The sequence below is a fragment of the Oncorhynchus mykiss genome, chromosome 16 (assembly GCF_057628025.1).
Source record: "Oncorhynchus mykiss isolate SJ-2025 chromosome 16, ASM5762802v1, whole genome shotgun sequence".
Taxonomy (NCBI): domain Eukaryota; kingdom Metazoa; phylum Chordata; class Actinopteri; order Salmoniformes; family Salmonidae; genus Oncorhynchus; species Oncorhynchus mykiss.
The window spans coordinates 13,584,342-13,656,430 of NC_143037.1; the positions used below are offsets into that span (position 1 = coordinate 13,584,342).

Below are 72,089 nucleotides of genomic sequence, written 5' to 3' on the forward strand. Positions count from 1 at the left end.
ATGAACTGTGTTGACTACTGCCAGATCAATCACACATTCATAGCCTGCAGACAGATTTAAGTCTCGCTGAAAGAATAACACACTTATAAAGAAGAGAACCTGATTAGCTTTGAAAAGCTCCTCTCTGCTTCATCTACAGTCACTGGAAGAGTAAGACACATTTCTGAGAGCAGTCCACAAATTTGGGATACATTTCTCGGAGCTCCCTTTTGTGTATAAATATCAGCAGCTCAAGCAGGGTCTTCGACGACAAGTCAGGCAAGTTCTTCTGTTCCTGTGCAAGCTCTCTGCCATCCAGATCTGAGTGTTCTTTATAGTGCAATGTCATACTAAGTGCCTCACAGTGTTCTTGAACTCCAAACTTCTCTCCCACATTTTCCAAAGTGGAAAATCTGTCCTGACGGGCTCAACAACAACATTGAAAAATGTCACCTCCAGCTTCTTCAGGGCATCACTTAAAGGCTCATCAAATGATCTGTATGAAAGTGCCGCTTTGTGGACCTCAGACTTTTTTGTTGTAGAACGGCCTCTACATTCATACCCTCGTAAATATCCTTGGCTGATGTTTGTGCCCTGTTGCCCTGTAGTTGCTGAGACCTCTCTGTCTTTCTGAGAAGACTGACTGCAACTTCCACATGCATACTGGGAGACTGCATCAGCTTGCTCACATGTTGGATCTGGCTCAAGATGTCATACTACACCACTGTACAGATGCTGAAGCGGTATGATCCCACCTCCTCTGACAAGGACTGGGCCTCAATCTTTATCACAGGGTCTTTTGGTTTGATCCCTCACCTCAATCAGTGCCTCTCTCACCGCTGCTGCCTGATACCTCAGTGTCTCTCTCACCGCTGCTGCCTGATACCTCAGTGTCTCTCTGACTGCTGCTGCCTGATACCTCAGTGTCTCTCTCACCGCTGCTGCCTGATACCTCAGTGCCTCTCTCACTGCTGCTGCCTGATACCTCAGTGTCTCTCTCACTGCTGCTGCCTGATACCTCAGTGTCTCTCTCACTGCTGCTGCCTGATACCTCAGTGTCTCTCTCACCGCTGCTGCCTGATACCTCAGTGCCTCTCTCACTGCTGCTGCCTGATACCTCAGTGTCTCTCTCACTGCTGCTGCCTGATACCTCAGTGTCTCTCTCACTGCTGCTGCCTGATACCTCAGTGTCTCTCTCACCGCTGCTGCCTGATACCTCAGTGCCTCTCTCACCGCTGCTGCCTGATACCTCAGTGTCTCTCTCACTGCTGCTGCCTGATACCTCAGTGTCTCTCTCACTGCTGCTGCCTGATACCTCAGTGTCTCTTGCCTCTCATGTTGGCCCCATTATCATAAGACTGTCCTCTGCAGTCCTCAAAATAATTTTTGAGAATCAGTGATGCCAAATGTTGGCCCGTAGACTCTTCTGCCTCAAATAACCCCATAAAATCTAGAATGATAGAGAAGAATTTTGCCAGTTTGATGTCACTCACCATTATTAAAATGACCTTGCTGCTCAACAAATCAATGAGTTCATTCTGTATTTGGTGGCCCAGGTAGCTGGAGGTGTGATGTCAGTCCTGGGTTTGCTAAATACATTTTCTTCTTAGAAAAGAGTTTGCATGTTTCCAGTCTGTCAGTCCTGGGTTTGCTAAATACATTTTCTTCTTAGAAAAGAGTTTGCATGTTTCCAGTCTGTCAGTCCTGGGTTTGCTAAATACATTTTCTTCTTAGAAAAGAGTTTGCATGTTTCCAGTCTGTCAGTCCTGGGTTTGCTAAATACATTTTCTTCTTAGAAAAGAGTTTGCATGTTTCCAGTCTGTCAGTCCTGGGTTTGCTAAATACATTTTCTTCTTAGAAAAGAACGTGCATGTTTCCAGTCTGTCAGTCCTGGGTTTGCTAAATACATGTTCTTCTTAGAAAAGAACGTGCATGTTTCCAGTCTGTCAGTCCTGGGTTTGCTAAATACATGTTCTTCTTAGAAAAGAACGTGCATGTTTCCAGTCTGTCAGTCCTGGGTTTGCTAAATACATGTTCTTCTTAGAAAAGAACGTGCATGTTTCCAGTCTGTCAGTCCTGGGTTTGCTAAATACATTTTCTTCTTAGAAAAGAGTTTGCAGCAGAAGCAGAAGAGGCTGTTGTTTCTTTCAGAATCCACCAAATCAAATCAAAGTTTATTTGTCATGCACCGAATACAACAGGTTACCTTACAATGAAATGCTAACTTACAGGGTCTAACCAATAGTGCAAAAAAAGGTATTAAGTGAACAATAGGTAAGTAAAGAAATAAAACAACAACAAAAAGAAAAGACAGGCTATATACAGTAGTGAGTCTATAAAAGTAGCGAGGCTACATACAGACACCGGTTAGTTAGGCTGATTGAGGTAGTATGTACATGTAGATATGGTTAAAGTGACTATGCAGATATGATGAACAGAGAGTAGCAGTAGAGTAAAAGAGGGATTGGCGGGTGGTGGATGGGACACAATGCATATAGCCCGGTTAGCCACTGTGCGGGAGCGCTGGTTGGTCGGCCCAATTGAGGTAGTATGTACATGAATGCCATGCATATATGATAAACAGAAAGTAGCATCAGCATAAATAGATGGGTTGGGGGGAGGCGCACAATGCAAATAGTTCGGATAGCCATTTGATTACCTGTTCAGGAGTCTTATGGGGTAAAAACTGTTGTGAAGCCTTTTTGTCCCAGACTTGGCACTCCGGTACCGCTTGCAAAGCGGTAGTAGAGAGAACAGTCTATGACTGGGGTGGCTGGGGTCTTTGACAATTTGTAGGGCCTTCTTCTGACACCGCCTGGTGTAGATGTCCTGGATGGCAGGCAGCTTAGCCCCAGTGATGTACTGGTTCGTATGCACTACCCTCTGGAGTGCCTTGCGGTCAGAGACCGGGCAGTTGCTGTACTAGGCAGTGATGCAACCAGTCAGGATGCTCTTGATGTTGCAGCTGTAGAACCATTTGAGGATCTCACGACACATGCCTAATCTTTTTAGTTTCCTGAGGGGGAATAGGCTTTGTCGTGCCCTCTTCACGACTGTCTTGGTGTGTTTGGACCATTCTAGTTTGTTGTTGATGTGGACACCAAGGAACTTGAAGCTCTCAACCTGCTCCACTACAGCCCCGTCGATGAGGATGGGGGCGTGCTCGGTCCTCCTTTTCCTGTAATCCACAATAATCTCCTTAGATTTATGTTGAGGGATAGGTTGTTATTCTGGCACCACCCGACCAGGTCTCTGACTTCCTCCCTATAGGCTGTCTCGTCATTGTTGTGTCGTCTGCAAACTTAATGATGGTGTTGGAGTCGTGCCTGGCCATGCAGTCGTGGGTGAACAGGGAGTACAGGAGGGGACTGAGCACGCACCCCTGGGGAGCTCAAGTGTTGAGGATCAGCATGGCAGATGTGTTGCTACCTAGCCTCACCACCTGGGGGCGGCCCGTCAGGAAGTCCAAGATCCAGTTGCAGAGGGAGGTGTTTAGTCCCAGGATCCTTAGCTTAGTGATGAGCTTTGAGGGTACTATGGTGTTGAACGCTGAGCTGTAGTCAATGAATAGCATTCTCACGTACAGTGGGGCAAAAAAGTATTTAGTCAGCCACCAATTGTGCAAGTTCTCCCACTTAAAAAGATTAGAGAGGCCTGTAATTTTCATCATAGGTACACTTCAACTATGACAGACAAAATGAGAAAAAAAATCCAGAAAATCACTTTGTAGGTTTTTTAATTCATTTATTTGCAAATTATGGTGGAAAATAAGTATTTGGTCAATAACAAAAGTTTATCTCAATACTTTGTTATATACCCTTTGTTGGCAATGACAGAGGTCAAACATTTTCTGTAAGTCTTCACAAGGTTTTCACACTGTTGCTGGTATTTTGGCCCATTCCTCCATACAGATCTCCTCTAGAGAAGTGATGTTTTGGGGCTGTTGCTGGGCAACACGGACTTTCAACTCCCTCCAAAGATTTTCTATGGGGTTGAGATCTGGAGACTGGCTAGGCCACTCCAGGCCTTTGAAATGCTTCTTACGAAGCCACTCCTTCGTTGCCCGCCTGTGTTTGGGATCATTGTCATGCTGAAAGACCCAGCCACGTTTCATCTTCAATGCCCTTGCTGATGGAAGGAGGTTTTCACTCAAAATCTCACGATACATGACCCCATTCATTCTTTCCTTTACACGGATCACTCGTCCTGGTCCCTTTGCAGAAAACCAGCCCCAAAGCATGATGTTTCCACCTCCATGCTTCACAGTAGGTATGGTGTTCTTTGGATGCAACTCAGCATTCTTTGTCCTCCAAACACGATGAGTTGAGTTTTTACCAAAAAGTTATATTTTGGTTTCATCTGACCATATGACATTCTCCCAATCTTCTTCTGGATCATCCAAATGCTCTCTAGCAAACTTCAGATGGGCCTGGACATGTACTGGCTTAAGCAGGGGGACACGTCTGGCACTGCAGGATTTGAGTCCCTGGCGGCGTAGTGTGTTACTGATGGTAGGCTTTGTTACTTTGGTCCCAGCTCTCTGCAGGTCATTCACTAGGTCCCCCCGTGTGGTTCTGGGATTTTTGCTCACCGTTCTTGTGATCATTTTGAACCCATGTGGTGAGATCTTGCGTGGAGCCCCAGATCGAGGGAGTTCATCAGTGGTCTTGTATGTCTTCCATTTCCTAATAATTGCTCCCACAGTTGATTTCTTCAAACCAAGCTGCTTACCTATTGCAGATTCAGTCTTCCCAGCCTGGTGCAGGTCTACACTTTTGTTTCTGGTGTCCTTTGACAGCTCTTTGGTCTTGGCCATAGTGGAGTTTGGAGTGTGACTTTTTGAGGTTGTGGACAGGTGTATTTTATACTGATAACAAGTTCAAACAGGTGCCATTAATACAGGTAATGAGTGGAGGACAGAGGAGCCCCTTAAAGAAGAAGTTACAGGTCTGTGAGAGGCAGAAATCTTGCTTGTTTGTAGGTGACCAAATACTTATTTTCCACCATAATTTGCAAATAAATTCATTAAAATCCTACAATGTGATTTTCTGGATTTTTCTTTCTCATTTTCTCTGTCATAGTTGAAGTGTACCTATGATGAAAATTACAGGCCTCTCTCATATTTTAAGTGGGAGAACTTGCACAATTGGTGGCTGACTAAATACTTTTTTGCCCCACTGTAAGTGTTCCTTTTGTCCAGTTGGGAAAGGGCAGTGTGAAGCGCAATAGAGATTCCCTCATCTGTGGACCTGTTTGGGCGGTATGCAAATTGGAGTGGGTCTAGGGTTTCTGGGATAATGGTGTTGATGTGTGCCATTACCAACCTTTCAAAGCACGTCATAGCTACAGACGTGAGTGCTACGGGTCTGTAGTCATTTACGCAGGTTGCCTTTGTGTTCTTGGGCACAGGGACTATGGTGGTCTGCTTGAAACATGTTGGTATTACATACTTAATCAGAGACATGTTGAAAATGTCAGTGAAGACAGCTGCCAGTTGGTGCACACATGCCCGGAGCACACGTCCTGGTAATCCGTCTGGCCCCACAGCCTTGTGTACGTTGACCTGTTTAAAGGTCTTACTCATGTTGGCTACGGAGAACATGATCCCACACTCGCCTGGAACAGCTGATGGTCTCATGCATGCCTCAGTGTTGCTTGCCTCGAAGCGAGCATAGAAGTGATTTAGCTCATCTGGTAGGCTCGTGTCACTGGGCAGCTCGCGGCTGTGCTTCCCTTTGTAGTCTGTAATAGTTTGCAAGCCCTGCCACATAAGACGAGCGTCAGAGCCGGTGTAGTATGATTTAATCTTAGCCCTGTAATTACGCTTTTCCTGTTTGATGGTTCGTCGCAGGCCATAGCAGGATTTCTTGTAAGCGTCCGGGTTAGAGTCCGGCACCTTGAAAGCGGCAGCTCTAGCCTTTAGCTCAGTGCGAATGTTGCCTGTAATCCATGGCTTCTGGTTGGGGTATGTACGTACAGTCACTGTGGGGACGACGTCCTCGATGCACTTATTGATAAAGCCAGTGACTGTTGCGGTGTACTCCTCAATGCCATCGGAAGAATCCCGGAACATGTTCCAGTCTGTGATAGCAAAACAGTCCTGTAGTTTAGCATCTGCTTCATCTTACCACTTTTTTATAGACCGAGTCACTGGTGCTTCCTGCTTTAATTTTTGCTTGTAGGCAGGAATCAGGAAGATAGAGATGTGGTCGGATTTACCAAGTGGAGGGCGAGGGAAAGCTTTGTACGCGTCTCTGTGTGTGGAGTACAGGTGATCTATAATTTTTTTCCCTCTGGTTGCACAGTTAACATGTTGATGGAAATTTGGTAGAACTGATTTAAGTTTCCCTGCATTAAAGTCTCCAGCCACTAGGAGCGCCGCCTCTGGGTGAGTGGTTTCCTGTTTGCTTATTTCCTAATACAGGTGACTGAGTGCGGGCTTAGTGCCAGCATCTGTCTGTGGTGGTAAATAAACATCCACGAAAAGTATAGCTGAAAACGCTCTAGGCAAGTGGCGTGGCCTGCAATTTATCACAATATACTCTACTTCAGGCGAACAAAATCTAGAGACTTCCTTAGATTTCGTGCACCAGCTGTTTTTTACAAATATGCACAGACTCCCCTCCCCCCCATCTTGCCGGTGCAGCGTGTATATCCATGTCATCATTCAGCCACGATTTTGTGAAACATAGGATATTAGTTTTTGATGTCCCGTTGGTAGGATATTCATGATCGTACCTCGTCTAGTTTATTGACTAATGATTGCACGTTGGCGAGTAGTATTGATGGTAACGGCAGCTTTCCCACTCGCCTTTTTCGGGTCCTGACCAGGCATCCGGCTCTTTGTCCTCTGTACCTGCGTCACTTCCTCTTACAAATAACGTGGATGTCGACCCTGCTGGGTGTTTGGAGAATGTCTTGTACGTCTTGTTTATTGAAGAAAAAAATCTTTGTCTAATCCAAGGTGAGTGATCGCTGCCCTGATATTCAGAAGCTCTTTTTTGCTGTAAGATACGGCTGCAGAAACATTGTGTACAAAATAAGTTACAAATAACGCGGGAAAAAAAATTAAACTTCAAGGGATTGATTCACCACTCACCAAGGTCATCCTGAAATACTGGTGGGGGCAACTGCTTCCATCACTCTCATTCCTTGGGAAAACAAAGTTAGGTGGTACCTCACTAGGTCCTCTGCAAACTATTTGTGTCCGAATTCTGTCAGTCAGAACTAAAAGCCAGTCAGCAGGGTCTGTAGACAGTGGTTCATCCTCAGCAGCAGGATTTGGTGGGGATGCTGCTACAGGCATTTCTAATGGAGAGCATTCGTTTACACACGTTATTCATAGCATTTATAGTGGTGGAACATCCCACATACATACCCAGTAATAATACAATCATCATTGTTACCTACAATATGGAAACTTAAAACTTTACTAAAGGGAAATTATTTATTTTGTTTATGTTATGCAGGGATGAACACATAAACACGTGTGTGTACCCACACAAATGTGCACATGTACACAAACACCTGAAGAATCCTGCTGGTGAGAAGTGGAAGCAAGTGGAAGCAAATGGGTCTTCATCCTCATCCTCAGGCTCAGACAACATTTCTGAAGAGGCCTGTGTGGCTGAGGAGGTAGATGGCTCCTCATCCTGGCCAGTGCCAGAGGGTGCTCCAAAATATTTCAGAAGTGCCCCTGAATTTGCATTGAAATACAGTATATGAGTCTGACACCCTAAATACATTTGTTGCACAATTAAATATACATGTCATTATGCACAATGTATAAAACTTTCAGAATAGTAACCAAATTAACCCCACAACCTCCTTGGTTAATTCTAGGCATAAGACACCCCAAAAGACTCAATATATCACAAAATGTACAAAATATCAGCATAAGTCTTTTAAGTTAGCCTACAGCATTGGAAATTCCCTTTACTGAGTTCAGGACCTAGTCAATACAATCACAGAAAACCTTTATGTCACCTCAATGAAAGTTAACCAAATCAATAATGTGCTAGTTAGGTTGTAATCGTTTTGCTGCAGGCTACACACATTATTATCATGATGAAACTGTGTGAAATTATATTCAACGTTATGTAAGCTAGTTGGACAGAAAACGGAATATTGTCGCCCTATGTGTAATAGCATAGCAAGCAACATAGGCTAACAAACATAAGTCTTGTACTAGCCTACATCATTACATGCAGATAAATGATACTCATAAAGAGATGACATAGCTGCATTCCTTTATCTTTGCCCATTTCTCCCCCTCTTCTTTTCTTTTTTCACTAAATTTGACATCTGATGGCTTAGACCTTTTCTTATCCATTTGTGTTGATTTGGCACTGGAGCATCAGTACATTACCCATCCCCCAACACTGTCAACCAAGAGTCAAGACTAAACCAATTCACCTTGGTGGTGTGCAGACTGGTTTTAAACTCAGCAAAACAAGAAACGTCCTCTCACTGTCAACTGCGTTTATTTAAAGCAAACTTAACATGTGTAAATATTTGTATGACCATAACAAGATTCAACAACTGAGACATAAACTGACATGTTCCACAGACATGTGACAAACAGAAATTGAATAATGTGTCCCTGAACAAAGGGGGAGTTAAAATCAAAAGTAACAGTCAGTATCTGGTGTGGCCACCAGCTGCATTAAGTACTGCAGTGCATCTCCTCCTCGTGGACTGCATCAGATTTGCCAGTTCTTGCTGTGAGATGTTACCCCACTCGTCCACCAATGCACCTGCAAGTTCCCAGACATTTCTGGGGGGAATGGCTCTAGCCCTCACCCTCCGGTCCAACAGGTCCCAGACGTGCTCAATGGGATTGAGATCCGGGCTCTTTGCTAGCCATGGCAGAACACTGACATTCCTGTCTTGCAGGAAATCATGCACAGAATGAGCAGTATGGCTGGTGGCATTGTCATGCTGGAGGGTCATGTCAAGATGAGCCTGCAGGAAGGGTACCACATGAGGGAGGAGGATGTCTTCCCTGTAACGCACAGCATTGAGATTGCCAACAATGACAACAAGCTCAGTCCGATGATGCTGTGACACACCACCCCAAACCATGACGGACCCTACACCTCCAAATCGATCCCGCTCCAGAGTACAGGCATCAGTGTAACGGTCATTCCTTCGACGATAAACGCGAATCCAACCATCACCCCTGGTGAGACAAAACCGTGACTTGTCAGTGAAGAGCACTTTTTGCCAGCCCTGTCTGGTCCAGCGACGGTGGGGTTGTTCCCATTTGTGCATTGTTTCCTGGTGATATCTGGTGAGGACCTGCCTACAAGCCCTCAGTCCAGCCTCTCTCAGCCTATTGCGGACAGTCTGAGCACTGATGGATGGATTGTGCGTTCCTTGTGTACCTCGGGCAGTTGTTGTTGCCATCCTGTACCTATCCTGCAGGTGTGATGTTTCCGATCCTGTACAGGTGTTGCTACATGTGGTCTGCCACTGCGAGGATGATCAGCTGTCCATCCTGTCTCCCTGTAGCGCTGTCTTAGGCATCTCACAGTATGGACATTGCAATTTATTTCCCAGGCCACATCTGCAGTCCTCATGCCTACTTGCAGCATGTCTAAGGCACGTTCACGCAGATGAGCAGGGACCCTGGGCATCTTTGTTTTGGTGTTTTTCAGAGTCAGTAGAAAGGCCTCTTTAGTGTCCTGAGTTTTCATAACTGTGACCTTAATTGCCTACTGTCTGTAAGCTGTTAGTGTCTTAACGACCGTTCCACAAGTGCATGTTCATTAATTGTTTATGGTTCATTGAACAAGCATGGGAAACAGTGTTTAAACCCTTTACAATGAAGATCTGTGTATTTTTACAAATTATCTTTGAAGGACATTTCTTTTTTTGCTGAGTTTATTTATTCACAGTATTTTTGAATGAAGTGTGGTTTATTTGGTAGCATTTCATAGCGTGACTGATTTTATTAATTGCATTAGTACTGTACAAAGTTAGAGGTGCGCTATTTGATAGATTCCCCCTCTCCCCTTCCAGTGGGGAGTTCTGAGGTCAACCTACCCCCGCCCCTCTCCCCATCTCGTACTTCTGAGTGGGAGACCTTCCCAGGCAGTAGCCTGCCTAGCTCACAAACTAGAATCAGGGTGCCCAGTCCGACAAGGTTAATTGACCCACATTCCCACACGGTGACATGATATCATTGACGTGACGTGCAAATGAGCGTTAGAAAACCGATCGCGCAAATGTTACCATTCCAACATTTTTGGTGCGGGCGCCCCGTGCCGACCCCGGCAAGATGCCGCCCTGGGAGGCTGCCCATGTCGCCCATACCTAAATCCGCCACTGCTTCCAGGGTATGAGAGGTGATAAATCTTGACTGTCTGTTGTAGATCATGATGTAGCTTATGTAGCTCAATCTAGCACTGATTGATTGACGTCGGGGAAATGCAATGCAGTCCCCATCTATCCCCACACCGTACTGACTTTTTCAAACATAATGCAGGGGTCATCATTTGTCCTTCACTTTGATGCGCTGGGCTGTAATATTGGTTGGAAGTCATAGTAAAAATCCATTATAGGATTAAAAAAAAGGTTCTTATGACTTTTTCAGTCTTCATACTAGTGTCACTAACAGGATAGAGGCCAGTCTGCGAAACTTTGTCACAATCAGCCTTTGTTCAAGAACAAGGTAGAAAAACGGAAAGGGCATAAATGAAGGCATTGGGTCCGGGCCATACCACTGGCCAAAGACTTCTGTTCTGCCTCCCTTTCAGCTGCTCTCAGCAGTGTGAGAGCCAGCCAAGTAAAATAAAAGCTTTGTGCCTGGGCTCTCTCACACACACACACACACACACACACACACACACACACACACACACATACACGCACAGACGCACACGCACACACACACACACACAGTACCAGTCAAAAGGTGCCTGGGAAGGTCTCCCATGCATATACACATATTCACACACACTCACACACTCTCTTTCTCTCTTCCTATGATAATTCACACACACACACACACACACGCACACACATGCACACACACACACACACACACACACAGACACACACACAGTACCAGTCAAAAGGTGCCTGGGAAGGTCTCCCACGCACATACACACATTCACACACACTCTCTTTCTCTCTCTTTCTCTCTTCCTATGATCATTCAAACACAAACACACTCACACACACACACAAGTCGAGCAACAACTGGGCTGACTGGGGAAGTCCTTCAAAGGGCTCTTTATGTTGCAACAAAGATAAACAAACATTCTGTCAAAAATGCAGTGCTGAGGGATTTTGTGTGTGTCTGTACTCAACATTAAATAGGCATTATACTAAGATTAGGTTATATTTGTTCTCCATAAGAGTATACATGTATGTGAGGTTTTCCCATCCTAAGTCAGACATAGTAAAAGGCTTTGAAAGCAAGCCATCCACATGTCAGGGAGTGTGTCAAAATCAACAAGTCATTGATTACGTAAAATAACTGATAATCGGATAGCCTTGTAGTTAAGGCTGTAGGGCATCACTCCTCCCAAATGTTAGCATTAGTCTAAGAATCCGGTGCTAATGCACGTACATGCAGTCTCACCGTACTATTGCAATGATAAATCAGCAAAGCCTTAAGAGCAAATTCTGACGAATAGATCTCATTACGAAACCATGAGGGCATCGCAGTCGGGAGGTATAAAATTTGCGTTCAGTCAGCACCGCTCGGTCACAGAATGTAATTTCTTTGAAAGCCGTACACGTTCAGCCATGACAACGCTCACTGTTTGGGAATAGCTCCCAAAATGAAGCTCTCAAAATGTAGCCTAACAAAGATGGGTTGGACCAACTACACTGCAGCCTATGTCTGGCAGACCTGGTAAAACACGCCAAAGGCATGACCGCCACCAGACGGGATGCTAGCCTGTGAGGCTAACAAAGTCCTTAACACTGATGGCGCGTGAGTGACACTGTAACTATTGTGTCATGTTAACGGTATGTGACACTAGATGTGGCGAAACAGGTGCACCGTTGGACAAGGTGATTTGGGTCAGTTGTGAGCCATGCACAGGTTCAGTAGTTCCCAGATATGACCGCCACCAGAGAGGATGCTAGCCTATGAAGCTGACAAGGTCCTTCCCATTATTAACACGGATGGTGCGTGAGTGACACTGTGACTCGATGTCCAAAATTCCCAGGTTTTCTAGCTTTAAGTAATGGATACAGTAGTGCAGGCTGGCTGGCTAAAGCTAGAACATATTGATCAAATGTAACAAAGTCCAATAGTTAGAGTGGTAGCTCTGCTAGGGAAACTACAGAGAGTACAGCACTGAGTAAAAAACAAACAAACAGACAGACAAATATGTGGAAGCACAGTGCTGTCAGGTACAGGGTGAGATATTACCACACACCTCTTGGAGATGATGACAATGATTCATACATCATGTGGTGTTCCACGACCGTTGCTAAGCATCAAGGATGTGAGTGTGGACAGGAGGCAGAACAGAAAGGTAATCAAACCAAGCTGAAGAAGTTATCCCTTTCAATGACTTTCTGGTATCCCTATAATAACTAATCATAGACAGCTAACCTATCAGAGTGGAACTTGATATGTCACCATGTCCAGCTAATGTACTGTTTTACAGTATCTAAAGTGCCTTCAGAAAGTAGTCACACCCCTTGACTTAATCCACATTTAGTTGTGTTACAGCCTGAATTCAAAATTAATTAAATATATGTATTTGTCATCTACACATAATACCCTAAAATGACAAAGTGAAAAAATGTTTTAAGAAAGGTGTGCACATTTATTGAAATACAGAAATATTGAATTTGCATAAGTATTCACACCCCTAAGTCAATACTTTGTAGAAGCACCTTTGGAATTAATTAATGCTGTGAGTCTTTCTGGGTAAGTCTCTGAGAGCTTTCCACACCTGGATTGTGCAACATTTTCCCATTATTCTTTAAAAAAAATTCAAGCTCTGTCAAATTGGTTGTTAGACAACCATTTTCAGGTCTTGCCATAGATTTCCAAGTAGATTTAAGTCAAAACTGTAACTCGGCCACTCAGGAACATTCACTGTCTTCTTGGTAAGCAAGTTCTGTGTCGATTTGGCCTTGTGTTTTAGGTTATTGTCCTGCTGAAAGGAGAATTAATCTCCCAGTGTCTGTTGGAAAGCAGACTGAACCAGGTTTTCCTCTAGGGTTTTGCCCGTGCTTAGCTTATCGATAACAAGCACACCCATAACATGATGCAACCACCACTATGCTTGAAAATATGGAGAGTGGTACTCAGTAATGTTTTCTATTGGATTTGCCCCAAACACAACACTTTGTATTTGGGACAAAAAACGAATTGCTTTGCCACATTTTTTGCTGTATTGGAATATTTTTCAGTTTCAAACTTCCTTCTTTTCACTCTGTCAATTAGGTTAGTATTGTGGAGTAACGACAATGTTGTTGCTCCATATTCAGTTTTCTCCTATCACAGCGATTAAACAGCAACTGTTTTAAAGTCACCATTGGCCTCATGGTGAAATGCCTGAGCGGTTTCCTTCCTCTCCAGCAACTGAGTTAGGAAGACGCTTGTATCTCTGTAGTGACTGGGTGTATTGATATACTATCTAAAGTGTAATTAATAACCTCACCATGCTCAAAGGGATATTCAATGTCTGCTTTTTTAAAATACATTTTACACATCTATAGGTGCCTTTCTTTGTGAGGCATTGGAAAACCTCTTTGGTCTTTGTGGTTGAATATTTGTTTAAAATGCACTGCTCAACTGAGGGACCTTACAAATAATTGTATTTGTGGGGTACAGAGATTCGGTATTCATTAACAAATATATTCATTATTACTGCACACATAGTGAGTCCATTCTTGCCATAACAAAGGGGTTGAATACTTATTGACTCTAGACATTTCAACTTTTCATTTTTAATTAATTTGTACAACTTTAGAAAAACATAATTCCACTTTGACATTTTGGGGTATTGTGTATAGGCCAGTGACACAGAATCTCTATTGAATCAATGTTAAACTCAGGCTGTAACACAACAAAATGTGTTAAGGGGTGTGAATACTTTCCGAAGGCACTGTAAAGTAATATGAAACAACAGGTCAGGTCCTAACCCTATAGGAAACCCTCTGGGTTTAAAACTATGACCCAGAGTTTTTCCTGCTCTGATCACACTTTTGTAAAACTCCTTACCCTAGTTACAGTAAACACTATTCAATTAGGCCTTCAAGACTTCCATAAACACTATTCAAACTACAGATTTATAAAACTAGAAATTATAATATGCAATAACCAGATTTCCTGTTGCTATGAGACTACAGCTTCAGCTTTCAGTTCCCCATTTTGGGACTGGTTAAGGTTTTTATAAGCTTTAGAGGGGCTTGGTGGGAGTGAGAGAGAAGGCTTGAAAATGCTTATTTGGAACTTGAAGAACAAAAGCTATGTTGAAATTTGAACATGCCTCAGTGGGGACAACTCTATTTTCTTTGTCCTGGAAATTGTTTAAACTTTTGTGCAGTGATGGCACATTCCTCATCCGATGTGGATTTCAGTCCAGTCTCAGGCCAACTCAACGACTCACGAAAGAGGTCATGTAAAACCATTCAACCGCATTGATGTTGTCACTAATTTGAGTTGTCATATTTTCTGTACACCTCGTAAGGTTTAGGCAACACATATTGAAAAGGCTTTAGATGATCAGCCTCGGAATGGCTTGAGATGAGTCGCAAGCCTCTTTCCCATATTGACTGAATAGTCAGTCTCTCACAAAAGCCAACCTCGTCAACGCTGCTGCTAGGACTCCATTAGAATTCCAGCTCTGCCAAGAACATTGAGGCCTCGCTCTGCCTTGTAAAAAAGCAGGACATGTTGACAGAGTCAAATCAATGGTGGCAAGTGTATTTAGCCCCATCAAAACAGGCTCTAAACAAAAGTATGTTACCTAACATGGCCCTCCAGTCCCCACCTCTCAGATGTCTTTGTGGAAAGCACCAATAAAGCCTGTCTTGTTCATTAAAATGGAATGATCCAGTTTTAGGGTCTTACTGACGAGAAGAGCCAAGGTTTTAAAACGTGGTAATCTGAAGCCATAAACATATCAAACCGTGAAGTAGCCCACCGTGTTAGGACCTTACAGATAGGTTTAAGTCATGGCGACACACGGAGATTCATTCCAAAGGGATTTGTATCCCACTGCGAAAAGGTGACAGTGTCATCCGAGCCATGTTCCCCTGGAGCCAGAGCTGCAGTGTCAGAGAGCACCCAGGGTCTTGGCCATGTAGACACACGGTCATGTTACGGTTGGAAATGTCTCTCTGACAGGTGGGCGGTAATGTGTATCGGGGAGGGTGGAACGGGGGTGGGTGCACACATAGAGAACTCTGTACAGTTTAAACTTTACAGTAGCTGCCTGAACCTAATTTAGGTATCAGTCGAGGCATGCGGGAACATCTCGTGTGATTCACGTCTTTACGAGGAACATGCAGTGATATGACATCATCTTTTCATTACGGATATGAGTCATTCTGCATGAGTCATTCAAGCCTTGGTGTACACTGTAAACTCCCAAGTCCTTTTTAACTCAAATAATTCTAGTAAATTGTACTCAAAGTCAATGAAAAGTAATTCATACTTCAAATCTGTATGTAATACTGACTCCAAACTAAATGAGAAGTCATACCAACACATTTTTTTAAAAGATACAGTATGGTAACAAATGAACTTTTTCCTCAGAATGCTCTATCTACTGCAGGTAGATTATTTGGGAAGTTATTTTACATATCTGTGTTTTTGCATGTACATTGAGTGATTGATTGATCAAATATTATGCTACACAAAGATTCATATTTTATTATAACCAATCATTGAATTTGTGCATTTTTGTTAATGAAATGGTTGTTCCAGTTTAGTTTCCTTGCACTGTTCTTAACCCTGTTCTTTTTTCATTATGAATGCAGGTTGCGGGTGAATACAAATTTCAATGGGTGGTTAGCCTAACGCTGTCACGTTCGTCATAACGAGGAGACCAAGGCGCAGCGTGACAAGAATACATTCTTCTTTATTTACCCGAAGAACACTAAACAAACTAACGTGACGCTATAAACACGAGTGCTGAATATGCAACTACACATAGACAATAACCCACAAAATTCCCAAGGATTATGGCTACCTAAATATGGTCCCCAATCAGAGACAACGATAAACAGCTGCCTCTGATTGGGAAACAATCCAGGCAACCATAGACATATAAACACCTAGATATACAAAAAACCTAGATATACAAAAAAACCTAGACATACAAAGCCTCCGGGAACAACTACACAAACCACCCTCGTCACACCCTGACCTAACCAAAATAATAAAGAAAACAAAGATAACTAAGGTCAGGGCGTGGCTAACGCTGGCTATATTCCAATAGAAATTGCAATTTTGCAAGCCAGCATGATGTGATTTACAGCTGAAGTTGAAAAATAGCTTTTTTTTTTACAATTACTGGTAAAAATTTGAGAAAGTTTGTGGAATCTGCAATCTTACCCACAGGCCTGATGTTGCCTGTAAACTATGAGTTTCAGGCCATATTACAAGGCCTTATGATACATGTAATGGTTATTTCTATATTAATAATAATAATATTTGCCTAAGAACTCACTTGGTGAAAACCATATCAGTGCTAATGAACCAATTCAACAACCATGTCTCTGTCACTAACAAGTACAGTCATGGGTGGTAACAATTCAATCAAAAAGGAAAAGTACACTGGGAAATTATAGGAGGCGTGGCTTAGTGGTCGTGTTAAATATAAGTATACCTTACTAAAAAAAATTGCATTTGTATTACCAACAATGCATATGAGTAATACAAATGCAATTTTTTTTAGTAAGGTATACTTATATTTAACACGACCACTAAGCCACACCTCCTATAATTTCCCAGTGTACCTTGCCTTTTTGATTGAATTTTTACCACCCATGACTGTACTTGTTAGTGACAGAGACATGGTTGTTGAATTACCATTTAAATACTTACTTACAAGTCCTTAACCAACAATATAGTTCAAGATATAGAGTTTTTATAAAATATTTACTAAATAAAGTAACAAATGTTATAAACAATAACACAAGAAAATGACAAGGCTATATACAGGAGGTGCTGGTACTGAGTCAATGTGCAGACGCATAGGTTAGATGAGGTCATTTGTACATGTATGTAGGGGTAGTACTGCTCACTTTAGTACATATGAAGGTAGTACTGCTCACTTTAGCTAGTTAAGTTACTTAACGTTTTTTTTTTTTTAGGTTTCCTCAAAATGTTTGACTAGCCAGAACTTTTCCAGTTTTACAGCGTAGGTTTGTTTGAAAAATAGGAGACACCATTATATGCTTAAAATATTAGATATAATATATATAACAGTTATTCAAAACAAATTATTTGACAACAATTAGGAGATGTATAATGTGAGGTTATGTATTTTACCCAGTAAACAAACATTGACTACTTTGTTTGTAATGACTGAGTGACATCATAGATTTCCTAGATTATTCTAATACATTTCACAGATGGAAACCTGGTCTTGCACTTTAATGTGTAATATTACGGAAGAACAGCCAGGTTTTCCATGCTGTATTTTAGTAGGGGGGTCAACTGAGAGTGATTAATCTCTTGGCTGGACAACGATTGCATTTCGCTGCCTTTGGCACCCTTTGAATGAGAAGGCACATCTGGAGGAGTCGGGTCTACATGCAAAGCCATCCATTAAACCAAATACAGTAAAAGGAGAAACTACACTGAACAAAAATATAACGCAACATGCTCATGTAAGGAAATCATTAAATGGAAATAAATAAATTAGGCCCTAATCTATGGATTTCACATGACTGGGCAGGGACACAGCCATGGCTGGGCCTGGGAGGGCATAGGCCCATCCACTTGGGGAGTCAGGCCCAGCTAATCAGAATGAGTTTTTCCCCATAAAATATCTTTATTACCGACAGGAGTACTCCTCAGTTTCATCAGCTGTCCGAAAGAAACCAGATGTGGAGGTCCTGGGCTGGCGTGGTTACATGTGGTCTGCGGTTGTAAGGCCGATTGGATGTACTGCCGTATTCTCGCAAACAATGTTGGCGGCGGCTTATGGTAGAGAAATTAACATGAAATTATCTTGCAACAGCTCTGGTGGCCATTCCTGCAGTCAGAATGCAGATTGCATGCTCCCTCAAAACTTTAGACATCTGTGGCATTGTGTTGTGTGACAGAACTGCACATTGTATTGTCCCCATCACAAGGCGGACCTGTGTAACGATCATGCCATTTAATCAGCTTCTTGATATGCCACACCTGTCATCTGTCAGGCATTATCTTGGGAAATGAGAAATGCTCACTAACAGAGATGTAAACAAATGTGTGCACAAAATTTGAGAGAAATAAGCTTTTTGTGCTTATAGAAAACTTCTGTGATCTTTTATTTCAGCTCATGAAACATGGGACCAACACTTTACATGTTGCGTTTGTATTTTTGTTCAACATAGATGTGAAGGTTTTGCTGATCTTGTCTTCATTATAGAACAGGTTCAATGGATTTGAAGGAAAACGCCACCAAATTGTTTTTTTTTTTTTTTTTTTTTTCATTAGTCATTGTTGTCCCAAAATGTTTTGCATGTCAACAATCAAGTTTTCAAGATAAGCCACTTTCAAAATACATCATATGGTGAAAAACGCAGCATCGTACAGTATGGTGCTAAATGCATCATACGAGGGTACTGGTACCCTCTGTATTTAGCCTGGTAACTGTTATGTCATTTTCTTGTTACTTTTTTTATTAGATTTTTAACTTTAGTTTATTTAGTAAATATTGTATTAACTCAATTTCTTGAACTGCATTGTTGGTTAAGGGCTTGTAAGTAAGCATTTCACAGTAAGTTCTACCTACACCTGTTGTATGTGGCGCATGTGATGATTACAATTTTATTTTATTTTATTTGAGTAGGCGTGAAACCGTTTTAAATAGCTCGCTTCCACCACCTACTGGTGGAGTCAGACACTCGCACCATCACAAGCGTGGCATGTGGCCCTACAGTGCAATTGTATTCTGTACATTTGTGTAATATGTTATTTGACTGATCAACTATCTTAATTAGAAATTATAAAACAAATTGTTGTGTCTTCAACTATTTTGTCATTCAGCATCCTGAAGAGAAAACAGAATAATAACCCATAATACTCATATAGTAAATCAAATTGGCCTGTGGAGAATCTAGTACAATATGCATCAGTAATGTAATCTTGCTTTGTCCAGCGTCCATGCTCTTCACCACAGTGTGGTGCTAATCAGTAGTCTAGTCTAGTGGCTATGCTCAGGCTCTGCCCCACTCTGGCTGTGTAGGAAAACGCAGGTTGACATCATGAATCTTGCCCTGGAGGCAGAGTTGAGCGGTTTCTGCGGAGATGGACCAGCTGCAAAGTCAAAATTGTCTATATTGTAAAAAATCATAAAAACTCAAATGTGCTTTTTGGTATTAACTTAGTGTTAGGTATTAGAGTTAGCAGTGTGGTTAAGTTTAGGGTTAAGGTTAGGTTTAAAACTTCTTTTTTTTTTACTTTGTGGCTGTGCCGGCTAGTGACCACTCTACATAGTTTTCTCCATCCAGTACATGAGTCATCTCAATAAATGCCAACATGCTAAAAAACAAACACTCAATCATCTCTAACATGTGGGCTTGAACATGTGGATGGGGGAATGGCTATAGCATATACTGTACGACTCTGATTTAGTGCCCAGTGATGAAGTTGTGAGGATCCCTCACGTCAGCGAGATGTTCCATAACATAACAGCAATTTGCTTGCATCAGCAGCAATAATCCCACGCTACAGTGATGAAGAGGCTGTCATTATCCTCCTCACTACTCATCTGCCAGATTATTTAAGGCTTGGTACATGTTCATGATGTGACTGGCGCTCATCTGAAGTTTGTGATGGCCTTAATGATAAGGTTGTGGTAAAAGGGTGGAGAAGGCTCCTCTGATCTCACCAGTGGAACTTACCAGTAGCCTACTGCTGCTGAAAGTGTCTGTATCTTCACAATCAACTTTGCAGTACTGTATTTATTAGAAAAGGTAAAAGCAAGGTGATGCAAGGTCAAGTCATCATGTGTAATAACACAGTTATAAAATCGTGTTGTCTATAAGTAGGGCAGGGTAGTAGGATACCTTATCACTTGGATTCATTGAATAGGCCTACAGAAAAACATCTCAAATGAAGTCTAGCAGTACCTGGTGATAAATTAATTTCTCGAGCCGTTTCCTCGAAGTCTAAACAGACCCTGCCTGGGCGAAGTAAATCAGTCACAGCAACACCGCACACTTACGTAAGGACATCCATGGTATCCAAGCTCGTAACTATGAACCTCCTCTTAGACAACATGGCGCATGTGTACAGCTGCACTGCAAATATAGACGATACATCATGTTAGGTGGAAAATAATTAACTTATGCTTACCTAAGTGTAGCACCTAAACTAGACTTCGGCGACATTTACCTATCGAATGCGGACGCTCGTGTCTGTTCACTTTGACCACAGCATCAGACTCGGGTCTCTGCGCGCGAGCTCACCTGCTTACAATGAAGACGAGAGAGCGTTTCAGGTCCTGAATGTTCTTTTAAAGTTAGTTTCAAATTATTTGATGTTTTGTTACTGCGCGTACCGCGTATGAGGGTCTTTTGAGTTCTTTTAACTTGTTCTAGTTAAGAAAAGAGTAATGTGACTGCGACCTAAACGATACTTTTCAACTGATGAAGAAATGCTACTCAACATTACGAGAGAAAACCACACACCACTGCATCAGGCGGAAAGGGAGAGAGATAGACTCCCTCCAATTTCCAGTCATTCCAGCTCTGTTAGTATGAAATGTTTTTAAATATTTTTCATATTCTTTAAATGTGTTTTCATGTCCAATTAAGAAATAAAGTAACCGTTTTCATGTGGGATCAATGTAACAATGAAGTCATAAAATGTCAATTTATTTCATTGCATAATGATAACTTAACCATTTCAATGACCTCGGGGTTTATCCTTTTGGAAATGTGTTGATGTTAAAACTAAGGGTGGGACCTTTTGGCCAGCTCTTCCTAACCCATTTATGTTATAAAACAGCATAGCAGCTTTGTGAGTAATATACCACATTATCACTGTAACAAAGCCCAAACATTATACTGTACATTTTGTTTATGTATTAGACTTTTATTTTGGTGGCCAATGTGCTACAGTACTTGCTGTGAATGAATAGTATTATATACTGTTAAAGTTCTAATCGATACTGTTATTAAAATTTCTGGACCTGATGTCAATTTTTTGGATATCCAAGACTCATGGCAGTGTTTAGACAGGCAGCCTATTCTGTTATTTTATTAACTGATTGGTCCTTTGACCATTCAGATCAGCTCTGAAAAATATCTGATGTGAAAAGATGTTATGTGATTTGTCAAAAGACCAATTTGTGGAAAAAAGATCCGAATTGGGCCGCCTGTCTAAACGCAGACAATGATGTCTGTCAAATGAATTGTGATTTTTATCACAGGGACTTGATCGTGGACCAAAGCTGCCATATCCGTCTCTCAACTTCATCTCAAACCACAGAAAGGAGGATGGTAGCCACAGCATCTCCTCCCAGTTTATCCTTCCCGGCATACGGCATGGTATGGTCCGTCATGGTAACGCTAATGTTCACATTACCTCATTCAAGAGTCAACTTGAATAGTAAGCAACAGTCTTTTGTGAACTGAGATTTCTGAAGCTCACAGGCAGCCCAATTACACAGGCAACGCAATTATTTGTTTCATTAATTGCTCTGAAAAATACCTGATGTGAAAAGATCTGAGCCGATTGGGCAAAACATAAAATAGTGAAAAAAAATATCAGAATTGGGCGGCCTGTGTAAATGCAGCCATAGTGAACCAATATCAAAGTGCCGGCAAGAAGCATTTACTCAAGTATTATCTATCATGTACTATCAATATGGCTACCTAACACACGTTTGATATTGTTACCTTCAGGTACAGGGTACACTTTGAGACTTAATAATAACACTCTAAGAGGCTTAAAAGGAAATCATTTTCACACAGTGCTCCCAAAAGAAAGGCTAGTTTCAATTTCAAAGCGACCCATACAGGCTGTTTTGAATTAATGAGCGATGCTCCAGGCAGATGTGTTGTCGTGGCTTCCTATTCTTGAGATCAAAGATGTTAGAGGAGACTTGAGCATCAATGCTTGATGCAGATGAGATAGACAAAGGCCCATTCAGAACTGCTGTTCCTTTATAGGGTGAACTTGTTCTGGGTGTAATGAACACGACCGTTGTGTGGGCTGGCGACGGAAGTTTTCAAAATCTGTTAATATATTGCTGTCACTTATACTTGAAAATATGGAGAGTTCATTGCCCTACGCTGCTCATTGTTGTGATATGAGAAGAAAAAAAACATTTATGCAGGTTTCATCTTGTTATATACGGTTCATTGAGATTGTTAAACTATAATTTGCAACAAAACAAGCAAGTATACAGTAGAGAATCATAGAGGCAAAGGTTGAGAGCCACAATGCTTCTTGACACACTGCTCGCTTAATCTGGAAGCCAGCTGTACCAATGTGTCGGAGGAAACGCCGTACAACTGGAGACCGTGTCAGGGTGCATGCGCCCGGCCCGTCACAGGAGTCGCTAGAGCGCGATGGGACAAGGACTTGCCAGCCAAACCCTCCCCTAACCCGGACGATGCTGGGCCAATTGTGCGTTGTCTCATGGGTCTCCCGGTCTGCGACACAGCCCGGGATCGAACCCGGATCTGTAGTGATGCCTCAAGCGCTGCAGTGCCTTAGACCGCTGCGGCACTCGGGAGTCTATAACTCACATTTCTATGTGAATTCGGTCGGGTCACCCACAAAGTTTCATATTGCATCTTTAATATATAATAGTATTTTCAGGGATGATACATTTGGGTGATAGTGTTTGTGTGTTTAAAAAAAATATATATATGTGTGTTGTTACTCCGCCTGCAGGTAGAGAGCTTCCCCCCATCTGTCCTAATGTCAGACTGAAGCATCAACATCAACATCGCATCACTGTTGACAATCTGCCTCCTGAGGTTAGGGCTCGCTTTGCCACTGACCCAGTCATGCCCCTCCGCACCAAGACTGTCAAAGAGTTTCAGTAAGTACACAGTAAGTACACACACACACACACACACATTATTATCATTCAGAAATTGCTTTTAATATTTGTCTAATGTTTACTAGGGAGGACATTGAGAGGGCAACAGTCTCAGGCGATTGGAAACACGTCCACGATTTCTACTTGACCACGTTCGGCTCCTTTTTAGAACTGAATGCTGCCTTTAAGGTGGGTAATCCCCATGTCTGTGCCATGTTCAATTCTGAGGTTTCGTATTTGTATTGTCAGTCAAGCCAGTGCTATTTATACAGCATGATTTATAATGACTTATTGCACTACTATGTCAATTCATTTGTATAGATAAGTGTGATGGTAAAATTGCTAAAGCAAATGTGCTAAATTTGTAATGTGACTGATCAACGCAAATAAAAGGTGATCATTGTTTTGGTATTAAAAGTCGGTGAATAAAGTATTTCTGGGAGCCAGGTAAAGGGGAATTTGGAGAGTTGTTTTTGAGTCTGTAAATGAATGAAGTCATTTAGAGAGTCGGGGAAAAAAGCACCTGTGCCTGGTATCCATAGAGAGGGTTATTCATAAGAGCAGGACCTATAAGAGAACGTATGATCATATACGCAACAGTTGGGTAAATGTTTAGCATGTGTCATGGTCGGTTTGCATTGCTTCCTAGAGGTTCTAGGATAATTATGTCATAACAAAGTATAATTAAGCAATAAGGCCCAAGGGGGTGTTGTATATGACCAATATACCATGACTAAGTTCTTATTTACAACGTAAAACAGAGTGCCTGGATACAGCCCGTGGTATATTGGCCTTATATCACAAACCCCCGAAGTGCCTTATTGCTATTATAAACTGGTTACCAACATAATTAGAGCAGTAAAAATAAATGTTTTGTCATACGGTTTGATATACCACGGCTGTTAGCCAATCAGCATTCTGGGTTCGAACCACCCAGTTTATAATTAAGCAATAAGGCCAGAGGGGGTGTGGTATATGGCCAATATACCATGGCTAAGGGCTGTTCTTAGGTATGATGCAACATGTACCTGGATACAGCCTTTAGCTGTGGTATATTGGCAATATACCACAAACCCCCGAGGTGCCTTATTGCTTAAACTGGTTACCAACGTAATCAGAACAGTAAAAATAAATATTTTGTCATACCCGTGGTATACGGTCTGATATACCACAGCTGACAGCCAATCAGCATTCATGGCTCAAACCACCTAGTGTATAATATAGAATATTAGCCTTCCCCCAAAGGGATCCAGACTTGAACTGAGCGAGTCACTAATAAGTGTACAACCGTGGCCAAAAGTTTTGAGAATGACACAAATATTAATTTTCACAGTCTGCTGCCTCAGTTTGAATGATGGCAATTAAAATATACTCCAGAATGTTATGAAGAGTGATCAGATGAATTGCAATTAATTGCAAAGTTCCGCTTTGCCATGCAAATGAACTGAATCCCCCAAAAATATTTCCACTGCATTTCAGCCCTGCCACCAAAGGACCAGCTGACATCATGTCAGTGATTAACTCGTCAACACAGGTGTAAGGGTTGACGGGGACAAGGCTGGAGATTACTCTGTCATGCTGATTGAGTTCGAATAACAGACTGGAAGCTTCAAAAGGAGGGTGGTGCTTGGAATCATTGTTCTTCCTCTGTCAACCATGGTTACCTGCAAGGAAACACGTGCCGTCATCATTGCTTTGCACAAAAAGGACTTCACAGGCAAGGTTATTGCTGCCAGTAAGATTGCACCTAAATCAACCATTTATCAGATCATCAAGAACTTCAAGGAGAGCGGTTCAATTGTTGTGAAGAAGGCTTCAGGGCACCCAAGAAAGTCCAGCAAGTACCAGAACCGTCTCCTAAAGTTGATTCAGCTGCGGGATCGGGGCACCACCAGTACAGAGCTTGCTCAGGAATGGCAGCAGGCAGGTGTGAGTGCATCTGCACATACAGTGAGGCGAATACTTTTGAAGGATGGCCTGCTGTCAAGAAGGGCAGCAAAGAAGCCACTTCTTTCCAGGAAAAACAACAGGGACAGACTGATATTCTGCAAAAGGTACAGGGATTGGACTGCTGAGGACTGGGGTAAAGTCATTTGATCTGATGAATCCCCTTTCCGATTGTTTGGGGCATCCTTGAAAAAAGCTTGTCCGGAGACGACAAGGTAAGCGCTACCATCAGTCATGTGTCATGCCAACAGTAAAGCATCCTGAGACCATTCATGTGTGGGGTTGCTTCTCAGCCAAGCGAGTGGGTTCACTCACAATTTTGCCTAAGAACACAGCCATGAGTAAAGAATGGTACCAACACATCCTCTGAGAGCAACTTCTTCCAGCCATCCAGGAACAGTTTGGTGACGAACAATTCCTTTTCCAGCATGACGGAGCACCTTACCATAAGGCAAAATGATAACTAAGTGGCTCGGGGAACAGAACATCGACATTTTGGGTCCATGGCTAGGAAATTCTCCAGATCTTAATCCAATTGAGAACTTGTGGTCAATCCTCAAGAGGCAGGTGGACAAACAAAAACCCACAAATTCTGACAAACACTAAGCATTGATTATGCAAGAATGGGCTGCCATCAGTCAGGATGTGGCCCAGAAGTTAATTGACAGCATGCCAGGGCAGATTGCAGAGGTCTTGAAAAAGAAGGGTCAACACTGCAAATATTGACTCTTTGCATCAACTTCATGTAATTGTCAATAAAAGCTTTTGACACTTATGAAATGCTTGTAATTATACTTCAGTATTCCATAGTAACATCTGACAAAAATATCTAAAGACACCGAGGCAGCAGACTTTGTGAAAATTAATATTTGTGTCATTCCCAAAGCTTTTGGCCACGACTGTAGACTAAACTAACCTACTTGTTAGTCCTAATCTAAATGTGCTCTTAATTTCTCTTTCCAGAAAGATGCAAACCCTCCGTTCAACACGATTGAAGACTCAGGAATCAATACCAAATTCATCAATGCTGTCTATGACGCATTATCGCTCACGGTATGTAGAATGATTGAGCAACGAATAGCCATGTTTATATTAGGTTGTTGAAATGAAAACCTCTCACTAACTTTGATCTAACATTGATCCAACAGCCTCCTGATGCCCAGAGAGCAGTGCTGAAGGGGATCATTAACAGCTTGTTGAGAGAATGGAAGGGGTATGTGGCATTCTTATAGTCTAGTGCTCTTTTATTTGCCACTCAAACCGAAGGATTCCTCTCTACATAGTAAAGCTCTATACTTTGTGACTTGAATATTGATGCAAATGTTACATACTGGATGAGAAATGAACTTCATATTGTCTGCTTTGTTTAGCAGTCGACGGACGAAGGATGACCTGAGAGCGTATTTCATTCTAGTTCAGGTAACGTCATGCATCACGTGCTGTATATGTACACACTACTGGTACAAATGACACACAGATTTGACTGATGTGCTCTTTTGACCGCTGATACTTAATTCCACGCTATAAATAACAAACTCCTTTCATTATGTAACAGTAATAACAGCAATTTCCTCATTAGAAGTGAGGCCGTTTCTGCATTCAAATATACGCATACCCCCCCAGCCCCCAGTCTAAAGGCAAACACAGGAAACTCTTGATGCGCTCCCTCACCACATGCCCCCCTCAGCCCTCAGTCTAAAGGCAAACACAGGAAACTCTTGATGTGCCCATTGACTCCAGTCATAGCCCAAGCAGTCAGTCTCAGTCAGGCTCTGGATATAAGGAGAGTAGAGTGTTTACTTTACACATGACCAACAGACTAGAGGTAGGCTTGGCACCGGCCAAATATGGACACAAACAGCCTGGGAGAGACTCGGTAGGCAGACTGGGAAATGGCTGAGTTGAACTGGGATGATTTCTGTCTGCTAAAAATTGAGACTTTGGTTGGAGACTCTTGTCTCTATCCCATTCATGGTTTAATTATTGTTTCAGACGTTTTATGGGGTTTATAGGACCGTAAATTAAAAAGTAAGTCTTCCATCCCTTTCTTGCCAGCAACTTTTTGTGGTCATTGAGTCTCTCCAGTTCTCTCATCTACATTTAGTGTGATTTGTCGTTGGGCTGTTGATAGGCTCTCTGACAGATCCTGTGAAATTGAAAGGGACAAGACAAGTATTCATTAATTAATTAATTGTAGGGTTTGTATCACAATTAACACCCTATTTCCTAAATTGTGCACTACATTTGACCAGGGCCCATAGAGTAGTGCACTACATTTGACCAGGGCCCATAGAGTAGTGTACTACATTTGACCAGGGCCCATAGAGTAGTGCACTACATTTGACCAGGGCCCATAGAGTAGTGCACTACATTTGACCAGGGCCCATAGAGTAGTGCAATACTTTTGACCAGGGCCCATAGAGTAGTGCAATACTTTTGACCAGGGCCCATAGAGTAGTGTACTACATTTGACCAGGGCCCATAGAGTAGTGCAATACTTTTGACCAGGGCCCATAGAGTAGTGCAATACTTTTGACCAGGGCCCATAGAGTAGTGCAATACTTTTGACCAGGGCCCATAGAGTAGTGTACTACATTTGTCCAGGGCCCATAGAGTAGTGTACTACATTTGTCCAGGGCCCATAGCACCTCTGATCAAGTTGTGCACTATATAAGCAATATGGTGCCATGTGGGAAGAAGCCTTGGTAAATGTGTCTGATTCGCTTGGTTGATGTCAGTCAGACCCTTATAATACCAGTGGTATTATTCTCCTTTCTCTTTCTTCTCTCTCGCTCTCTCTCTCTTCCCGCTCTCTCGCTCTCTCTCTGCCGAGGGAACGGATGAGGTCATGTTTGAAGTCTGGTTTCCTCTGTAATGCCAGTCTTTATTAGAAGCCAGACTTCTTCTGTTGTAAAGCTTTATTTCCTTTTTGAAGTGCAGTGCCACTGCTGAAAAAGCTTCTCTTTGTTGCAGAACCCTCAGTGCACCAGCCCAGCCACATATGTCATCTATGCACACTTACTGAGGCAAATAGCCGCGCTGGCGGAAGCAGACCACTATTTCCTGATGCACTGGTTTAAGAAGTAAGAGTCGGAATTGTTCCTCTGTCTTATGCAGTCCCATGCTTTTCCAGGCTGTAGCTGTTATCCACAAAGTAAACACAGTCCTCAGAAAGAAACCATGTTGTTATTCTTTATGCAGGAAAGTTAAATAAATGACGTTTTTCAAATTGTTTTAGTAGGAGTTGGTAGGAATTGAGCAGTCATAGCTTTCAAGCAAAGACAATCTGTTTTGAAAGTTAAAATGTATTCCTTGTCATGGTGAGAATGCCTCGATGATGATTATCTAACCCAGGTTGTCCCAGAAGCGGTTCAAACAGCTGGTGGAGCGGCTGCACCTCTTCATCTCCACCCGTCTGTTCCCAGTCAAGGCTGAGGAGCTGCCCCCCATGGCCAAGTGCTCCTGGTGGATCCCCTCCGCCACCAAGGTCCTCTCCCTCCTCAGTGAGTAGGACGTATTCTATCTCCACCCCCACAGAGATGGGGCAATGGTCAGGGCAGGGGGATGTTAGTGAAGTGGTGTGGAGATTTAGGGAAAAGGGGGGTCGGTCTATCCCTTGTAATGGATTAAACTTCACTTTCTACAGAGATTGAATTCTCTTGTCCATATTTGTTTGGTTCTCCTGCCCATATTTGTCTAGTTATCTACCCATATTTGTCTGGTTTTCCTTACCATATTTGTTTGGTTATCTACCCATATTTGTCTGGTTTTCCTTACCATATTTGTCTGGTTATCTACCCATATTTGTCTGGTTATCTACCCATATTTGTCTGGTTTTCCTACCCATATTTGTCTGGTTATCTACCCATATTTGTCTAGTTATCTACCCATATTTGTCTGGTTTTCCTTACCATATTTGTTTGGTTATCTACCCATATTTGTCTGGTTTTCCTTACCATATTTGTCTGGTTATCTACCCATATTTGTCTGGTTATCTACCCATATTTGTCTGGTTTTCCTACCCATATTTGTCTGGTTATCTCCCCATATTTGTCTGGTTTTCCTAACCATATTTGTCTGGTTGTCTACCCATATGTGTCTGGGGTAGACGTTGTTTGAGGGTCAGAAGAAGTGTCAAAGTTCATGAGAATAAATCAGTCTCCAAGAGAACTCAATACTGTTTCTCTTTTTTCTCCATTGTAGATGCAGCCAATATCATTTCTAGCACTCCTATCCTGCCCTTTGTTGACTTCTACAACCCCACACTGGACCACACTGACTTCATGGAAGACTATCGAATATGGCAGACTCAGGGAAACTCTACCAGGTGTGACAGGACAATATTGTCAGAGCAAAGCTTATGTTGACCAGTGCTCTTCAATTCTCCTCACAGCCCTTGCTGTTTTGGTTCCTGTATTTCCCTGTAAATAAATGGAGCTCCCTCTTGTGTCAGCTTTCAGCATTAGCACAACAGATTATTTGTTTATGATATCAGATTGCAACATCAAATATATCCAGCAGCTATCTTCAATTAGTATCATACACCAAAATCACACCATCCCTGATGAAACCAAATATTCCCGTTCCTCCCTGTTCCTCCCCGTTGGCAGGTTTACATTCTGCCAGTTCGCCTTCATTCTGTCCACGGTGGTGAAGAAGGCCGTTATCCAGAAGGACTCTGAACAGCAGATGATCAGCATGGCCAGGGTGAGACAGAGGTCACTGCCCACATGGGTCCTTGTCATCCATCTATGACAGTGTCATTGTATTGCACTGTCAAAGCACAGACAATGCATCACATTCTCAGACTAACTATTACCATTCTTCATATTGGCATATTGACTTTCTAGTGTTAATGTACAGAGAATGCATATATATATATAATTTTGTATATATTATTTTGTATATATATATAGATATATGTTTAATCTTTAGAAAAAAATAATTTATGTATGTTGGAGTGTATACTGTATAGGTCCTCAAGTTTTTCCCGGTCCATCTTGTAGTCAGGAAAAACCAAGAACAACAAGTTTACAATATTTACAGTGTATATCTCACTGAATCAGACTGAAAACATACGCTCTCCCTCTCAGACAGCAGTGGTCCAATTTAAACATAATGTACTGTGGTAATAACATAAGGAGTGGCTCTTGTTATTTATTTCAGCAAAGCCTGGTGGACAAAGTGTCTCGCAGACAGCGAGTGGACATGAGCTTGCTCTTTCTCAACATCAAAGTCCGACGGCTGCAGCTGGTCAGTGACTCAATGGATGAGGTAATACCATTTCCCATCTAACAGACACACAAAAACGTTATTTAAGAAGACAGCCCTGGAAGAGAGGCTTGATTACTATTTCTGTTATGCAATAATGTAAGAGCCAATTCATTTCATGTAAATTCAAATATTTCACTGCTTTCCATTCAGTGCATTTCAAAACTGAAACATCCAAGGTATGTACAGTTGAAGTCGGAAGTTTACAAATACCTTAGCCAAATACATTTAAACTCAGTTTTTCACAATTCCTGACATTTAATCCTAGTAAAAATTCCCTCTTAGGTCAGTTAGGATCACAACTTATTTTAAGAATGTGAAATGTCAGAATAATAGGAGAGAGAATTATTTATTTCAGCTTTTATTTCTTTCATCACATTCCCAGTGGGTCAGAAGTTTACATACACTCAATTAGTATTTGGTAGCGTTGCCTTTAAATTGTTTAACTTGGGTCAAATGTTTCGGGTAGCCTTCAACAAGCTTCCCACAATAAGTTGGGTGAATTTTGGCCAATTCCTCCTGACAGAGCTGGTGTAACTGAGTCAGGTTTGTAGGCCTCCTTGCTCACACACACTTTTTCAGTTCTGCCCACACATTTTCTATAGGGTTAAGGTCAGGGCTTTGTGATGGCCACTCCAATACCTTGACATTGTTGTCCTTAAGCCATTTTGCCACAACTTTGGAAGTATGCTTGGAGTCACTGTCCATTTGGAAGACCCATTTGCGACCAAGCTTTAACTTCCTGACTGATGTCTTGAGATGTTGCTTCAATATATCCACATAATTTTCCTTCCTCATGATGCCATCTATTTTGTGAAGTGCATCAGTCCCTCCTGCAGCAAATCACCCCCACAACATGGCGCTGCCACCCCCATGCTTCATGGTTGGGTTGGTGTTCTTCGGCTTGCAAGCCTCCCCCTTTTTTATCCAAACATAACGATGCCCATTATGGCCAAACAGTTCTATTTTTGTTTAATCAGACCAGAGGACATTTCTCCAAAAAGTACGATCTTTGTCACCATGTGCAGTTTCAAACCGTAGTCTGACTTTTTTTTATGGCGGTTTTGGAGCAGTGGCTTCTTCCATGCTGAGTGGCCTTTCAGGTTATGTCGATATAGGACTCGTTTTACTGTGGATATAGATACTTTTGTACCTGTTTCCTCTAGCATCTTCACAAGGTCCTTTTCTGTTGTTCTGGGATTGATTTGCACTTTTCGCACCAAAGTACGTTCATCTCCAGGAGACAGAACGTCTCTCCTTCCTGAGCGGTATGACAGCTGCGTGGTCCCATGGTGTTTATACAGTGGGGCAAAAAAGTATTTAGTCAGCCACCAATTGTGCAAGTTCTCCCACTTAAAAAGATGAGAGAGGCCTGTAATTTTCATCATAGGTACACTTAAACTATGACAGACAAAATTAGAAAAAAAATCCTGAAAATCACATTGTAGGATTTTTTATAAATTTATTTGCAAATTATGGTGGAAAATAAGTATGTAAACTTCTGACCCACTGGAATTGTGATATAGTGAATTATAGGTGAAATAATCTGTCTGTAAACAATTGTTGGAAAATGTACTTGTGTCATTCACACAGTAGATGTCCTAACTGACTTGCCAAAACTTTAGTTTGTTAACAAGACATTTGTGGAGTGGTTGAAAAACAAGTTTAAACTTCAACTGTATAAGTTCAGACATGCGGCATGCCTTGTTCTGATAAGTTCAAAAAAGTTGGCCACAGCTTAACTTGTTCTCCTGCATTTAGCTGACTAGAAATCGAGCAGACTTGAAGAAGAAGCTGAAAGTGTCGTTTGTGGGGGAGGCTGGTTTAGACATGGGTGGTCTGACCAAGGAGTGGTTTCTCCTTCTCATCCGACAGATCTTTCACACAGACTACGGTGAGACGTATGGGACAAACAGATCAGGTGTATGTGTTGCCATATAGATACAGATGTTACAGCTGTTTTGTTTGCAACAATGCTATTTTCTCTATAGATAACAGTATACGTTCAGGAGATGTATTTCTCCTTTAGCCCTGGCTTTTTATTCTTCATCCTGCAGTCTCAACCAGTGCCCAGACTAAGAATGCTGACCTGTTAATTAAGAAAAAATCTCAAATGTATGATCTTCATGTTCTGGGACAGATATGTAGCACTGCAATAGATGACCATTCTATTTACAGTATCTCCCTTTTGGTCTGGGACCTAGCAGTCCAAAAAACGAAATTCCCACGTACTCAATTCAGAACATTTGTTATCTCTCTTTGACCGGAGGCCTGTGTTCTATGTCTATGTCATGTCTGGGTGGAGTTGTGTTTAAGCAGAGTGTATTTGTGTCTCCTCTCTGCAGGCATGTTTACGTTCTTCAATGATTCCCACTGTCACTGGTTCAGCAGCTGGAAGTGTGACAACTTCTCCGAGTTCCGATTGGTCGGAGTCGTATCCTTTTGTACCATACCGTGATTTACGGTACCGTGTAGCCCTTCGCGAACTGTAAACAGATTCTCAACGTACAGCTGGAGTCCTCATGTTGTACTCTGTAACTGGCGCCTGGAGTTTTAGTCAGGTCACGTAGTGAGGAAGAACTCATGGGAATCTTTGCACATTTACCATAGATACTCCGAGGTTCTCCACTCTCCCTATGCCAGGTTAATTGCTGCTTTGCAGATGATAGCTTTAGTTTTAGAACTATAATTTTGTGGTAATTCTTCAGTTTGTCATCTTCTAAACTGAGGAGACTCTGCAGGGCTTTTCTATTTGGCACATTGCAATCTGATAGAGTAACTAAAGCATGCAGAATATGTTACCGGGTCGTTCCATGAATAGAGTGCGTGTCTTTTATATCCTTGTGACATAGTGTTTATTTAGATCAAAAACTAAATGTAACAGCTAGATCATATACACCTACACTCTAACTAAACTAAATAATGTTAACATTTCATTAGTAGTTTGTTTTCATTCAAATCAATTAGTTGTTTTCTCATAAAATCTCCATGTTTGTCAGATTTCTTTGAAGATTAGAGCCCACTTAAGACACACATTTTCCCAGGTTTTCACCATAATTGTAAAGCCTTTGTCGTGAAATAAACTCTTTTTAGTATGGTACAACTATTTGTTTTAAAATATTTTTTTCAAAAGAAGCATTGAACATCTAATAGTTAAATCGTAGTTTAAAAGCAGGTGAGCTGTTTACTCTTTTTGGCCAATTTCTGGTGTTTTGTGGTGGAAAACCCTGTTACCCATAGATGTTTTAACAAGTAGGGGGGGGGGGGGTTCATTCAATTGCCCCTCGCTGTTGTACACAACAAGCTTCCATTCCCCCTGGTTGATTTAAGATGACCTTGTCAACCCTGTTACTTTAATTGTCACTTTTTATAGTCATTTTTATTAGTTGAATCTATGTAGATGGGAAAATAAGTTTGTTGTGACCATGTTCTCTTTATGACAGAATGCTAAAGGTGCCACGGGAAACACAGCAAATATTGAGATGAGTGAGATGCATGACTTCGCTCTCACACACAGTATCTGTTCACTTCACGCTGTTCACAGTGTGGTAGCCACGTTTCCACACTCTTAGTTGTTGCGGAAATTGACCGACTATGCTGTTTACTTTCTGCATCTACGTCATATCGCTGAGTCTACTTTTAAAATTAGATGAAATACAGTACCAGTCAAAAGTTTGGACACACCTACTCATTCAAGGATTTTTCTTTATTTTGACTATTTTCTAATATTGTAGAATAATAGTGAAGACATCAACACTTTGAAATAACACATGGAATCATGTAGTTACCAAAAAAGTGTGAAACAAATTCTTCAAAGTAGCCACCTTTTGCCTTGATGACAGCTTTGCACACTCTTGGCATTCTCTCAACCAGCTTCATGAGGAATGCTTTTTCAACAGTCTTGAAGGGGTTCCCACTATGCTGAGCACTTGTTAGCTGCTTTTTTTTCACTCTGCGGTCCAACTCATCCCAAACCATCTCAATTGGGGCGGTAGGTAGCCTAGTGGTTAGAGTGTTGGACTAGTAACCAGAAGGTTGCTAGATTGAATCCCCAAGCTGACAAGGTAAAAATATGTTGTTCTGCCCCTGAACAAGACAGTTAATCCACTGTTCCTAGGCTGTCGTTGTAAATAAGAATTTGTTCTTAACTGACTTGCCTAGTTAAATAAAGGTTAAAAAAATAATAATTAGGTTGTGGATGGGGGATTGTGGAGGGCAAGGTCATCTGATGCAGCACTCCATCACTCTCCTTCTTGGTCAAAAATCCCTTACACAGCCTGGAGATGTGTTGGGTCATTGTCCTGTTGAAAAACAAATTATAGTCCCACCAAGCGCAAACAAGATGGGATGGCGTATCGCTGCAGAGTGCTGTGGTAGCCATGCTGGTTAAGTGTGCCTTGAATTCTAAATAAATCATAGACAGTGTCACCAGCAAAGGACCCCCACACCATCACACCTCCTCCTCCATGCTTCACGGTGGGAACCACACATGCGGAGATCATCCTTTCACCCAATCCGTTCAGCTACCAACACAGCAGTTAGAACAAAAAATTGCAAATTTAGACTCATTAGACCAAAGGACGGATTTCCACCAGTCTAATGTCCATTGGTCATGTTTCTTGGACCAAGCAAGTCTCTTCTTCTTATTGGTGTTCTTTATAAGTGGTTTCTTTGCAGCAATTTGACCATGAAGGCCTGATTCATGCGGTCTCCTCTGAACAGTTGATATTGAGATGCGTCTGTTACTTGAACTCTGTGAAACATTGATTTTGGACTTGGTCTTTTACCAAATAGGGCTATCTTCTGTATACCACACATACCTTGTCACAAAACAACTGATTGCCTCAAACTCATTAAGAAGGAAAGAAATTCCACAAATTAACTTTTAAGAAGGCACACCTGTTAATTGAAATGCATTCCAGGTGACTACCTCATGAAGCTGGTTGAGAGAATGCCAAGAGTGTGCAAAGCTGTCATCAAGGCAGAGAGTGGCTACTTTGAATATATTTGGATTTGTTTAACACTTTTTTGATTACTACATGATTCCATATGTATTATTTCATAGTTTTGATGTCTTCGCTAATATTATACAATGTAGAAAATAGTAAAAAAAGAAAGAAAAACCTGTGAATAGGTGTGTCCAAACATTGACTGCTACTGTATATATTTAAAAAGGTTTACAGTATAACACTACCCAAAGGGCCCTCTATTGGTGGATTGACACTACCATGTATTCAGCACTTTCTGGGTGTTCTACAGAGACGACAGTCAGTGTGCGTTGGGAGTCGCAGCTTGTGCGCACGTGGCTCTCCCCTTGGGTACGGCTGACTCGAATCTCGCCAAGTTGCACAATCACAAGTGATGAGGCAGACACAGAGGCAGCCAGTAGCCAGGAGCCAGGGCCGTGTCCTGGCCTTACCTCTCTCCATTGTCTGCTGTCCCCTCCTTGCCTGAGGCATGTTCAGCCAGCCTGAGCTAGTCCACCCACATACCCCTACACCCCTTCCACCTCACCAGTCTGTCTGCCACTCGGGTTGGAATTACTGCACACTGACCGACACTGAAGTGGCTATGTGTCTCTGTCTGAAACTGTGCAACCAACACCACAGGGAGGGCGGAGTGATGAAAAATGCCATGTCACAACAGAGAATAAAGAGAGAGAGAGAGAGAGATAGTGATAAAAACGGAAAGGTTCTGTTTTGTCATATTTTGTGGGCTGCAAGTCTGGCTGGAGCGGTCTGATTTTCATTCTCCGCCTCTCAGTTCCCATGGAATTTTCCCCAAGTCTGCGCCAATATAAGTTGAAGCATTTCCCCAAACTCTATTCATCTATTTAGCAAGCTAGGGAGCTCTGCAGCTTAGCCTCTCCCACAGAAGTTCCATATGGGCGACACATGAAGTGAGATCTGCCAGAAGCAGCTGGAACCACTTTAGGAGTTCAGGCTCCGTCCAATTTCATTGTAAATGCATAATACACCTGCTGTTTAAATTCGCTCTTCAGATCTGCTACTAGCCAATATACATGGCAAAATACTGTGTTAATCGAGTGATAATTGTGATCATTACCACACGCTGCAGGGTCTGTGAAGCTAGTATAAAATGCTGTCATTGTTACGAAGTATGAAGAACTCAGGAGCACAATACTGCTATGCTACATTCAAGGAATATAACTAACCACATTTGAATCTGTTCTTCTAGTGGTGTATATGAGTTATCTTAATGATAACCCTGAGTCATTTGGTGTTGGAAGGTAATTGCTTTCTTTTGCAAAGGATCTGTGATTACCGCCTTACCATAGACTTTGATACACCCTCAACTTGATATGTGTCAGCTCATGGGACTGGCCGTCTACAACAGCATCACTCTGGACATCAGCTTCCCACCCTGTGTCTACAAGAAGCTGCTGACCCCGCCCGTGGTGCCGTGTGACCTCGATCTCCCCGTTGGCATGGCGACCCTCACCCTGGACGACCTGCAGCAGGTCATGCCTGTATGTACACAACACAAGCTGTGACTCTCACTAGCATTCTTTCCCATTACACTGCACTCTCCTCCTAACGATCACAAGTACAAGAATATTGATTGCAGTGGTCAAAGAAACATTTCTATACTTGCAAAGTACTCCTCTGTTTAAGGATAATTATTTCTACAATCAAATGAATGGACGTGATGCTTATGAGAGGACATTTTAGAATGATTAAGATTTTCTCTGATGGGTAAAGTGTTGATTTGTACAGTATATGAATATGGATGTACAGTTGAAGTCGGAAGTTTACATACACAAATTTCTTCTAAACTAACTATAGTTTTGGCAAGTCGGTTAGAACATCTACTTCATGCATGACACAAGTATTTTTTCCAACAATTGTTTATAAACAGATTATTTCACTAATAATTCACAGTATCACAATTCCAGTGGGTCAGAAGTTGACATAAACTAAGTTGAACTAAGTTGAACTTCGCTCAGGAAGAAGATGCGTTCCGTCTCCTAGAGATGAAGGTACTTTGGTGCGAAGAGTGCAAATCAATCCCAGAACAACAGAAAATGACCTTGTGAAGATGCTGGAGGAAACAGGTACAAAATTATCTATATCCACAGTAAAACGAGTCCTATGTCAACATAACCTGAAAGGCCACTCAGCTAGGAAGAAACCACTGCTCCAAAACCGCCATAAAAAAGCCAGACTACGGTTTGCAACTGCACATGGGGACAAAGATTGTACTTTTTGGAGAAATGTCCTCTGGTCTGATGAAACAAAAATAGAACTGTTTGGCCATAATGACCATCGTTATGTTTGGAGGAAAAAGGGGGAGGCTTGCAAGCCGAAGAACACCATCCCAACCGTGAAGTACGGGGGTGGCAGCGCCATGTTGTGGGAGTGATTTGCTGCAGGAGGGACTGATGTACTTCACAAAATAGATGGCATCGTGAGGAAGGAAAATTATGTGGATATATTGAAGCAACATCTCAAGACATCAGTCAGGAAGTTAAAGCTTGGTCGCAAATGGGTCTTCCAAATGGACAATGACCCCAAGCATACTTCCAAAGTTGTGGTAAAATGGCTCAAGGACAAGAAAGTCAAGGTCTTTTTATTTGTTTTGCTGGTAAATCTTTTAAATATTTTTTTTAAATCTTATTAGCACTTTGTTTTAGCTAGCTATTTGTGTAGGTAAGTAAACACAATGAGAGTGGCCATCACAAAGCCCTGACCTCAATCCTATGGAATAATTTGTGGGCAGAACTGAAAAGGCGTGTGTGAGCAAGGAGGCCTACAAACCTGACTCAGTTACCCAAGCTCTGTCAGGAGGAATGGGCCAAAATTCACCCAACTTATTGTGGGAAGCTTGTTGAAGGCTACCCGAAATATTTGACCCAAGTTAAACAATTTAAAGGCAATGCTACCAAGTACTAATTGAGTGTATGTAAACTTCTGACCCACTGGGAATGTGATGAAAGAAATAAAATTATTAATAATAATAATTCTTAATAATTCTCTCTACTATTATTCTGACATTTCACATTCTTATAATAAATTAGTGATCTTAACTGACCTAAGACAGGGAATTTTTACTAGGATTAAATGTCAGGAATTGTGAAAAGCTGAGTTTAAATGTATTTTGGTGTATGTAAACTTCCGACTTCAACTGTATGTACGGTTGCTAGACTAAGAAGTTATATAGAGTGTGCTAAAATTAACTCCAATTTGCCCCTGTTCCTACTTATAGCTGAACAATATGTGAAGGAATAAAGGCATCATAATGTCAGTAATGTGCTTGTAGTTTAGGGAGTCATATATTGTGCTATTTGTTGACGCATGGTGTCAAAGTGTTTGTGCCGTGCGCCACAGGAGTGTGAGATAGTCAACCATGTTCACACTCAATACGGTCCCAGTCTCACCCTGCCACCAGTCTCATAATAGTGTGGCTGCTGCCAAAGTGAGATGAGAGTGATTTGGCTAGGTCTCAGAGATGCCAGCCTGGACTCCCACCATCACCTCAGACGCACCAGTGATAGATTCCTACCCACAGATGTCACACCTAGCAGTCTAACACTGCTAATGAAGCTCTCCTGGGGATGGCAACGTTTTTTATTGATCAGGGGGGGTTGAATGATGCCAGCTGTAGTTAGGAAGGTGAGATACACTTGACGTGGCATGACATGTTCTGCAATTGCCATCAATGTTATGCTTTGTTGACATAATATTTCCTTATATAATCATGTAGTTTCACATAATATGTAGATGTTTGAGTTGCTATTGAAAGTGATTGAAGTACTGACATTTTCCAATATTCACCAGCAGAGGGCGCTCAAACCTAACGTATGCACATCGCCACTTGCAATCTCTACAAACTCAAAACAAACTAAATCTATGTTAATCATATACTGTTTACTTGTATGCACACAATACATTACTGTCACTAAGACTGGTATTAAACTTCTTTAGGTGTAATTGTGTAGCTTTCTATTCAGTATGCATCGTATCTCATTGGGCTCCCGAGTGGCGCAGCGGTCTAAATGACTGCGTCTCAGTTTTAGCGGTGTCACTACAGACCCTGGTTCGATTCCAGGCTGTATCACAACCAGCTGAGATTGGGCGGTGCACAACTGGCCCAGCGTCGTAAGGGTTTGGCCGGGGTAGGCCGTCATTAGAAATAAGAATTTGTTCTTAACTGACTTGCCTAGTTAAATTAATAAACATTGCGCTGCACAGCCTTGCCAGATGTTGGTTTTTACTGGGCAGTTGGCCTTGTCTTAGCTTACATAACGGCCTCTGTTGAATACTTTTTCCTAAATTGGAGGAGGACAGTGAAAAAGCTGCCGCAAGTTCTTTAAAAAGACTGACCAGCACTGACGTCAAACACATGTCATTGTTCTTCGAATGATTGCGTTTGCATTGTAAAATGTATTTTGTGTGACTATGTTCTAAGGTATGAATCGGAATAGCATAATCACAGTGATGTCGTTGTATTTGGTACAAATCATTCCCTAAGTTCTAGACCTCAGCTGAATCTGGTAATGAGTGGTGTGGCTGTTGACCACGTTGAGGAGGCTAAATTACTTGGTGTTACCTTAGATTGTAAACTGTCATGGTCAAAATATATCGATCAATGGTTGTGTAAAGATGGGGAGAGGTCTGTCCATGATAAAGAGACACCACACTCCACAAAGCAAGTCCTGCAGGCTCTAGTTTTATCTTATCTTGATATTGTCCAGTCATATGGGGTGGCAGGTAGCCTAGTGGTTAGAGCATTGGGCCAGTAACCAAAAGTGTTGCTGGATTGAATCCCTGAGCCCACAAGGTAAAAATCTGTTGTTCTGCCGCTGAACAAGGCAGTTAACCCACTGTTCCTAGGCTGTCATTGTAAATAAGAATTTGTTCTTATCTGACTTGCCTAGTTAAATAAAAAATATATAATCAGGTGCTGCAAAGAAGGAGCTACGGTAGTTAAGCTGCAGCTTGCTCTTCACTGTAATCAGAGTGCTAATATTAATACTATGCATGCCAGTCTCTCTTGGCTAAGAGTTGAGGAAAGACTAACTGCATCTGCCTTTTTTTTATAAGACACATTCATGTTCCAAATTGTTTGCATAGTCAACTTAAACACAGCACTGACACACACACTTACCCCACCAGACATGCCACCAGGGGTCTTTTCACATTCCCCAAAAGTCCAGAACAAATTCAAGGAAATGTACAGTATTATACAGAGCCATGGAACACAAGTGAACAGCAAACTTGGTTTTAAAAAAAACGAATAAAGTAACACCTCACGCACGGCACAACGCCTACTTTTGTGTGCATGTACTGACATGTAAACTACATGACCAAAAGTATGTGGACACGTGCTCGTCGAACATCTCATTCCAAAATCGTGGGTATTAATATGGAGTTGGTCTCCCTTTTTCTGCTATAACAGCAAACACTCCACTGTGAAGGCTTTCCAATAGATGTTGGAACATTGCTACAGGGACCTGCTTCCATACAGCGACAAGATCATTAGTGAGGTCGGGCACTGGTCTTGGGCAATTAGGCCTGGCTCGCAGTCTGCGTTCCAATTCATCCCAAAGGTGTTGGATGGAGTTGAGGTCAGGACGCTGTGCAGGCCAGTCCAGTTCTTCCACACCGATCTCGACAAACCATTTCTATATTGACCTCACTTTGTGTATCGGGCATTGTCATGCTAAAACAGGAAAGGGCCTTCCCCAAACTGTTGCCACAAAGTTGGAAGCACAGAATCGTCTATAATGTCATTGTATGCTGTAGTGTTAAGATTTCCCTTCACTGGAACTAAAGGGCCTAGCCCGAACCATGAAAACCCACCTCAGACCATTATTCCTCCTCCACCAAACTTTATAGTTGGCACTATGCATTCGGACAGGTATCGTTCTCCTGGCTTTCGCCAAACCCAGATTCGTCAGTCGGACTGCTAGATGGTGATGCGTGATTCAACACTCCAGAGAACTTGTTTTCGAGTCCAATAGTTGCGAGCTTTACACCGACGCTTGGCATTACGCATGGCCATTGAAAACCATTTCATGAAGCTTCCGACGAAAAGTTATTGTGCTGACGATGCTTCCAGAGGCAGTTTGGAACTCGCTGTTGAAACCGAAGACAGAAACTTTTTACGCGCTTCAGCACTCGGCGAACCCATTCTGTTAGCTTGTGTGGCCTACCACTTTGTGGCTGAGCCTTTGTTGCTCCTAGATGTTTCCACTTCACAGTAACAGCGCTTACAGTTGACCAGGGCAGCTCTAGCAGGGCAGAAATTTGACGAACTGACTTGTTGGAAAGGTGGTATCCTATGACGGTGCCACGTTGAAAGTCACCGAGCTCTTCAGTCAGGCCATTCTACTGACAATGTTTGTCTATGGAGATTGCATGACTGTGTGCAAAGATTTTATAAACCTGTCAGCAACTGGTGTGGCTGAAATAGCCAAATCCACTAATGTATGTGTAATTGCTAGATGTATTGTCGTTAAGTGTCAGACCCCAGTAAGACTACCTGTCACCATTGGCGTTGGCTAATTTGGATTTGTATTTGTGTTTTTTATGGATCCCCATTAGCTGTACTCTCATGTACTCCTCCTGGGGTCCAGCAAAATTAAGGTAGTTATACAATTTTAAAAACATTACAATACATTCACAACAGATTTCACAACACATTAAGTGTGTGCCCTCAGCCACTACTCTACTACCACATATCTACAATACAAAATCCATGTGTTATCGTGTGTCTGTGCCTGTGTTTGTGTCTCTTCACTGTCCCCGCTGTTCCATAACATATATTTTTATCTGTTTTTCCAATCTGTTTCTACTGCTACTGTATGTTACTTGCTGTGGAATATAGTTCCATGTAGTCATGCTTTATATAGTACTGTGCGGCTCACATAGTCTGTTCTGGACTTGTAAAGAGACCTCTGGTGGCATGTCTTGTGGGGTATGCATGGGTGTCTGAGCTGTGTGCTAGTGGTTTAAACAGACACCTCAGTGCATTCAACACGGCAAAACTTCTTACAAAAACAAGTAGTGATGAAGTCGATCACTCCTCTACTTTGAGCCATGAGAGATTGGCATGCAAATGATTAATATTAGCTCTACGTGTACATTTAAGAGCCAACTGTGCTGCCTTGTTCTGGACCAGTTGTCATTTTCCCAAGTTCCTCTTTGTGGCACTAATGTGGATCCTAATCAAATCAACAACAACAGATCATGTACCACGCATACACCATATAATGGTTATTTTGTTTCCTCAATATGTGTTCTAGATTGTGTAGTTGTAAAGGCTTTACATGGTGCTCTTGCTGATTGTTCTTACAATGTCACACAAAAGACAAGTCAGTCATTAGAAGTATCAATGATGAAATGAAGTCAGATTTTCCTCCATAAAACATTCTATGAACATAGTGTTCTGTGCTGTATGAGGCAGAAGTTTCCACCGTGGCACTTTCAAATGGCAAGATGTTTTTTTTCCCTCTTCACAGATGTATAAGAAGAAGAAGTCATATATGCTTCATAAAGAGTGGTTGCAATCTATATAAAAAGCCATGCTTATAGATTTGATCTTGTGTTTCAGGATCTTTCTCATGGGCTGGCAGAACTTCTCAGCTATGAAGGCAACGTGGAGGAGGACTTCTGTACTACTTTTCAGGTGGGGAAAACACAAATTCTTACACACAATAACACTTACGAAACATAATATATTTGACATCACCATAATACATACTGTTACAGCACACGGGAAGCGCTCCACTAATGTGATAAATGTCATTGTAGGTGTCGCAGGAAGAACTAGGTGTGATCAAGTCCTACAATCTGAAACCGGGAGGAGATAAGATTCCTGTCACCAACCAGAACAGGAAGGGTAAGTGAGGAGTAGACAGATGCCAGAGAAAAGATCACTGTCCTGCAGTAGCTTGGGATATCTAACAGTACACACTGCCTTTCAGACTATGTGGCAATTGTTTGTTCTCTCATAGTTGATTGTTTGATTATTCTTGTCTTTGCAGAGTATGTCCAGCTGTACGTAGATTTCCTGCTGAACAAGTCCATTTACAGGCAGTTTACTACCTTCTACTATGGCTTCCACAGTGTGTGCGCCTCCGACGCTTTGATGGTAAGAATGTCAATACTTTTGGGCTTCAGTGGTCTAAGGCACTGCATCCCAGTGACTACAGATTTGGGTTTGAACCCAGGCTGTGTTGCAGCCGGCCGCGACCGAGAGACCCATGAGGCGGCGCCCAATTGGCCCAGCGTCGTCCGGGTTCAGGGAGGGTTTGGCCGGCCAGGATGTCCTTGTCCCATTGTGCTATAGCAAGTCCTGTGGCGGGCCGGGTGCATGCACGCTGACACGGTTTCCAGTTGTACAGTGTTTCCTCTGACACATTGGTGCTGCTGGTGTCCGGGTTTAGTGAGCAGTGTGTCAAGAAGCAGTGTGGCTTGGCAGGGTCATGTTTCAGAGAATGCATGGCTGTCACAGATGTGTGGAGAGACGCACCAAGGCGCAGCATGATTAAAGTTCCACATATTTATTTAAGCGAAACTTCCAAACAAAAAGAAACAAACAACGAGCCGTGACATCAGAGGTGCTACATGCACTGACTCAAAACAATATCCCACACAGCAGTTGGAAACAGGGAACCCTTAAGTATGATCCCCAATTAGAGACAACGAACCTCAGCTGCCTCTAATTGGGAACCATACCAAGAGCACCAACATAGAAATAATACACCTAGAACACCCCCTAGTCACACCCTGACCTACTATACCATAGAGAACCAAGGGCTCTCCATGGTCAGGGCATGACAGTACCCCCCCAAAGGTGTGGTGTCCGGCCACAGAACCTGAAACCAACTTGGGAGGGTAGGGGGGTGATTCGTGTCGGTGGCGGCTCCGGTGCAGATTGTAGCCCCCGCCCAGACCCCGGATCCGGCCATGGTCCCGGGCTGAACGCCGTGCCTGGACTGGGCATCGGCGCCAAGGAGGGCTCCGGCCATAGAGCTGGGTTGGACGCTGTGCCTGGACTTGGCACTGGCGCAGAGTAAGGCTCCTGCCATGGAGCGGGACTGGACTCCATGCCTGGACTGGGCACTGGCGCAGAGGAAGGCTCCTGCCATGGAGCTGGACTGGGCACCGTGCCTGGACTGGGCACCGGTGCCGAGGAAATCTTCTGCCATGGAGCTGGACTGGGCACCGTGTCTGGACTGGGCACCGGTGCAGAGGAAGACTCCTGCCATGGAGCGGGACTGGGCGTCGTGCCTGGACTGGGCACCGGCGCAGAGGAAGGCTCCTGCCATGGAGCTGGACTGGGCACCGTGCCTGGACTGGGCACCGGTGCCGAGGAAGGCTCCTGACATGGAGCGGGACTGGCCACCGTGCCTGGACTCTCCAAACCTTTGATCGTCGCTGGAGGTTCCGGACTGTGGACCGTCGCAGGAGGTTCTGGACTGTGGACCGTCGCAGGAGGTTCCGGGCTGTGGACCGTCGCAGGAGGTTCCGGACTGTGGACTGTCGTAGGAGGTTCCAGACTGTGAAACATCGCCGGAAGCTCTGGACTGTGAACTGTCGCCGGAAGCTCTGGACTGGGAATCGTCGCCGGAAGCTCTGGACTGGGAATCGTCGCCGGAAGCTCTGGACTGAGAACCGTTGCCGGAAGCTCTGGACTGGGAATCGTCGCCGGAAGCTCTGGACTGGGAACCGTCTCCGGAAGCTCTGGACTGGGAACCGTCGCCAGAAGCTCTGGACTATGAACCGTCTCGCTGGAAACTCTGGACTGTGAATGCGCACTGGAGGCCCAGTGCATGGAGCAGGTACAGGTGGCACCGGACTGGTGACACGCACTTCAGGGCGAGTGCGAGGAGCAGGCAGAGGACGTACCGCACTTGGGAGGCGCATTTCAGGGAGAGTGCGAGGAGGAGACACAGGACTTACTGTACTGGGGAGGCACACTAGAGGCCATTTACGTGGAGCCGGCCCAGGTTTCACCTGACTGATGACACGTTCCTCCTAACGCCTGCATTGCCGCATACTCCTAGCCAACTCCATTCTCTGGTACTCTCCTTGGGTCGACCGACCACCTCTCTATCTCCTCCCAGGTGGTCTCTGGCTCTTCCCTCTGCTCAGCCGCCAGCTCCATGTGCCCCCTTCCAAAAAAATATTGGGGCTTCTGTGGCCATGGTCTGATGACACGCTCCTCCAGAGTTTGCCATTCGGGCTCTGGCACTCTCCTTGGCTCAACCGGCCACCCCTTGTGCCCTCCCCCCAAAAAATCTTGGGGTTGTCCTTGGGCTTTCTGTGGCCGTGAACCCTGGCGTCGTCGCCATCCTCCCTCATAACCTTCCGTCTGCCGCCAAGGAAGGGTCTCGCATCCTCTCATGTCCTCCCAAGTCCAAAACTTCCTCACCTCATGTTCACGCTGCTTGGTCCTTTGTTGGTGGGATATTCTGTCACGGATGTGTGGAGAGACAGACCAAGTCGCAGCGTGATTAAAGTACCACATATTTATATAAGTGAAACCCCCCCCCCCCCCCCCAAAAAAAAAACAACGAACCGTGACATCAGAGGTGCAACATGCACTAACTCAAAACAATATCCCACACAGCAGGTGGAAACAGGGAACCCTTAAGTATGATCCTCAATTAGAGACAACAAACCTCAGCTGCCTCTAATTGGGAACCATACCAAGAGCGCCAACATAGAAATAATACACATAGAATACCCCCTAGTCACGTCCTGACCTACTATACCATAGAGAACCAAGGGCTCTCCATGGTCAGGACGTGACAATGGTTCTCGACCTTCTCCTCTCCCGAGTCCTGGATATCACAAAAAGGGGTAGAAATGTTTTTACAAAAAGAAAATGTCAAGACTTTCAATGTCAAAATGAATTAATGAATGAATCCTAATTGGTGTGACAAACTGTAGAACCATTGTCCATAATGGTTCTTTAAAGAACCATAAAAAAAGGGTTCTATATAGCCCCAAAAATATCACGTTTGAGGTAAGACCCAGATGCAGACAACGTCGAATTAACAACAGTTTATTAATCCAACAGGGGCTGACAAAAGACAGGTCAAGGGCAGGCAAGGGTCAGTAATCCAAATAGGTGGGGCAAAGGTACAGGACGGCAAGCAGGGTCAGGGCAGGCAGAAAAGGTCAAAACCGGAAAAACTAGAAAACAGAAACAATCGAGAGAGACCGAGGAAAAACCGCTGGTGGGCTTAACGAAACAAAATGAACTAGCAACAGACAACCAGAGAACACAGGTATAAATACACAGTGGATAATGGGGAAGATGGGTGACACCTGGAGGGGGGTGGAGACAATCACAAAGACAGGTGAAACAGATCAGGGTGTGACATAAAAGGGTTATAACCATTTTTTGGCGCTATATATAACTTTTTTAATGGTTCTTTATAGACCCTTAGGAAATAGTTATTTATAACAGCTTTCTTTACAGAACCTTCAAAAAAGGGTTCTGCTAGGGTTAAAAGCCAAAGAACCCCTATCTGGTATTATTTAGAACCATTATTTTTTAGTGTGTATCACTGAAAGTGAAAGGACATCATTTGTTGTGCTGCATTTCAGTGCCAGCTGGTCCTGTTTGAAGTGTCAATAGTGTTCAACTCATGTAGAAAGTTCCTGATTAGGCAGCGTAGGGAGAAACGTGAGGTCCATTTTGTATTTGCATTTTACAGAGAGGCAATGAGGAGTTGGGACTTGGCTGTGTGTGCATGAGGGTGTGTGAGTGAGTGTACTGTTCCTCGCTGCCTGCTAAATGTGTTCACAGAGCTCCCCTCCCCCTCTCTTGATATAGGCCTCCTAACAGGGATTTTTGTGTGCTCTGTCTCCACCCTGTAACCAGGGCTCTTTGGGCCATAAGGGGGAGGCTCGTATGAGTGGCCTATAGAAAGTGTACGTGGGAACCACAATAAATGACGAGAGTGACGTCCTTCCACGAATATAAATCAGACAGACCACAAAGCTTCTGTATTCATGCAGAACCAGGCCAGCTTTATGGTTAGATTTGCATGGTTTGACATGGGAAGATCTGTTAATTAGTTAATTAACTGTTTCCTTGCTGACCTGATGACAGAAACCGAACGGCATATTGTGGAACTAACAATGAGTGAAAGATGGACCACACCAACCGTCTTTGATAGGCAGGCCACGGTCTGTATCCAGACCCGTACGGACCACGGGTCCCCATCAAAAAATACAATTTTGTTGTAATGTCTGAGTCACTCAGATAACATACGAACACATTAAGACATGGCAAAATGTGTAGAATTGCAGGAAATAAGCTTTAAAACTAAAATAAATTCTCTCCAACAACAAGAGCAATGTAATCAGTGTGTGTCTTGGACAGTGCTTGTGTTGGGTTTGGAGTTTGTTACTACACTGATAAATGACAATATCAATCCGGACCTTTTCCACCTAGGACATTTCTGTGACTGGACCTTTCAAAATTGTATTTGAGTAACCCTGGACTACACCAAGTAATCAATCAATTAGAATCAATTCAAATTGACATGATTAAAACACACTGGGGTACTGCAATTAACTGTAGTGTAGTGAACTTTCAGACGAGCTGACAGCGATGGAAATTTCCCTCATTGTTTTATTGCGGTCATTGGTATCTGTCTGGGCAAGGACTCTGCTGCACTTGCAAAAACAAATATTTGACTGTTCAATGATCTGTTTGCTGTACGTGTCACTGAATGCCAGAGTTGGTATTTATGCCACAGCTGAACCGACCACAAACCACAGTTAAACATTCATTCAATTATTTTCCTGGTGCAGCAATTTTAGCATGCATGCTGAGTCTATCCATTTTGGATAATGGAGATTGAAAAGAAACACAAAAATAGTAATCTAATATGCATTGTTTGGTTCTAAATAAACGGAATAAAAAAACCTGGACGCTTAGTAAAGCTCAAACCAAGTTTATTCACCCGCTTGGTCCTACAGACCAAAAACATATTCACACAAGTATTGGTATTTAACCCTTTCTCCTATGCTGAGTCTCCTACACATCTGAACAGCCAATACATCTCTATTGCTAATAGAACCTTAGTGATATCTGTTCTTCCTTACTTCATCTGACCTCGGCCCCAAATTCCTCACTCCTCCCCATAGGATCCCTGATGTCCAAAAATAACATATTCTGACAGAATGTAAACGGTCTAAATTCCCCTCTCTCCCTCAGTGACATGAATAAGGAAACTTCATATTTTCAATTTAGAACTCAGAACCCATCAGAATGTAACAGGAATATAATTTTCAACAGAATGCAATGCAGCGCAATATCAGAATCAGTCATTTGTCGCAATGACTAAACTTGATGGGGTCTCAAATTACAAATGTTCCTGAGCTTTTTGTTTTTGCACTGAGACTAAAACAAAAATCCCTCTTTCAATCTTGGTAGGACTTGCTACTTAATATGGTCTTGTTGCACCAGCACCAACATAGAACTTGCCAGTAGTTAGATATATTCAGTACTGCTTCTATTTTTAGTTCTGTTAGTACAATCTATTAGATTTTTCCTCTTAGCTTTCAAATGCAGTGCATGCTCATATGAACAGGCTCATATTGTACATGTATTTTCATGCTGGTCAGTGAAAGTGGGACAGAAACATGTACTGTACATGTAGGAAAAGTCAGCTTTAGCCGCCATATGGCCCCACGCCAGTGAATGCAATCGGCTTTCAAACCAGCTCCTTGATACAGTTACGCAATGGTTGTCTACGCTTGCATTAATTATGCAACACTGCTGTGACAGCAATAACTCACTGGCTGTCTAGTGGGGTGAGGGGAGAGAGGGAAAATGGGGGAGAGAGGGGAAAGAAGGTGTAGCAGACCACAGTTTGGTCTGTCCCAGATTCTTCAGTAACTCTATACCTCAGCTGGATCTTGCCATTGGCTTGGCTTGCTCTAGCTAGTCATCGGGTTGCATTTCTGTTTGCACTTCATGAACAAGGTGAAACTGTGCTGCTGTGAGGCAGTCCTGCAGAGCGTGCACTGCCTGACACTGCTGTCTTGGTGTGTTTGGATAAAGTGGAGTCATGATGTGATAACCCAGCTAGCACACAACTTTCTGAGAACCACATGTTTCTTTGCGCTTGGTGGGAGCGTGGTTGTCCTATAGTTATTTGGCATATAACCTTGCCACAATGTTCTGGGAATGGTGCAGGATATCCAGCTAGCACATAACGTTCTGAGAACCATATGTTTCTTCGGTGGGAATTTTAGTACTATGTTTTCTGCAGGTTTCCTCATGGTTCTATTTAAAGTCATGTTCTCAGAACGTTCAGAGAACATTAAGAAACAATATTTTTCTGTCGGAATTTCAGTACTTCAGCATAATGTTTTCTGCAGGTTCTATTTTAATTCATGTTCTCTGAACGTTAAGAAAACTTTCCATAAAAAACACAAAAAAACATTAGTAACATTCAAAGAAAGTTTTAAGAATATCATTTTAAAACATACACATTCCATTCTCAGCATCAACAAAACTCTCGCTATCCTCTATCTTTTAGTATTTATTAGGATTCGAGGCAGCGGCTACTGTTCCTGGGATTGAAACAGGAAACAACACAACAAACAAAATAAATAATATACATAAATATACATAGCACTACATTTACATTAAAATTGAGCCATTCAGCAGAATTTCCCATCCAGAGCGACCTTCAGCTAGTGCATTCATCTTAAGATAGACAGACGAGACAACCACATATCACAGTCGTATCCCAACCACGTATCACATGCATAAAACAATACATAATACAATACAAAATGCATAAAAATGGTCCGTGTCTCATCACAGTCCCCGTCGTGTTGTAAGGTGTTCTTTTATCTGGATTTTTTTATCTGTTTTTATTTCTAGTTTGAGTTACCTGGGGTGGCAGAGAGTTTCATTTAGCCATGGCTCTATTTAATACTGTGTGTTTCCCAGCCTCTGTTCTGGACCTGGGGACTGTGAAGAGACCTCTGGTTGCATGTCTCGTGTGGTACTGATGAGTGTCAAAACTGTGTGCCAACTGCTTGAACAGACAGTTCGGTATCTTCTACACATCAACACCTCGCACAAAGACCAATAGTGATACAGTCAATCTCTCCTCAACTTTGAGCCAGGAGAGATTTACGTGCATGTCATTGATATTTGCCCTCTGTGTACATCTAAGTGAAATACGTGCTGCTCTGTTTTGGACCAACTGCAATTTGCCTATGTGCTTCTTTGCCGCACCTGGCCACACAACTGGAGATTATTCCAGGTGCCACAAAACTAGGACCTGATATCTGAGATATCAAGAAATCAGAGCAATGCCTCTTCCCATGTTAAGTGTGTTCAGGTGTGTTGGCCACGCCCACTAATTGGCCACACCTGATCTTAATAAGTCTGATCTTAATAAGTGATTGTTTCCTTTAAAATGGGGTCTGTTTGAATAGACTAACATGAATAGCTTTGTATGAGTAAAAAAAAACAAGGCATTCTAGCAACATCCTGGTGGTGCAGTGGACTATTCCATGATTAGTGAACAGAAGGTTCAAATCTCACAGATACCATGCCACAATTCTTTTTTAAATGTATGTGTTTGCATGATTAATGCTAATTAATTTCCATGTGACCTATCTGTGCTTAGAGTTCAAAACAGTTAATGCTAGCTAGCAGTGTTTTTAAAAGTCTTATTGAAACATGTTCTCAGAATGTTATTTCTTTACTTTAATAAAACCTCCCAGGAAAACATCCAGGGAACCATAGTAAAAGTTCTCAGAACCTCAGCTTTACCGGTCAGGACACTTATGGCTTCGTTCCCAGAACCAATGGAAAGCCAAAAACGTACATTCCCACAACATTCCAAGGAACCAAATGTGCTAGCTGGGAAGAGTGTATGGGACTGAAAAGTGGTCAAGGACAGAGTAATACAGAGAAAATATGCAACTATGTCTATTTAGTTTGCAAAATGAGGCCAAATGTATCGAGTTTGCAACTTGATAATGCTTGTATAATTTGTCTGATTAATACTTTAGACAGTGTGTGACACAACAATCCATGCATGACACTACCATAGTCATGCACTGCTCTGCTTAAGTAATGGTACTAGCACTGGTTGTCTTGTGAAGTCCTGCAGTTTCATTGGAATCCCATTGTGTCCTGTAGTTTCATATCCTGCAGTTTTACAGTTTTTCAGATTATTGCGATAGTGACTCTGTGTCATGTCCCTCTCGTTGTAGTTACTGAGGCCCGAGGAGGTGGAGATCCTGGTGTGTGGCAGTCCCAACCTGGACATGAGCTCTCTGCAGAAGGCAGCCCAGTACGAGGGCTACAGCAAGACTGACCCCACCATCAGGTACTGTAAACCCATCATTATATAATTCATTGTGTAAAAGGCCTGATGTCTTATAGATATTAAAGCCAAAATCCTGAGTTTCTAAATGACCATTGAACAGCAGGAAATATCCCAGATGGTGCATTTAATTAAAGTAGGTTCTAATGATTGTGCCTAACCCTAACCTTAAAGTAAATAATCTAATGTGTTGCTCCGTCTACGTGGTCAGGGCGTTCTGGGACGTGGTGCTGGGCTTCCCTCTGAAGTTCCAGAAAAGGCTGCTCCACTTCTCAACAGGAAGTGACCGCGTCCCCGTGGGAGGAATGGCCGACCTCAACTTCAAGATCTCCAAGATTGATACCTCCACCGAATGGTGAGATACTGCAGATGTCCTCACTGTGTTCTTTCTTATTCATTGTAAACATGGTGAAATGTACTAAAAGCAGACCTCCTTTATTCAGTTGCTATTGTCACATTTGATTTATACAGAACAGCAACTGTGAACAAACGTGAATTTATCGTTGACCTTTTCTTCCTTCCAGGTTGCCTATATCTCACACATGTTTCAACCAGATCTGCCTGCCACCATACAAAAACAAAAAAGAACTGAAGCAGAAGTTAACTATTGCCATTTCAAATGCGGAGGGATTTGGACTGGAGTGAACTCAGATAACGACAATGGTTAAACTGCCATTTATCTTTGGTTCGTGGTCAGTAGGGTGTGTATATTTGAACATGTTCAGATATGCTACCAGTAATCTCTCAGCTTCAGTATTTCTTAACAATATACTTAATTAATCAATCTGTTTCTGTAGAATATTGCGTGAAAAGTTACATTACAAGTATAGCCTTCAAAGCTCCCCCGTTTGTGCTATAAATAACTTGCCTTTTGGATATCAACATGGACATGGAAAATGTTCTGCCCTGTCCATTAAGCAATGGAGTTGTTTATTAAAGTAAGAGGTTGAATGTAGGTCAGAACAGGGCTGGGTTGGTCTGTGATAAAATAGTTAGACAAACAGTCTGCCAGTAGTGTGGTGTCAGCTCTTAAAGTGACAGAGCCCATCTCTCCTCCTGAACAGAGTTCCTGTACCGCCTCTCTTTGACAAAGGCCTTTTCAGGCCTAAGGTTTAAATCATTCCGAGTCTAATGGTAAATTATAAACACAGATATTATCTTGTTGGTATTTATACTAATATATTTTGTTTTCAGAGGTCTCAGAAGTTTTGAAAAAATTTGGAAGACGTTTCTGTTATGTTGTTCGGGAGCAGAGTTTTTAGACGACCCTTTCTGGATGTTTTCATGTAGAGCATGAAAGGGAATCAAGCTTCGGTAAGGTTTATCATGTTGGGGCGGCAGGTAGCCTAGTGGTTAGTGTTGGTCCAGTAACCGAAAGGTTGCTAGATTGAATCCCCAAGCTGACAAGGTAACAATCTGTCGTTCTGCCCCTGAACAAGGCAATTAAACCACCGTTCCTAGGCTGTCGTTGTAAATAAGAATTTGTTCTTAACTGACTTGCCTAGTTAAATAAAGGATAAATAAATACAGTAGTTGTGCTGGTATATGACTATTATTGATGTGGGAACTTACTGTGTACCTTGTTTGCTTACTCCCTCCCACATTGTCGGTGATGCCTCTCGGTACAGATTACTTCTCTTGGTACAGTTGGCATATTGTATGGAGAGGTATGAAATAGTTACAAAACACCAATGAGATCACGATTGATATCAAGGCAAGTATGAGTTCGGTGGACTTCGCACACCTGCAGGTTAGAACGATGAGATGGATTCATGAAATGTACAGTATCGGGAACTATGTCATGTGATTTAATGCTGTTGTAAAGGGATCTCTTTTGTAAAGTGGTGACACTTGTGTGGTAGTTAGCTCGCTCAGGATGTCCACATTTCATGGACTGTATGATTCTTCTAAAATCTTGAAAATAAAAATAAGGTCTTTGTTGAAACAGATCTGTTGCATGTGTCGCTCCTGTTGCATGTGGTGTCCAATTAACCAAAGGTTACCAGGCTTAGACGATCTTGCCTTACATTGAGTCCTCCCTCATCACTCTTTCTCCTCAGGTAATGGACACTTACACTAAAGAAAGTCTGCCTGTGCTTCTCTAACAGGAGCAATCGGTTGTTTGGATTTATGAGCCCAGGTCAACCGTTTATAGTTCTCCCTAACAGTGAGGAAGTGAAGTTGCAATGCATACCACCAACTGTGATGTAATGGAAGTTATTTTAAGTATACTGCATAGATAACTATTTACACCTCATCATTAAATGTATATGTTGGACATGGGGATTTAGTCACAGTTAAGTTCAGTGGAGGCTGCTGAGGGGAGGACGGCTCACAATAATGGCTGGAATGGAATGCATGGAATGGCATCAAACACATGGAAACCATGTGTTTGATGTATTTGATACCATTCCACTTATTCCTCTCCAGACATTACCACGAGCCCATCCTCCCCAATTAAGGTGCCACCAAACTCCTGTGTTTAAGTTATCCTGCATTCTAGAAAACCTACTAATCATGTGGCCTGTTACTGATTTTAAACATGTGCACTATGTTCTTCCGGAGAAGCCTTTTAGCATAGTTGACGTGATGAGCTAATGCTTTAAATTGGGAAAGTGTTAAGCAGTAGCCAAGCTTGTGAAAATATAGACCAGTCCCCCAATCACAGGAGGGGTCCCCCAGCTAAAATAAAATGACTACTAGCCTTCCATTTAAATCTGGGTTTAAATTTAAATCTGGACCCAGCTGCTGCTAGGAACCTCTAAAAGCATCTATGTATAGACAGTCTCTGTAGTCTTTCTCTAGTCTATGTACAACGTTGCACTGTAGCCAGCTGAGAATGGACTCCTATCATAAAGGTTATCAGGTAGCCAGTCAGTCAGCAACCATACTCACATGATAAACCATAGAGACTTTTCTAGATGACGCAATCACATCACATGGCTGATCAGAAGGTTGAGTCTCTCAGTAATCTATTTGACCTTCCTACAATCAGACAGCTATGTGTGTCCAGTTTGGCCCCGAGTGACTGACAGCCCTCCTCTGTCTCACACCTCAAGGTTGGTCCAGATCAAGAATCAGGCCAAAGGTAGACCAGAGAACTCAATAGCCAGGGGCCACCTTCATATTTGTCTGATCAAGGCCAAATAACACCTCACCACATGCCATCGGAGGCGTGTTAAAAACACTTTATAAAGGTTACCGCCATTCATCAGATCACCAACCGCCCGGTTTCCGAAGTGACAATGTGTACATTCATAGTTTGGATTGCAACTGGAAAAAAGACAGTTATCGCATTCAGAATGCCTTAGAGGCATGCCAGGCCACTGCTGATTGATGAACAGGGTTGGACAGGTTGGGTTGCTACAGCAGAGGACTCGACTTAGAACGGTAGAGTGTCGACAAGCAGAGTAAAAAGGTGCTCCCATTTTTGTGTGCCTTTGCTGTACTCTGAGAACTGAACGTAATATTGATATAAATCCAATGTACCTGAGCGTGGACTGGTTGAAAACACGTACAGGCATAGGATTTTAATATGACCTGCAGTGTCGCAGCAAAATTATTCCAAACTTTTTGTCCATAATGTTGCTTGAGCTGTGGTTAGGTTATTATCTGGTCAAAACGAGGCTACATGAAAAGCGGAATACTGTTAATATAACTGTGTGCTAGTGTGTGTTTTCGGTGAATTTATGTAACTGATGAAGCTCATCTGCATTTCCTGCAGTGCAGGAAAATTCTCAGCAACAAAAGAGTGATCTAATTAAGATCCTACATCTGAGTACCAGTACTTGCAAGCGAGGTCACAACAGGGCCTAGGTATGTCCACTCATGACAGCTGCCTGAATACCTCAGCTGTGACTCCTTGGCTCACATTACCCAGTGGTTCCCAACCAGGGGTATTAGGACCCCTGGAGGTATTTGGCCTATCCACTTGAGAAGACTCATGAGATCATAGGCTTACTGGTAAAATGCACATGAGGGGGTACTTCAGGGGTACTCCGGGCAGAGCAAAATTCAGTTGGTGGTATAGTAGCCGAAAAAGGTTGGGAACCACTGTCATAACCCATTTTTTACTGGCACAGGTTTAGTCTCTCTAGACAGACGGGTTACCTCCCACAATGTGCCAATGTTCCAGGTCTGGGATTTCCAAGACTAGCACAGGTTGGCAAACCTACAGCACTACAACATTGCTAAGTGCAACGAATTGTAGATTAACTGATTGCTCTCAGGTAGAGAAGAGTATAAGAACCTTATGTCCGAAGTTCACTGAAACCACTCCACATCATGCAAAAAATGTACTTATCATGAAACCAAATTCATAACTCTAAGTCATATCCACAAGTATCTGTTTTCATTCCTTATTGTCTTGTACTGTAGTTCTACTGTATAGCCTGCTATGTCCCAGTTCTTCACAATAGCAACTTCTTCCCTTTTACATTTTATTGACTTAACTACATGGCTGTGAACGTGTTGTCACACTCCCCCAGCCTATGACCAGCATAATAGGAGGGAAATTATGAATGTTTTCACTTTTCATCCATAGGTTATTGCCTCCCGAGTGGCACAGGGGACTATGGCAGTGCAAGAGGTGTCACTACAGACCCTGGTTGGATCCCAACCGGCCGTGATTGGGAGTCCCATATGGCGGTGCAAAATTGGCCCAGCGTCGACCGGGTTAGGGCGTCATTGGAAAATAAGACTTTGTCCTTAACTGACTTGCCTAGATACATAAAGGTTAAATAAAATAAATTTTTAAAAATGTAGTGCAAGGTAAACATTTCAGGGTCAATGTCAAGGTTATACAGAGTATTGGTGACACATGTTTATTTTGCTTAATCTAATGCTCTAGTACTGCACACGCATTAATGTGTCACCATCTAAATAAAAAAGGTTCTGAATGTTGTTTTGCACTGTACATGGCGTTCACAGATTCCATTGTAGTGAAGTGTCATTTATCATACAGGCTATATTATATACAGTACCTCACACCCAAACCCGTAATAAGACTATGCAATGAATATTAAACTGAATATCGGACTCCATTATCATGTGAATGCTATAGACCCATAAGCGAATCCGATGGTTCTAGTCAAACTAGCGAGCCTTGCGTCACCACTCGGAATACTAGAAGTTACATGTGTCCAACATAACCCTAATATTAACAGGCTGAGAGACAAAGAGCTAATATCTTGCGATCAATGTCCCAGCATTAAATGATTGAGTTAACCTCAGCTCAGAGCTGCACAGTTAGAGGCCGAGCATATACAGTGAGGGGAAAAAGTATTTGATCCCCTGCTGATTTAGTATGTTTGCCCACTGACAAAGAAATGATCAGTCTATAATTTTAATGGTAGGTTTATTTGAACAATGAGACACAGAATAACAAAACAAAAATCCAGAAAAACACATGTAAAAAATGTTATAAATTGATTTCCATTTTAATGAGGGAAATAAGTATTTGACCCCCTCTCAATCAGAAAGATTTCTGGCTCCCAGGTGTATTTTATACAGGTAACGAGCTGAGATTAGGAGCACACTCTTAAAGGGAGTGCTCCTAATCTCAGTTTGTTACCTGTATAAAAGACACCTGTCCACAGAAGCAATCAATCAATCAGATTCCAAACTCTCCAAGGATGTCAGGGACAAGATTGTAGACCTACACAAGGCCGGAATGGGCTACAAGACCATCGCCAAGCAGCTTGGTGAGAAGGTGACAACAGTTGGTGTGATTATTCTCAAATGGAAGAAACACAAAATAACTGTCAGTCACCCTCGGCCTGAGGCTCCAGGACCAGTGTGGTTGTTACTGACAAGAAGCAAATGGCTGAGCTCTTTAATTAATCACCACTTCATTAAGTCAGGATTCTTATTTGCTCAACCATGCCTCCTTGCCTGTCCAACATTTCCTCATCTTCCACCCCTTCTAATGCAAGTATCCCCGATGCTCCTCCCTCTTTTTCCCTGTTTCACTACAAAGTTTCTCCCTGCAGGTGGTCGCTGAGTCCGAGGTGCTAAAGGAGCTCCTTAAAAACTTCTTAAGGATCGGTGTCCCAACTTCAGGTGAAACTGGAGGGCGCGCAATTCAAATAAATAATCATAAATATTATGGATTTTAAACATTTAGGTACATAGAAGTGTCTGATACTGGCTGAAAGCTTAAATTCTTGTTAGTCTAACTGCACTGTCCGATTTACAGTAGCTATTACAGCGAAAACATGACACGCGATTGTTTGAGGACGGTGCCCCACATCAAAATATTTTTCCACCGGCACAGTTTCACACATTCACATATAACGATTAAATATTCACTTACTTTTTGAAAATCTTCCTCTGATTTGTCATCCAAAGGGTCCCAGCTTTAACATGTAGTGTCGTTTTGTTAGATACAATCCTTCTTTATATCGCAAAAAGTCAGTTTAGTTGGCGCCATCGATTTGAGTAATCCACTCGTTCAACTTGCAGAGAAAGGAATCTGAAAATCTACCCCTAAACTTTGTTTCAACAAGTCAAAATACGTTTCTATTTACTCCTCAGATACCCTAAAATGTAATAAAACTATAATATTCAATAACTATGTTCAATATGAAAACGATTTTAGCAGGTGGATAATGACTTCATGGCTCGGGCAAACATGAATTTCCAAAACTGTGTCCTTCTTGATATATCTTATTCGTTTTTGAAGTTACAAGCCTGAAACCTTGAACATAGACTGCTGACACCCTGTGGAAGCCATGGGAATTGCACCCAGGGAGCACATTTTCAATGTGAACTTTCTCTTGCATTTCTAAGAGGATGGTTGTTTTTTTCTTTGGATTTTCTCCTACCACATCTATTGTGTCATATTTTACTACATTGTTTAAACATTTCTACAAACTTCAAAGTGTTTTCTTTCCAATGGTACCAATTATTTGCATATCCTGGCTTCAGGGCCTGAGCTACAGGCAGTTTACTTTGGGCATATTCAGACAGGAAGTGGAGAAAAAGGGGGCCTATCCCTAAGAATGATTTAAACTTCACCCCCAAAAAACATCTGGGTCAGATGGCTTAGACCTTTTCTTCTTTAAGGTGGCTGCTCCTATCATAGCCAAGCATATCTCTGACCTTTTTAACCTGTCTCTCCTCTCTGGGGAGGTTCCATTGCTTGGAAGGCAGTCACGGTTCGTCCTTTATTTAAAGGGGAGATCAAGATTATCCTAACTGTTATAGGCCTATTTCTATTTTGCCCTGTTTATAAAAAGTGTTGGAAAAACTTGTCAATAATCAACTAATTGGCTTTCTTGATGTCTATAGTATTCTCTCTGGTATACAATCTCGTTTCCGCTCAGGTTATGAATGTGTCACTGCAACCTTAAAGGTCCTCAATGATATCACCATTGCCCTTGATTATAAGCAATGTTGTGCTGATATTTTTATTGACTTGGCCAAAGCTTTTGATACGGTAGACCATTCAATTCTTGTGGGCCGGCTAAGGAGTATTGGTCTCTCTGAGGGGTCTTTGGCCTGGTGTGCTAACTACCTCTCTCAAAGAGTGAAGTGTATAAAGTCAGACAATCTGCTGTCTCAGCCACTGCTTGTCACCAAAGGAGTACCCCAAGGCTCGATCCTAGGCCCCACGCTCTTCTCAATTTACATCAACAACATAGCTCAGGCAGTAGGAAACTCTCTCATCCATTTATATGCAGATGATACAGTCTTATACTCAGCTGGCCCCTCCATGGATTTTGTGTTAAACTCAACAAAACTTTCTTAGTGTCCAACAAGCTTTCTCTGCCCTTAACACTGTTCTGAACACCTCCAAAACAAAGGTAATGTGGTTTGGTAAGAAGGATGCCCCTCTCCCCACAGGTGTGATTACTACCTCTGAGGGTTTAGAGCTTGAGGTAGTCACCTCATACAAGTACTTGGGAGCATGGCTAGACGGTACACTGTCCTTCTCTCAGGACATATCAAAGCTGCAGGCTAAAGTTAAATCTAGACTTGGTTTCCTCTATCGTAATCACTCCTCTTTCACCCCAGCTGCCAAACTATCCCTGATTCAGATGACCGTCTGATTCAGATGACCATCATGCTAGATTAGAGACATCATTCATAGATTGGCAGACATGGGTGCTCTCGAGCGGCTAGATGTTCTTTACCATTCGGCCATCAGATTTTCCACCAATGCTCCTTATAGAACACATCACTGCACTCAATACTACTCTGTAAACTGGTCATCTCTGTATACCTGTCACAAGACCCACTGGTTGATGCTTATTTATAAATCCCTCTTAGGCCTCACTCCACCCTATCTGAGACATCTACTGCAGCCCTCATTCTCCACATACAACACCCATTCTGCCAGTCACATTCTGTTAAATGTTAAAGGTCCCCAAAGCTGTAATGTTGTGTTGCTGCCATGTTGTTGTCATGTTGTGTTGCTACCATGCTGTGTTTTCATGTGTTTCTTCCATGCTATGTTGTTTTCTTAGGTCTCTCTTTATGTAGTGTTGTGTTGTCTCTCTTGTCGTGGTGTGTGTTTTGTCCTAAATTGTATTTTTTTTCTTCAATACCAGCCCCCATCCCCGCAAGAGGCCTTTTGCCATTTGGTAGGCCATCATTGTAAATAAGATTTTTTTCCTAACTGACTTTCCTAATTAAATAAAGGTTAAATAAAAAAATAAACAATATCCAACACCTGCACAAAGCCTTTTAGATGTGAATACACTACAATATACTGGGTTGTTTGGTTGCAGGTGTTGGGTAACTTTAAAAAGAGCAAGGTTGGGTTGTTGATGCTGGGTTATTGGTGCCGGGTTATTGAGATATGACCCAGCGGGTCAGATCAGAAGACTGGAGGCATATCTTATTAGGCACGTGGCTTTTAGATGTTTATTTTTTGTCCACCTGTGAGAGTAAATGTTATTCCTGTTCATCAGTTCTGTTTTATAGTTATGACATGTTAAGGTTGAACATTTACATTTTTGTAACTTCAATACGCCTTATGTAACACCTGGTACAGTGGCTGTCGGGGCCGTTTAAGACGAGGGAGGACGGTATTCTTAGATAACTGTCATTCATATTCCATTCACACAGCTCAATATAACATTGATAGGTTTAGACTACTGCATGATACTCACATTTTCCCTGTACCAATCATGAGGTTGCTACAACCTAGCATATGAATGAAGGTTTACAATGTACGCTAGATGCACAGGTCGAGAGAAATTTGAGTAATCAAGGTGATAGACATTGACAAATTCAATACCGACTTGCACACTCTTGCCTGCATCTAGCTGATTTAAGGTGTAATCATTAGTCCAGCAGTTGCAAACAAGCAAATTCATGTATGTTTATTATCGTTCCATTTGCTTCCATTTAAGAAATGTTGAATGAATACACCCTGATTACACACTTTCATTGCAGTGAACAGCATGATCCCTTTGATCATTGTATAATTTCTTCTTGCATCTATGCGCTCTCCTCCTCTCACCTTTTCCTTTCACTTGTAGACTTCAGTGCACAACACATCAGCTGTCTGTGACTAGGCAAAAAAAACGTTCCAAGCCAAACCTTCATATCAAAACCGCTAACCGCCACACACAGCCTACATCATTGTCACCCTATTATGATGTAATAGTCAACATAGCTACTAGAACTAATGCGCTAGTAAATCCACTACAGTCAGCAAGGAGTTTAGCAGTTACACTGGCCAGCTCCGGTGGCAATAAATTAATAAAACCAAAAGCTTACCTTGACTTGGAAGAGTACCCGTGTTTGATAGCCATAACCAGCTAGCTAACATAGCATCCCACTCTGTTTGAGCAGGGTGTTTGAGTAGGCTAAATTAGCTAACTTCGCTAGCTAATTACAGCTCTCTCTCTCACCACATTTTACGCACGGCAGTGCTAGCTAGCTGTATCTTATGATTTCAGTACTAGAGTCATTGTCTGAATCTTTGATTGGGGGGACCACATGTCAGTTCATGCTGCAAGAACTCTGATAGGTTGGGGGACGTCACCTGGAAGCTGTCATAATTACTGTGTAAGTCTATGGAAGGGGGTGAGAATCACTAGTCTCCAAACTTTTACATTGAAGTCACTGTACGCGGTCGGAAACTAGCTTTCCTCTGGCTACACCATGGTGCTACCCTACAGAGTGCTGTTGAGGCTACCGTAGACCTTCATTGCAAAACAGTGACGTGAATATATTTACTATAGTTTTATCTATTCACTGAGGAGAATGGTCCTCCCCTGAGGAGCCTCCACTGACATGGGATATGACCCAGTCTCCCACAGGAGCAACCAACGTCTTGGTCCGATGGCAGACACCGGTTTTGAAGTTTGCAGGCGGGGCTACCTCATCACATTACCATGACTGCCGTGCCCGACTCATGTCCTCTACACTTACAGAAGTGTTTGAGTTCCCTAAAAGTTTATGCAAATCCCATTGTTGGGATAGACAGTGAGTGTACAAAACATGAGCAACACCTGTTCTTTCCATGACATAGACTGACCAGGTGAATCCAGGTAAAAGCTAAGAGCCCTTATTGATGTAACTTGTTAAATCCACTTCAATCAGTGTAGATGAAGAGGAGGAGACAGGTTAAAGAAGGATTTTTAAAGCCTTGAGACAATTTAGACATGGAATGTGTACGTGTGCCATTCAGATAGTGAATGTGCAAGACAAAATATTTACATTACACTCAGAAAGTATTCAGACCTCTTCACTTTTTCCACATTTTGTTGCGTTACAGTCTTATTCTAAAACTTATGAAATAAAACATTTTCCTCATCAATCTACACACAATACCCAATAATGACAAAGCGAAAACAGTTTTTTAGAAATTTTTGCAAAGAATAAAAAAATAAGAAATACCTTATTTACTATGAGACTGGAAATTGAGTGCAGGTGCATCCTATTTCCATTGATCATCCTTGATTGGAGTCCACCTGTGGTGAATTCAATTGATTGGACATGATTTGGAAAGGCACACACCTGTTATAAGCTCCCACAGTTGACAGTACAAGTCAGAGCAAAAACAAAGCCATGAGGTTGAAGGAATTGTCCGTAGCGCTCTGAGACAGGATTGTGTCAAGGTACAGATCTGAAGAAGGGTACCAAAAAATGTCTGCAGTATTTAAGGTCCCCAAGAACACAGTGATCTCCATCATTCTTAAATGGAAGAAGTTTGGAACCACCAAGACTCTTCCGAGAGCTGGCGCCCAGCCAAACTGAGCAATCGGGGGAGAAGGGAATTGGTCAGGGAGGTGACCAAGAACCCGATGGTCTCTGACAGAGATACATAGGTCCTCTGCGGAGATAGAAGATGATTAAATAATTCGACCCTGAAACTTAACCATTAGGGATTATAATTATGTAGCATGCATAAGAAATAATTAAAGTAAACATAAGTCAAACTAGGTTGGACTGGGAGGGAGATAAATGTGTGTGTATGTGTGTGCCTAGGAAAATACAGAGAACAATTCAACTGTGTTTGAACAGACCTGGCTAGAACTCTGAGAAACTTATGATTGGACAGGGAGTACTTCTCAAGGTTTCCCTAATCTCGGGGGAATGGAACTGTCGGCTGGGTAGTGATACACAGTGGTGAGAACTATGGAGAAGGATACAACTCACCTATTGTTCGTGTGTATGTATGTGCGTAGGATATCTACTGTTTGTGTGAAAGTATTTGCGTAAGTAAGGAGCAAGTATAAAATGGATGTCTTTGTATAATGGACTTCGGAGTACTCTCGTGAATAAACATTTTGAATATTGTAAGCTGAGACTCTTGTCTGTTTCGTTCAACCAGAATCTTACAAACTGGGTTGCAGACTGAGTAGGTTGATTGACGTTTATGAACATTGATAACGAAATCCTCATAACACTTCCAACAGGACAGCCATCTCTGCAGCACTCCACCAATCAGGCCTTTATTGTAGAGTGGGCAGACGGAAGCCACTCCTGGGGAAAAGGCACATGAGTACTCTCAGACCATGAGAACAAGATTCTCTGGTCTGATGAAGCCAATATTGAACTCTTTGGACTGAATGGCAAGCATCACATTTGGATGAAACCAGGCACCATTCATCACCTGACCAGTACCATCCCTATGGTGGCCTCCTGAGTGGCGCAGCGGTATAAGGCACTGCATCTCAGTGTAAGAAGTGTCACTACAGTCCCTGGTTTGAATCCAGGCCGAATCACATCCGGACGTGATTGGGAGTCCCATAAGGCGGTGCCCACCGTCATCTGGGTTTGGCTGGGGTAGGCTGTCATTGTAAATAATCATTTGTTCTTAACTGACTTGCCTAGTTAAATAAAGGTTAAAAAAAAGTTAAATACTGTGAAGCATGGATGTTTTTCAGGGGCAGGGACGGGTAGACTAGTCAGGATCAAGGGAAAGATGAACAGAGCAAAGTACAGAGAGATCCTTAATTGAGACCTGCTCAGGTGAGAAACATCTCGGTCCCCAAGGCAAAAACCCTGTGTTACCCGGGAGCACGAGTACAGGACATAACAAGGCTGCTTCCGACTGTTCTACCACAGATGCCGGGAGCTGACACTGTAGTAGTCCATGTGGGATCAAACGACATCAGGAGGGATAGCTCGGAACATTGAAAATTGATTTAAAAAAACTAATTTTAGCATTGAAAGACTCCAAAAACGTCCAATAATTTCAGGTCCAACACCGTCGTTAGGCCGCGGGTGTGAAAGATTCAGCAGACTGCTGGCATTACACATCTGGCTAAAAGACTAAGACTACAATTTTATTAATAACTTTGACACCTTCTGGAAACAGAAGACACTCTACAGAAATGACAGAGTCCATCCAAATCATCTTGGCTCCTGAACCCTGTCCACGCATTTCAAGGCTGCGTTGAAACAATGACTGGTAAATGATCCAGGACCAGCTCAGTTAATCCCTACCACTGAGACAATGCGTCATCATAATACTGCACCGTATGTACATGATCTTAGGAACATTGGCAGACACAAGGCAAGTAATTTAATTTATGCACCCATAATTGCACCGAATACATCTGTTTATCCTACGGCTATTGTAAGCCATAATCATGAGCCTATAAACCAGAGTTACACTGTTAGCACAGAGGCTGTGTTCAGTAATAGGAAGACCACTTTATGCAGCTCACCCTGCACTATCAGCTCCAATGTAAATAACATGAGTAAGTCTACCTCTGATAAGCTTCCCAGTAAAGCATTCAAAACAATCAAGCAACCCAGAAAATTGCTCAAAATAGCCCATATTAGCATATGTAATCTAAGAAACAAGGCCCATGAGTCAATCATTTGCTTGTAACAGATGATGTTCATATTCTGACTATCTCTGAAACTCACTTAGATAATACCTTTGATTATACAGTGGTAGCAATACATGGTTATAACATCTACCGAAAACACTGAAATGCCAACGGAGGCGGTGTTGCTGTCAATATTCAGAACCACATTCCTGTAAAGCTTAGAGAGGATCTACTGTTAAATACTGTTGAAGTAATATGGCTACAGGTTCATCTGCCTCATCTAAAGCCCATTCTTGTGGGAAGCTGATATAGACCACCAAGTTCTAACAGTCAGTATCTGGATAATATGTGTGAAATGCTTGATAATGTATGTGATATCAATAGAGAAGTATATTTTCTGGGTGATTTAAATATTGACCGGCTATCATCAAGCTGCCCACTCAGGAAAAACTTCAAACTGTAACCAGTGCCTGCAACCTGGATCAGGTTGTCAGTCAACCTACCAGGGTAGTTACAAACAGCCCAGGAATTAAATCATCAACATGTATTGATCACATCTTTATTAATGCTGCAGATATTTGCTTTAAAGTAGTATCCAAATCCATAGGATGTAATGATCACAATATAATAGCCATATCTAGGAAAACCAAAGTTCCAAAGTTTGGGCCTAATATAGTGTTTAAGAGGTCATACAATAAGTTTTGCAGTGATTCTGTTATGGTGAGTGAATGAGGACCCAAAAGCGAACTAACTTAAACAGAGCTTCTTTAATAACCAAACATAGGTAGGCTCAGATAGACCGGCAGATTCCGACAGGACAGGACAAGGTTACAGCAAACATGACGATAGTCTGGCTCAGGCATGAAACACAACAAACAAGAATCCGACAAGGACAGGAACAGAAACAGAGAGAGATATAGGGACCTAATCAGAGGGAAAAAGGGAACAGGTGGGAAACGGGGTGAATGGGTAGTTAGAGGAGACAAGGAACAGCTGGGGGAAAGCGGGGGAGAAAAGGTAACCTAACAACGACCAGCAGAGGGAGACAGGGTGAAGGGAAAGGACAGAGACAAGACACAACATGACAGTACATGACAGTACCCCCCCACTCACCGAGCGCCTCCTGGCGCACTCGAGGAGGAAACCTGGCGGCAACGGAGGAAATCCTCGATCAGCGCACGGTCCAGCACGTCCCGAGAGGGAACCCAACTCCTCTCCTCAGGACCGTACCCCTCCCAATCTACGAGGTACTGGTGACCACGGCCCCGAGGACGCATGTCCAAAATTCTACGGACCCTGTAGATGGGTGCGCCCTCGACAAGGATGGGGGGGGGGGGGGGAAGACGAGCGGGGGCGCGAAGGACGGGCTTGATGCAGGAGACATGGAAGACCGGGTGGACGCGACGAAGGTATCGCGGAAGAAGAAGTCGAACTGCGACAGGATTAATGACCCGAGAAATACGGAACGGACCAATGAACCGCGGGGTCAACTTGCGAGAAGCCGTCTTAAGGGGAAGGTTCTGAGTGGAGAGCCAAACTCTCTGACCGCGACAATATCTAGGACTCTTAGTTCTACACTTATTAGCAGCCCTCACAGTCTGCGTCCTATAACGGCAAAGTGCAGACCTGACCCTCTTCCAGGTGCGCTCGCAACGTTGGACAAAAGCCTGAGCGGAGGGGACGCTGGACTCGGCGAACTGAGATGAGAACAGCGGAGGCTGGTACCCGAGGCTACTCTGAAAAGGAGATAGCCCGGTCGCAGACGAAGGAAGCGAGTTGTGGGCGTATTCTGCCCAGGGGAGCTGTTCTGACCAAGACGCAGGGTTACGAAAAGAAAGACTGCGTAAGATGCGACCAATAGTCTGATTGGCCCGTTCTGCTTGACCGTTAGACTGGGGGTGAAAGCCGGAAGAGAGACTGACGGAAGCCCCAATCAAACGGCAAAACTCCCTCCAAAATTGAGACGTGAATTGCGGACCTCTGTCCGAAACGACGTCTGACGGAAGGCCATGAATTCTGAAAACATTCTCGATGATGATTTGTGCCGTCTCTTTAGCAGAAGGAAGCTTAGCAAGGGGAATGAAATGAGCCGCCTTAGAGAACCTATCGACAACCGTAAGAATAACAGTCTTCCCCGCTGACGAAGGCAGTCCGGTGACAAAATCTAAGGCGATGTGAGACCACGGTCGAGAGGGAATAGGAAGCGGCCTGAGACGGCCGGCAGGAGGAGAGTTACCGGACTTAGTCTGCGCGCAGACCGAACAAGCAGCCACGAAACGACGCGTGTCATGCTCCCGGGTGGGCCACCAAAAACGCTGGCGAATGGAAGCAAGCGTACCCCGAACGCCAGGGTGGCCGGCTAACTTGGCAGAGTGAGCCCACTGAAGAACGGCCAGACGAGTAGGAACGGGAACGAAAAGAAGGTTCCTAGGACAAGCGCGCGGCGACGGAGTGTGAGTGAGCGCTTGTTTTACCTGCCTCTCAATTCCCCAGACAGTCAACCCGACAACACGCCCCTCAGGGAGAATCCCCTCGGGGTCAGTGGAGGCTACTGAAGAACTGAAGAGACGAGACAAAGCATCAGGCTTGGTGTTCTTAGAGCCCGGACGATAAGAAATCACGAACTCGAAACGAGCGAAAAACAGCGCCCAACGCGCCTGACGCGCATTAAGTCGTTTGGCAGAACGGATGTACTCAAGGTTCCTATGGTCAGTCCAAACGACAAAAGGAACGGTCGCCCCCTCCAACCACTGTCGCCATTCGCCTAGGGCTAACCGGATGGCGAGCAGTTCGCGGTTACCCACATCATAGTTACGTTCCGACGGCGACAGGCGATGAGAAAAATACGCGCATGGGTGGACCTTGTCGTCAGAGAGGGAGCGCTGAGAAAGGATGGCTCCCACGCCCACCTCTGACGCGTCAACCTCGACAACGAACTGTCTAGAGACGTCAGGTGTAACAAGGATAGGAGCGGATGTAAAACGATTCTTGAGGAGATCAAAAGCTCCCTGGGCGGAAACGGACCACTTAAAGCACGTCTTGACAGAAGTAAGGGCTGTGAGAGGAGCTGCCACCTGACCGAAATTACGGATGAAACGACGATAGAAGTTCGCGAAGCCGAGAAAGCGCTGCAGCTCGACACGTGACTTAGGGACGGGCCAATCAATGACAGCTTGGACCTTAGCGGGATCCATCTTAATGCCTTCAGCGGAAATAACAGAACCGAGAAATGTGACGGAGGAGGCATGAAAAGTGCACTTCTCAGCCTTCACAAAAAGACAATTCTCTAAAAGGCGCTGGAGGACACGTCGAACGTGCTGAACATGAATCTGGAGTGACGGTGAAAAAATCAGGATATCGTCAAGGTAAACGAAAACAAAGATGTTCAGCATGTCTCTCAGGACATCATTGACTAATGCCTGAAAGACAGCTGGAGCGTTAGCGAGGCCGAAAGGAAGAACCCGGTATTCAAAGTGCCCTAACGGAGTGTTAAACGCCGTCTTCCACTCGTCCCCCTCCCTGATGCGCACGAGATGGTAAGCGTTACGAAGGTCCAACTTAGTGAAAAACCTGGCTCCCTGCAGGATCTCGAAGGCTGAAGACATAAGAGGAAGCGGATAACGATTCTTCACTGTTATGTCATTCAGCCCTCGATAATCTATGCAGGGGCGCAGAGACCCGTCCTTCTTCTTGACAAAAAAAAACCCCGCTCCGGCGGGAGAGGAGGAGGGGACTATGGTACCGGCATCAAGAGCTACAGACAAATAATCTTCGAGAGCCTTACGTTCGGGAGCCGACAGAGAGTATAGTCTACCCCGGGGGGGGGTGGTTCCCGGAAGGAGATCAATACTACAATCATACGACCGGTGTGGAGGAAGAGAGGTGGCCCTGGACCGACTGAACACCGTGCGCAGATCGTGATATTCCTCCGGCACCCCTGTCAAATCACCAGGCTCCTCCTGTGAAGAAGAGACAGAGGAAACAGGAGGGATAGCAGACATTAAACATTTCACATGACAAGAGACGTTCCAGGAGAGGATAGAATTACTAGACCAATTAATGGAAGGATTATGACAAACTAGCCAGGGATGGCCCAAAACAACAGGTGTAAAAGGTGAACGAAAAATTAAAAAAGAAATGGTTTCACTATGATTACCAGAAACAGTGAGGGTTAAAGGTAGCGTCTCACGCTGAATCCTGGGGAGAGGACTACCATCCAGAGCGAACAAGGCCGTGGGCTCCTTTAACTGTCTGAGAGGAATGTCATGTTCCCGAGCCCAGGTCTCGTCCATAAAACAGCCCTCCGCCCCAGAGTCTATTAAGGCACTGCAGGAAGCTGACGAACCGGTCCAGCGTAGATGGACCGACAAGGTAGTGCAGGATCTTGAAGGAGAGACAGGAGTAGTAGCGCTCACCAGTAGCCCTCCGCTTACTGACGAGCTCTGGCCTTTTACTGGACATGAAGTGACAAAATGACCAGCGGAACCGCAATAGAGACAGAGGCGGTTGGTGATTCTCCGTTCCCTCTCCTTAGTCGAGATGCGGATACCTCCCAGCTGCATGGGCTCAGCACCCGAGCCGGCAGAGGAAGATGGTAGTGATGCGGAGAGGGAGGCGACGGAGAGCGCGAGCTCCTTTCCACGAGCTCGGTGACGAAGATCAACCCGTCGCTCAATGCGAATAGCGAGTTCAATCAAGAAATCCACGCTGGAAGGAACCTCCCGGGAGAGAATCTCATCCTTTACCTCTGCGCGGAAACCCTCCAGAAGACGAGCGAGCAAGGCCGGCTCGTTCCAGCCACTGGAGACAGCAAGAGTGCGAAACTCAATAGAGTAGTCTGTTATGGATCGATTGCCTTGACATAGGGAAGACAGGGCCCTGGAAGCCTCCTCCCCAAAAACAGATCGATCAAAAACCCGTATCATCTCCTCCTTAAAGTCTTGATACTGGTTAGTACACTCAGCCCTTGCCTCCCAGATTGCCGTGCCCCACTCACGAGCCCGTCCAATAAGGAGAGATATGACGTAGGCGACACGAGCAGTGCTCCTGGAGTAAGTGTTGGGCTGGAGAGAAAACACAATATCACACTGGGTGAGGAACGAGCGGCATTCAGTGGGCTCCCCAGAGTAACACGGCGGGTTATTGATTCTGGGCTCCGGAGATTCGAAAGCCCTGGAAGTGGCCGGTGGATCGAGGCGGAGATGGTGAACCTGTTCTGTGAGGTTGGAGACTTGGGTGGCCAGGGTCTCAACGGCATGTCGAGCAGCAGACACTTCCTGCTCGTGTCTGCCTAGCATCGCTCCCTGGATCCCGACGGCTGAGTGGAGAGGATCCGAAGTCGCTGGGTCCATTCTTGGTCGGATTCTTCTGTTATGGTGAGTGAATGAGGACCCAAAAGCGAACTAACTTAAACAGAGCTTCTTTAATAACCAAACATAGGTAGGCTCAGATAGACCGGCAGATTCCGACAGGACAGGACAAGGTTACAGCAAACATGACGATAGTCTGGCTCAGGCATGAAACACAACAAACAAGAATCCGACAAGGACAGGAACAGAAACAGAGAGAGATATAGGGACCTAATCAGAGGGAAAAAGGGAACAGGTGGGAAACGGGGTGAATGGGTAGTTAGAGGAGACAAGGAACAGCTGGAGAAAAGGTAACCTAACAACGACCAGCAGAGGGAGACAGGGTGAAGGGAAAGGACAGAGACAAGACACAACATGACAGTACATGACAGATTCATATCTTGATGATGTAAATAATATTTGCTGGTTTGTGGTATGTAATGAGCTGCACTTGACGCATTTATGAAACTACCTATTCCAGTTACTAATAAGCACGCACCCATTTAGAAAATTACTGTAAAAACTGTTAAATCCCCTTGGATTGATGAGGAATTGAAAAATTGTATGGTTGAGGGGGATGAGGCAAAAGGTATGGCAATTAAGTCTGGCACGCCAACTGATTGGCAAAAGTACTGCAAATTAAGAAATCATGTGACTAAACTAAATAAAAAGAAAAATAAACTACACTGTGAAACAAAAATAAATTATGATAGTAAAAAGCTTTGGGGCACCTTAAATGACATTTTGGGAGGAAAAAAGCCTTAATTCATTGAATCAGTTGGCTCATTCATCACAAAGCCCACTGATATTGCAAACTACTTTAATTACTTTTTCATTGGCAAGATAAGCAAACTTAGGGATGACATGCCAGCAACACATGCTGACACTACACATCCAAGTATATAGGACCAAATTATGAAAGACAAGAATTGTACTTTTGAATTCCGTAAAGTCAGTGTGAAATAGGTGACATTTTTTGTTGTTGTCTGTCAACAATGACAAGCCACCGGGGTCTGACAATCTGGATGGAAAATTACTGAGGATTATAGCGGACGATATTGCCACATCTTCCATTTAAGCCTACTAGAGAGCGTGTGCCCTCAGACCTGGAGGGAAGCTAAAGTCATTCCGCTACCCAAGAATAGTAAAGCCCCCTTTACTGGCTCAAATAGCCGACCAATCAGCCTGTTACCAACCCTTAGTAAACTTCTGGGGGAAAAATGGTGTTTGACCAAATACAATGCTATTTCACAGTAAACAAATTGACAACAGAATTTCAGCATGCTTATAGGGAAGGACACGCAACAAGCACAGCACTTACACAAATGACTGATGATTGGCTGAGAGAAATGTATAAAAAAATGATTGTGTGGACTGTCTTGTTAGACTTAAGTGCAGCTTTTGACATTATCGATCATAGTCTGCTGCTGGAAAAATGTAGGTGTTATGGCTTTACACCCCCTGCTATAATGTGGATAAAGAGTTACTTGTCTAACAGAACACTGAGGGTGTTCTTTAAAGGAAGCCTCTCAAATAGAATCCAGTTAGAATCAGGAATTCCTCAGGGTAGCTGTTTAGGCCCCTAGCTTTTTTCTATTTTTACTAACGACATGCCACTGACTTTGAGTAAAGCCAGAGTGTCTATGTATGCGGATGACTCAACACTAGACACGTCAGCTACTAGAGCGACTGAAATGACTGCAACACTCAACAAAGAGTTGCAGTTAGTTTCAGAGTGGGTGGCAAGGAATAAGTT

The 72,089-nt window shown here is 43.1% G+C and overlaps 1 protein-coding gene across 5 annotated transcripts; it reads left to right on the top strand.

Moving 5' to 3' along the window:
- The first annotated feature begins 20,320 nt into the window (after positions 1-20,320).
- LOC110491402 (putative E3 ubiquitin-protein ligase HECTD2) lies at positions 20,321-53,693 on the top strand. 5 transcript variants are annotated; one of them, XM_090201936.1, is made up of 21 exons: positions 20,321-20,873; positions 21,555-21,672; positions 23,027-23,177; positions 23,264-23,366; positions 26,088-26,177; positions 26,273-26,337; positions 26,495-26,543; positions 28,098-28,207; positions 28,479-28,627; positions 29,328-29,451; positions 29,735-29,831; positions 30,291-30,398; positions 32,157-32,289; positions 32,741-32,829; positions 36,727-36,885; positions 42,972-43,046; positions 43,172-43,259; positions 43,405-43,511; positions 51,632-51,747; positions 51,956-52,099; positions 52,269-53,693. In XM_090201936.1, exons 1-21 carry the CDS (start codon positions 20,778-20,780, stop codon positions 52,387-52,389), a joined length of 2,292 nt encoding a protein of 763 aa, XP_090058062.1. In that variant the 5' UTR covers positions 20,321-20,777; the 3' UTR covers positions 52,390-53,693. The 5 variants fall into 5 exon arrangements, with proteins under 5 accessions (XP_090058062.1, XP_090058063.1, XP_090058060.1 ...); XM_090201937.1 differs by having other exon boundaries at positions 20,388-20,873; positions 26,498-26,543; XM_090201934.1 differs by having other exon boundaries at positions 20,417-20,873; positions 21,555-21,687.
- The last annotated feature ends 18,396 nt before the right edge of the window (positions 53,694-72,089 follow it).

What these genes read in the sequence shown, in the direction of transcription:
- LOC110491402 (XM_090201934.1), top strand. Translation starts at nt 20,778, where the DNA reads ATGCTACTCAACATTACGAGAGAAAACCACACACCACTGCATCAGGCG. An exon ending in TTGTTGAGAGAATGGAAGGG is followed by an intron (nt 26,338 to 26,494) that starts GTATGTGGCATT and finishes TGCTTTGTTTAG; the next exon opens with CAGTCGACGGACGAAGGATG. An exon ending in AAGACTGACCCCACCATCAG is followed by an intron (nt 51,748 to 51,955) that starts GTACTGTAAACC and finishes CTACGTGGTCAG; the next exon opens with GGCGTTCTGGGACGTGGTGC.